Source organism: Adiantum capillus-veneris, chromosome 8 (genome assembly GCF_014529385.1).
Source record: "Adiantum capillus-veneris isolate H3 chromosome 8, ASM1452938v2, whole genome shotgun sequence".
Taxonomy (NCBI): Eukaryota; Viridiplantae; Streptophyta; class Polypodiopsida; order Polypodiales; family Pteridaceae; genus Adiantum; species Adiantum capillus-veneris.
In genome coordinates this window covers 119,291,885-119,363,973 of record NC_140938.1, presented here as the reverse complement: position 1 = coordinate 119,363,973, position 72,089 = coordinate 119,291,885, and the positions used below count along the sequence as shown (strand labels likewise).

The window sequence follows — 72,089 nt, the reverse complement described above, 5'->3', positions numbered from 1 at the left end:
CTATAGGGATCCAGGGCATTGTTGTTGCTCATCGTGAAGGCTCTCTGGAGAAGGTGAAGGACAAGATAAAAGGGCAGAAGCAGCTGCATAAAGGGGCCGGTCATCATGGCGTAGATGAAGGCAAAAACAACTCCAGTAGTGAGAGGGACAGCGAGGACGGCCGGAGGAAGAACAGTCCATGGACTCTGCTAAGTTTTAGGTAAACAAAGCTGGCCGTTTGCACTTCGTCCAACATAACCACGTCGCCTTGTTGATGGAACTTGATGTACGTCAGCTCACTAGAACTTTTAATTAGGCTTGATTACATCCAAACTTATCTAGTTTTGATGTAACATAGGCTCTGGAGTTTTGATGTAACATAGGCAGAGCCTGAGAGCCTAGTGGTTACTTTTTTTTTGTATGCTACCAATGCTTGATAAAGTATTAAACATTTGCAATTTTAAGTGAGAAAGAGAGAGATTCTAGCATAGAATGCTTCTCCAAAAAGATTTTGCATCCCTCAAAGATGAGTACCTTCCTTTGTCTTCACCTCACACTTCCTCGATCTTCTCTTGTGCTTAATGTGCCAAGCATATCACACACAAGATATCGGCATTTAACTTCATCGTAGACACCTTCGATACAAGTTGATTCATGTCTCCTACTTAAATGAACTCCACAACAGAGTGGCATAAGCTCCACATTGCGAGGGTACTTCCATTCTTAGCTCTCTCATCAAGCTTTGGTAAAGCATCATGGACAACCTTCACCTGATGTGAAACAATAGAAGAAAAGTTAAGGGAAAATTATCAAAATACCCCTTTAATTTGTGGAACACTCAAATTTCAAAAAAATTCAAAATGCCCTGGTATCTAATTTGATTACATTGTTCAAGATTTTCTAATCATTGTTCCTTTTTGACAAATGAGATTTTTTTTTGAGTTCTAGGGACGTAATTTACCATAAATTACCTCCAAAAAAGGCCAATTTTCACCTAAAAAGAATGAAGCAATTCATCTCCAAAGCCCATATGGTCAACTCAAATTCTACATATGCATTGGATATTATAGACAATCATTGTTCATATGAGAAGCTACCAATTTTTTTTATATTTGGAAAAAATTGATCTCTCAATTAGGAGTATTTTGGAAAATTTGGAAGGCATTTTGGTAATTAATAACAAAATGTTGAGGGTATTTTAAAATTTTAGTGGTATTTTTGATAATTTTCATATATATATATATATATATATATATATATATCTTGAGGACGCACCACATCTCACTTTCCCTCGTTTATTTTCTATTTTGTCAAACATTAGTCTATATGGAGATATCAAGAGAGTATAATGCTCTTTTATTATGAAAGTTTTGGTGCAGATTTTACCAATGGCAGGCCTTGTGATTTTATCACTTGTTGCTTTTGAAGCCCATTCCACCAAAGTTAAGTTTTTTTTTTTTTTTTTTGGCTTATAGCCAACGAGGCTTTTAGACATGGCTGGCTCTCCACAACGTCGGTGCTTGTGCTCAAGTTGGCAAAATTCCTCTCTCATCAAGTCACACCCTTTCCAGCATTGACCCTCCAAGACTCTGCCGCATTTCAATCGCTTCACACTTCCGTACATCAAGTCGCAAAAGTAGACAAAAATTCCAATTTATGTCATCGCGAGCTCGTCTGCCCACTTGAATTGGGCGTATCCTGATGCGATCGACTCCGATCCGTGAGCCACAGATTTCAGCTAACTCCCCACATCGCATGCCATTTCCAAAATCTTGGCAAGCTCAAAAATATCCTTGTCAGCATACCTATCAACGCGGTCCGGTGAGCATGTATCCGACCCCCTACAAATATTCCACAGGCCATAACTTGTTCGTCTGAGCTCCGAATGGCAAACCGAAAAGACCGACATGCTCCACAGCTTGAGTTGTACACGCTATCCAATGATCCCAGTTCTCGTTGCCTGTCCGTATCTGACCTGTTCGTCGAGATCTGCAAAGCCTTCTAACTTCGCACTGGCATATCTTTCACACCGAAGCCCCGTTTGACGAGCCGTCTGGAACGGTTGCTAGAGAATCTCGAATACCACATTTGGGAGCACATTCCCAGTATCTCGTACACTTTGACATGCTGTCCCAATTGGCCCACTTTGGAGGCCCCCGTGGCCTACAAAACCACTTTAAGCATACATGTTCGATTCCACTCTCTTGTTGAGGTCTCCCACACTAGCTTTAGCCCTCTACCATGCGCCTATCAGCATACATAGCGCTGCACTGCACACTTCTCAGCACGGACCAACTTTGGCTGCACCAGCGTATTGTTGGAGAAGCATTGTTCAAATTGTAAATCCACAAAAGTCTATAGACTCAGGCAAGCACCTTATTGCGGATCTTGCAATAAAAACACCACAATAATCACGACACCAAAGTTGGAAGCACCTATTTCAACAAAAGACAAAAAGCTTCTCGATGTGCAAGTCATTGGTGTAGCAGTTGATCTAGTCCTTGCATTGGATAGGACCTTCAATGAAATCTACATTGAGTCTGCTTTTGAGGCAAGAGACACCTTGGCAACAACCTCACGCTTTGGCCGCTTCAAGATCAATGGAAGTGGGCATGTGGTGGCGTACCAAACCGAAGCTTAGTGTTTCAAATGTACGTCCTTCATTATTATCTACCCTTAATTTTGCATGCTTGTTCTAACTATATGCTTGAATGAAAGCAATGCTTCCATCCTCTACTTTTTTGTAACGTGCTTTTGCACAAAAACATTCTCTCTCTCTCTCTCTCTCTCTCTCTCTCTCTCTCTCTCTCTCTCTCTCTCTCTCTCTCTCTCTCTCTCTCTCTCTTACAAACAGACATACAAATACACACACATAGACAAATACCCATATCGATATTTACATACACATGTCTGCAAACATAGACACACACGGCTAGAAAAAACACACGTGCACACGATTCTCGCTAGACATGTAGAATCCTACTAATTTGAGTATTCCAAAAGAGATAGACATTGACATGATATTTATTCAAACAAATTCTTTTAATCAAGAATTGTTTTTAGCACCCCATAGTGTATTGCAAACAAACTTAAGCTTCGAATCCTTTAGGCTTATGATGCAACAATGCTTGTTCGAGAACTTCTTAATGGATTTTATCATGCATTTTTCAGCTTCATTGTTCTTTGCACCACAATTGGAGCCACTAAGTGAAAGAGTTGCGCAATTGAATGCTTTATACGAAACTTGCAAAACATCGATGACTCTCACAATGGAAGTCATAAATATTTTCTCCCACAAATTCGAAAAAGCACTTGTTGTGATTCTTCACAATGCTACAAGCGCCCACAGCAAACAAGAAGTAATTGGAAAACCAATTGAACAATTTAAAAAAGGGCTTATAATTACGGATGCATCTACTATGGGCTTAATCTATTATCCTTTCATAACTTCGCAATCACGTCATAAGCTTGTCCACTGGACAATTAGAGAGTGTGATGAATTAACGCGCTTATGGAGGGAGAACGTGGATAAATCGGCTACTCAAATCGCAAATCTTTTTCTTGAAAAGCAACCACTTTGTGTCCATACACACTCTAGAATTACAACAAAACTAAAACAACTACGACATATAGAGCTGACACAAACTACCTCATCGAAGCAACATGCTTCCATTCATCCACAACAAAAAGAAAAATTTTGAACAAATTCCTCAAGAGGCTGAATGACACACCTACATATCCATGCAAAAAATATGGACGTTTGTTTTTCCGCTCACAAGTCACACAATTCACTCCTCCAACATGCTCACATGCTGCAGGTGCAAAATGAAAAAGATCCTGCTCTCTATTCTATTGTCGCGCATGCAAACGAAAACCAAAAAAATCTAGGGTCTCGTTCGAGAGCTTGCATACATTGGGCTTCAATGACCCGTTGCTGCCAATCATGCAACTAAACAATATTGAGGCACGCCTAGTCTCCATTCGCATACCATTTGCAAAGATTCGAGAGCTAACTTATGATGGCCAATATGGTTTGCGAGGGAGTGTCATCAATGTTCTTGCGAATATCGAAAAAACACAGCAAGTGCTTCCTCGTTTTATCCAGGATGAGGCTTCAGTCTTGATAGGCCTCAAACGCAAGCTGGAGTACACACATTGCTACTTATCTGGCCTTGTTAGACTGTTATTAACAGTAAAGGGCACACACGCTCTTCTTCACACCTCTCTATATAAAAAGGAAAACATAACCATAAATGATAAATGGCTTGCACACTTTCAAGAAATCTCGCACTCATCACTTCCCCTACATGCACACAAGCACATATGACGTAGAGGATGAGGAAAGTATTGACACTGATGTGCTCTTGCACAGCATTACTACTGTTGAGCAGACCGCCGATTATAACGATAAAATTTTGCATGTTGCCCCATCGAAGGGGAACACACCACTTGGTTTGTTTGCTGATGAGTTCTGTGAGGAGCTTAGTTTCCCTACGATCTTCTTTGGAGAGCCTAGAAAATACCACCAACACATATCTAAAAATTACCAAGCAGTAGCCAAATGGGAGCTGATACACAAAGATAGACGTTTCGCGCTCAACATCAAAAACTTGTTTTTCAAATCAGTGAAGATCATGACACAAAAAATACTATCCTCCATTTGGATACGCCTCCGCAAAGCGAAACTCGAGGGAGCAACCCTGTGTGCCGGACAGGTTTGTCATGACACAAACATAGAGAAGGTAGTCTCGTCTCAACTCGGCTACAGAGACTTTGAAGCGCTTCGTACCTCGCCGGATTATAAAGAAAAGTTTAAAAAAAAGGTTTTTGCCATGATTCGACAACTAGGGCCCCCAACTTTCTTTGTGAAATTTTTCTCTGTTGAGAAACGTTGGAACAAGCTTGTCGATGCCTTACAACAACTAGTCCCGCTGAAACAAGATAGCGATGAGAGCGATAGCTGCTTCCGTAGACACTTGGTACGAGCAAATCCAGTAACAACATCTCGCTTCTACCTTAACCGCTTCATAGCCATGAAAAGAATACTGCTTAACGACAGCACATTATGTGGAAAAATCCTTGATTATTTCTTTGTTACAGAGTTCCAAATCCGTGGCAGCCAGCATGACCATGGTCTTTTATGGGTTGAAGAAGCTCCTATATTAGACCATGACACAGATGATACTATTGTGACATTTGTGGACAAGTACATAAGTACAGACAGATCTAAGCTACCATCAGAGCTTCGTGAAATACAAACACATCGCCATAGGAAAACTTGTCTCAAGAAAGGCAACTCTTGTCACTTCGCTTTTCCAAGGTTCCCCATGCCATTCACAATCATTCTCAGACCCACCATCAATGACTACGAAAATAGAAAGAGAAGCAAGAAAACTTTTAAATGCATTAAGAATAGCCTTGATACACTTCCGACTGGAACTACCATTTCCTTTGAAGAATGGATACGAAGCCTCCATTTGACATTAAAAGAATATATTTTGGCAATAGCAAACTCGCTATCCACAACAACAATCTTCTTGAAACGAGATATAACAGACATTTACACAAACAATTTCAACCCCACGATTTCCACACTGTGGGACACAAACACCGATATTCAATTCGTCTTGAACGCACATGACGCAACAAGTTATTGCACATCATACATGACCAAAATCGACAACACATTGATAGGAGCAATAAAATCTCAATTTGATATTTGTGTTGCCAATAATGCAACAACAATTGAGCGGCTACATAAGCTCGGCAACACTATTCTCAACACACAACAGATTAGTGCACAACAAGCATCTTACATAGCATTATCATTGCCACTCCATTCTACAACTCGTGACTTCGTCTACATAAGTACCAACCCTCCTGATCAACGTGCATTGGTCCTGAAAAGAAAAGAATCTCTACAAAAACTAGACTCATATGACACAAACATATTCTTCCAAAACATTATTGACAAATATGTTGAAAGACCACAAAGTCTCCATCATCTATGTTTGGTTGAATATGCATCAAACATTAAACAAGAGGGCACAACATACAAACAATTGCGCAAAGCTAAGATCATAAGGTTCGTCAAATATAACATTCTTAAAAACCCAGAAGATCACTATAGAGAACAATGCTTGCTATATCTCCCTTGGATCAACAATGAACACCAACATTTGACGGAATCTTCTGCATGGAGTGATGTATACAACCAGTATCTAGAAGTCATAAAAGCAAATGAAATCAAGTTCAATAAAGACTCAAGCCCAATAGACAAATTAGACATGCATTGCATTTTCACCCCAACCACAACTAGTATGACCAGCAACGGCTCACATGCTTCATATCACGTAGAAATTATTAATGACTTCCAAATTAATACGCACTCTAGAAACCCTTTCCACTTACAGCATTTCAAGTACACCTCCATGACAAATGACAACCTCCACGCAGGGATCGAAAAACTAAATGAGCAGCAACGACACATATTTGACGATATCATGTTGAAAAAAAGAATTCAACCCAGCAAACAAATACACCTCTTCCTCACGGGAGGTGCAGGAACGGGGAAAACATTCACATTGCTATTGTTAGTAGAAGGACTACAAAGATTTTACAGCCATAGAAACGCCCCAAATCCAGAATCTCCAATAGCATTGCTCATGGCGTACACAAGAAAGGCAGCTTTCAATATTGGTGGCACAACTATCCACTCGGCGCTTCACTTGCCTCTTATTACTCTGCACATACAAGGTTGAGCGCCGAAAAGTTGGATGCCCTTTCTCTCCTTTACAAAGACTTGAGAATTGCAGTTTTTGACGAGGTGTCTTTGATAGGCTCGAGCGTGTTTTCCATGGCCGACTCACGCTTGCGAGCAATCAAGCGCGTCCACGACAAACCATTCGGTGGATTTTGCGTCATTCTTTGTGGTGATCTTTGTCAAGCAAGCCCTATTAAGGATAGCTGGACCTTCATGCAAAAACATGCACTTTTAGAAGCAGTTTCTCCGTCGTATTGGCACACTCATCCGCAATGCTACGAGCTTACAATAACAATACGACAGAACGACCAATGTTCATAGACATTCTCAACAGACTTCGCATCGCGCAACATACTTCTGAGGATTTGGAATATCTTAACAGCAATTACTACAGACCGATTCCAATCAGCCAACATCAAGTTTCTCATCTATTTTACTCCAACAAAGAAAAGGACGCTCATAATCTTGTTGTTTTCAATCAAGCGGAGGGAACACCCCAAACTTTCATCGCTATTGATAAAAGACATAACTCATGCAACAAAACAATTCACATCCCTAGAGATCCCAAATTCACTGGAGGATTGCACTCAGCATTAAGCCTAAAAACAAGTATTGTTGTCAAGCTATACGCAGGAAACTTGGATATTCTTGATGGCCTAGTTAACGGAGCAGAGGGCGAGTACAAAACCTTTACAGAGGCAAAGAAAAAAACAATAATCTGGGTTCACTTCTCTAACCCTATGATTGGAAAGAAAAAATGCTATGAAAATCAAACATTGTATTCGTCAACCATTAACAACCAATGGACCCCAATAGAACATGTCGTTCGTGAATTTCAGGTTGGGAAAAACTACTTGAACGTAGTCACCATATACCAATTCCCATTGCAAGCAGCACTGCTCAAACAATTCATCGTTCCCAAGGTCTTAAGTTGCAGACACTAACCTTCAATCCTGGAAACATACGAGCACATGGTCTCGCATACACGGCATTGTCATGCGTTCGAGACCTAGCAAATCTTTACCTACTCAAAACAATACAATCTTCACACATCAAAGTCGACCAAATTGTACTGTAAGAATTGGATCGCCTAAAAGTGCAAGCTAAATGGATCTCCACCCAAAAGTCGTTGCAACCTTACTCAAACACACATATCCTCATCCAATCTCTCAATAATGTGTCCTTTAATAAACACATAAAAAAGATTGCAACAAATTCCATCCTAATGACATCACATGTACTTTGTTTGCAAGAGACAAGACTTACAAAAACAATACCGCACGCAATACCAGGCTTCCTACAACACCAATTTAATGCAAAAGTGGGTGTCTCGATTCTCCACGAAGAAACACTAACCCACTTTTCCAATGGGAATATCTCTCGTCCACGAATTGAGATGTTACATACAACAATCAAGTTCACAAACAACAAAATCATCAAGATAGTTTCCCTCTACAATTCACCTTCGATACGATTAGCAAATTTAATAGACGCATTAAAGTCATTACTTGAACAACACACTATGGAAATTCCAATCATTATCTTGGGTGACTTCAACATTGACATTAAAGTTCCTAATACTTCATACAACCACCTTTCCTCCTTCCTGCACAAATATAACATCAGACAGTTGATAAAAGATGTCACAACAATCTATGGATCTTCTTTGGAACATATTTGGACTAGCTCGATAATATCCAAATACGAATCAAGATCCAACTACATGTACTGGTCTGATCACTCCGCGACATACATTCTACTGCCTTTTGATCACCTCTGACATTGTCGATCACCATTCACTCGCCATGCTGCAGGCCATCGTGATCTTTCACCTTGTTTGGTTTTTGTGAAAGGTGTTGACATTTGTGTACCTCTTTCTTTAAAGAGGACCATTGAAAATTGGGTCACACAAAATCTTTTTCGTCCTCTTCCACTTTTTTTTGTTATTTTAGTTTGTAAAAAAATTATTTCGAATTCATTTAAGAGCATGGGCTCCATTTCATAAAACCATTTATTTTATCTTTGTTTATTTGGAATGCTTTAGAAGACCTTAAAGAACAAAGCATTAGTAGTATATTCATAGAATTTTGATCCTATGATGTGAAATAATGTAATATTTTGATTTGTAAAAAAATATTTTCATTTAAGACCTCCTAAAAGGACATAATGTGAAATAATGTAATATTTTGATTTATAAAAGTATAATTTCATTTAAGACTTCCTAAAAGGACATTTCATGAAAATATTTTTTTATTTTTTGTTCTTATTGAACCTACTTTTTCTTAAGAATTTGTTTGATTACTATCTATGCTTATTAGATCTACCTTTTTAGTTTGTAATGGGGTCTCTTTATTTGGTTGTTTTATTTTTATTTTTATTTTTATTTTTTATTATTTTTATTTTACTTTCTTACTTTATTTTATCGTAAAATGTCAATGTGATCTTTTCATCTTGTTTAAGTAAATCCATTGTAACAAACAACAAGGCATCTCTACTACTTCTTTATAGAGTTTGGAAAAAATAAGTATCACCTTAAGGATGATTCAACTTTTTTCATTTTGAAGGCCATAAAAAAACTCCCCTTTTCTTTCAACATTTACACAAACTTTAACCTTACTATTTATTCTCTTCCCAACCAATCAACGGATGTGCCGACGGAGTCACCTGTCACACTGGGATGCTGTCACACTGGGATGCTTAGCGATACACTTTTTCCAAAAGTGTATCGGCCTCCCATGTCTGCCTAACTTCAACCCCAACACTAATCTTGCCGTTTGATACGCGTAGCAACTTTTCTAATTCCTCGCACGTGCTCACTGTGACAGCATTTGTGCTAGCTATTATAATCCGAACTCTCCTCATGCAAGGGCATGTTGATCATGGTCATCCAACTCATGATGGACACGCGGCCCAGTGTGATAGGGGCCTAATTATGTCTCTATATAGACTATACAATTCTATATCAAAACAATACAATTGCACAACTCATTGAGACCTACTTTCGATAAGTCTTCCCCCTCCCCCTTACCTTCAGCAGACCATCGTGACTCCTCACCTTGTTTTAATAATGTAAATGGATCTTTCTATCATTGCAATTTGGTCCCTTTATTTAATGCTCACTTGACTTCTTTTCTTTTTTAAATCTTTGTTTAAATTAAAAGTTTTATAAAGGTTATATTTTTCTTTTATAATGTAAGTGTCTGTTTTCATCATTGTAATTTGGTCCCTTTATTTAATGTTCAATTGACTTTTATTTTAAAAAATCTGTTTAGTTTATAAATGGGCCTCTTGATCTAATGACTTTCTTGTCAACTTTTGATTTAGAACATACTTTTTTCCTTGTAAATTTTCTTTTCATTTACATACAATTCTAACTAAAAATTTATAAATTGTTCCTCAATGAAAGAATTTTTTCATCACTAAGATTTTTTTTTCAACTTTTGATTTTGATATGCAATTGTCACCTTACTACTTGAGTGCATGTATTATTATTAGGGATTAGCTTTAGAATTTTTTCGCAACTAAGATTTTTTTTTCAACTTTTTGTTTTGATATGTAAATGTCACCTTGCTACTTTAGTGCATGTATTATTATAAGGGATTAGGTTTATACATTTTCAATATTCATTTCTATCATAGAGATATTATGGATTTTTTTCAATTAATATCATGCATCATTTTATTGTGTAATTCGTTTTATTGTTATATTTATACAAGAATTAGATCAATTTCTAAACTCTCACTAATATTTTATATGCTTTATGTTTTCATGAGGTCAATTAATATAACACTCATACATAAGGGCATAAGGAAAAGAGAAGATTTTTTGTGCAATTCTTTTACCATTGAATTGAATTGTTGGATGTTCTCCATGTGGCATTTGAACGTTTTTGGATTTTAATGTGTGCATATGGGAGTGCCTCCCCACTCTCTCACATTGTTAGAGTCGAGGTAACTCTCTCTCTCTCTCTCTCTCTCTCTCTCTCTCTCTCATGTAGGCCGTCGTAAATCTTTACCTTGTTTCAAATACTTAGTATGTGACCCGCGCATTGCTGCGGGCAAGGAAACATGGTATGTATTCTCATAGGGCTATCTTATGTTCCAATTAGAACACTATCAATACTCTCTTTCTACATGTATAGTATATTGTATTTCTAAAAATGATGCATGACACAACCTCTTCATAGATTTTAACAAACATGAATATATGTAAGATGCTGCAAAGCATTCTTTAAAACCAAGCTTAGGAGCTTCTCATAAACTTTATCTTTCATGAAGTGCTAGCCTTTGTTCGAAAAACTTAGGAGTGCTCTCCTTCTATTTGTTTGGGTAAAGAGAGAGACAGAGAGAGAGTCTTCCTTTTGGTCTATATGTAAGATAATGCAAAGCATACTTTAAAACCACGCTTGGTAGATTCTCATAAACATTATCTTTCACGAGGTGCTAGCCTTTGTTCAACAAACTTAGGAGTGGTCTCCTTCTATTGTGATGGAGAGAGAGAGAGAGAGAGAGAGAGAGAGAGAGAGAGAGTCCTCCTTTTGGTCTATCTTGATCTAGCAATGCTACCAAACTTGATGATAGAGATTAGATAAGTTAGCATGGTGTGAGGAGATGGATGCTAAGAGAAGTCAATGTGAATAAAACTTTTTTTGAAAACAGAGTGGGTTCTAGAATTGATCTCAATGATAGAAACACAATTGAATTCAATGTCGCTTCTCTACTCTCTTACTTGCTTCTATCCTTGCGTCTTTCTTATGAGCATCTTATAAGCATGGTAGTAGTGCACATCATAACAGCCTATCTGACACTACAAGAGGTACTTAATAGTAGCGACGCTTGGAGTGCGACGCTCAAATGTGAAAAACCACGGCGTCGCTATAGGCATCGCTAAATTACAAGTAACTTAGCGACGCCTATAGCGACGCCGTCAGGGCTTAAAAAAATAACCGAGAGCGTTCGAAAACTCAGATCTCATATCTGAGTTTTCGGCGCACGCTGAAGCAAGCAAGGTAATGCGCTCTCCCTCTCTCTCTCTCTTTCTTCTCCACACACACACACACGAGCAGAGGAAGGAGAGCCAGATGCTCCTTCCCTCTCCTCAATCTCATGTTCCCTTCCCCTCTTTCTCTCTCCCTCTCTCTCTCTCTCTCTCTCTCACACACACACACACACACATACACACATTGTGTTTTTGAGAGAGAGAGAGAGAGAGAGAGAGAGCACAAGCATAAACAAAAAAACGCACACACACATGCATAAACAAAGAATGCACACACACATTGAGAGAGAAAAAGAGAGAGAGAGAGAGAGAGAGAGAGAGAGAGCATGCATAAACCAAAAACGCACACACACATTGAGAGAGGAAAAGAGAGAGAGAGAGAGAGAGAGAGAGAGAGAGAGAGAGAGAGAGAGAGAGAAGAAGAAGAAGAAGAAGAAGAAGAGAGTCTTAACATTGTAGGAAACTATCCCAAAAGACCTTAAAGATCTAGTCGACAGGAGTTGAACTCAATACCTGTTATTCATGAGGGAAATGGCATAACCAATCTATCACACTTCGGTGATAGAAAAGTTATACCATTTTTCTCCTTTTTTTATCGGTGTGCGCACACACCCACACACACCACCCGAGAAGAAGAGAGTTTAATTTAACGTCGTAGGAAACTAATTAAAAAGACCTAAAGATCTAGCCGAGGAGGAGTTGAACTCAAGACCTGTTATTCAAAAGGGAAATGGCATAACCAATCTACCACACTTGGGTGATAGAAAGGTTATACCATTTTTCTCTTTTTATTGGCACACACACACACACACACACACACACACACAAGAAGAAGAGAGTTTTAACGTCGTAGGAAACTATCCCAAAAGATGTTAAAGATTAGGTTAGATGTAGACTTACGTTAAATTAGATTTAGGTTTATTTAAGTTAAATTAGATTAGATTTAGGTTTATTTTTAGTTAGATTTACGTTTGATTAGATTTAGGTTTATTTACGTTAGATTTAGATTTACGTTATATTAGATTAGATTTAGGTTTATTTACGTTAGATTTAGATTTACGTTATATTAGATTAGATTTAGGTTTATTTACATTATTTACCTGTTATTGAAGAGAGAAATGGCATAACCAATCTACCACACTTGGGTGATAGAAAGGTTATACCATTTTCTTCTCTTTATTGTTTAAGATAAGGTTAGATTTAGATTTTTGTGTAGGCGCAACTCAGAGAGCTGTCGACGCTTTGTTCTCAGATTAATTCTGCTGGGAGAGACCACCTCCCTGATGGGCAAACTGGAGAAAGCTTGCAGATTGTCGTAGGAGGAGCACTCTAGATCTCGTATTGCAGCTCTAAAAGCTGAGAAGAAGAGTTTGGTATGTCTTTTACCCTTCAATGGAACGAATCACCACATGTTCAATTAGGTTAGATTTAAGATAAGATTTTGGATTGAGTTTTTATATTAGAGTCTAATTTCGAGATTACGCTAAAAAAATTAGAGTTAGACGAACGGTGAAACGATCTATTGTGAAAAGATCTACTATGAAAAGATGTTAAGATGCTGTGAAATGCTACAGCTAGAGAAAAGGCAAAGGGGTTTTGTCCACTACATGCAGTATCATGTAGACGTGGGTGTGTAGATTTCTTGTACCCACAAATATAGGCATTGACCAATAAAGACGAGATAGCACGTTCGCGAATTTGGCGAGTTCGATCCATCTATTATAGATCAAGTTGTTGCCAATTATAACTCGTCGATCTCGGACGCTGGCCAACAGGAAGCAATCTTGCAACCCAATAGACGTGTTCGCAGGTGCTTTGGTCAAGCAGCATATGTGAGGCCACAAGATGTAGCCTCTGACAGCTCGGGGGATGATCATGCAGACCACATTCTCAATGAGGCAATGTTTGAGCCCGAGATTGATGAAATGATCGAAGTCATGGATTCAGAAAGGCATATCTATGATGATATGAAAAGTGAAGCCGATACGCCATGGTATAATGGAGCACGTGTGTCTAGATTGAAAGCGATCTTGTTTCTTCTCACCATGCAGGCAAATTTTGGATGGAGTGACACTAGCGTCATAGCGCTTTTCAGGTGATCTATTACAATTAGTTTACTTTAATAAAACTCTAAATGTATAATGATCTGATAGATTTTTACACAATTGTACTCGCTCCGAACGTGTTTTACTAAAGAAGGAAAGCTTACTGGTTTGAAGTCACACGACTGGCATAAAATGTGTCAGGTATGTTCATAGTGGAATATATCATAGTGGGAATTGTGTAACAAATTCATATATGGACTTTAATATCATTGCTGCACGTGTTTTGCAGTTTATTTTCCCGGTTGACATTGAGGGATGTTTGTCTCTTGACGTCCATAACACAATCTACAAACTTGCGAAGTTGGTGCAATGGATCTCACAAAAGGAGATCAACGTAGACTCCATACCATTCGCCAAACTAAATGCTGCGAAGGTTGTGTGCATATTTGAGAAACATTTTCCTACTACCATGCTAACCATTCAGGTGCATCTTCTTGTTCATATAGTTGATGAGGTGGAAATAACTGGCACAATACATTCCAGATGGATGTTCTTTTTAGAACGTTTCATGAAAACGCTCAAGAGATATGTGCGTCAGAAGGCACGTCCGGAGGGTAGCATGGCAGAAGGTTGGCTGGTATCAGAGTCCCTAGTGTACATTGGAGAGTGGCTAGACAGATTTGATAAATCTCGGGACACGCTATGGAGAACCATAGATACTGAGCGCATATCTGGGATTGTCATGTGCAATCTCGATGTTGAGAAGAAGATGACGGAAGATCTAGAGGCTAAAATCAACCGATCTTGCATGCTTCACAATCCAGTGATGCAAAAGTGGATTTCACAATATGAGGATGCAAAGCAAGAGCGACAAAGGGCACGAATCGAGTGGAGACGAGGAAGACGACCACCGATGCACTATCCGACGGGTCTGGAGAGCTTACCAACATTCATAAGCTTAAGATGGTTGCACAACCAATTGAAAAGTACACAACAATGCGACTGAGGAAGAGTGGGAGTACTCTCGGGGTTGCGCGACCAAGGTAAGTTTGCAATGTACGACTAGTGACTTTCTAGATGTTTGAACGGCCACTCATAATCTTTGTTGGTTGTAGTATAAGTCATACACAATAGCATGGTGTAAAGGTCGTCATTTTAGGGTGGAACGGATCGACAAAAAGCATTTTACTCAAGTGGAATCATGGCAAAATTTGAACAGTCTAGTCGACTACGGTCCTCTGATGCAGATCCTGTGGTGGCAAAACTCACTTACTTTGGCACGCTACAAGAGATTTTGAGGATCGATTATAGAGGATTTTTGTCGACTTATTCGACGTGCAATGGTTCAAGATAATCATGGAGGGTCGCAATGCTATTGTGCTAACATCATAGAAAAAACCTCAAATTATTTCAAAGATTTGAAGCATCTAATGAAATTTGAATGATGTAGAAATGATACACATAAGTCTCTCTCTCTCTCTCTCTCTCTCTCTCTCTCTCTCTCTCTCATACATATGTATACATGTATATATGCATACATATACATATTATGTCTAAAAACAATGAAGCAATTCATCTCCAAAGCCTACATAACCAACTGAAATTCTAGTTTTAGCTTCTTGTATTCAAAGATAATCAATCTTCTTATAAAAAGCTACAAAGTTTTTTATCGTTGGAGAAATTTAATCTCACAATCAAGGGTATTTTGGGAATTTCAAAAAAAATTGAAGGAAATTTTGGGAATTCATGACAAAATATTTAGGGTACTTTTGGGCTTTTTGGAAAATGAGGGATATTTTGGAAATTTCCACAAATTAGAGAGGTATTTTGGTAGTTTTCCCTCTATATATATGTATATATAATATATAGATACACACACATACATATATACATACACATGTGTCTATGTGTGTGTGTATAAATAAAAAAATAAGTATATACACATACAAAGACACATGCATATGTATATATGTATATGTATATGTGTGTGTGTACATATGAATGTATGTATCTGTGTGTGTAAATAATTAAATAAATAAATATATGTATATATATATGTGTGTGTGTGTGTGTGTGTATATATATATATATATATATATTATGCTTGAATCAAAGATTTTCCACATAGGCCTTGAGGCCTCTTGCTATTGTTCTAGTACAATAATTATGACATTCAAAATTTCTATGCTCCCCCCCCCCCCCCGCAACAAAACCTCTCTCTCTCTCTCTCTCTCTCTCTCTCGCTCTCTCTCTCACACACACACACACACACACACACATTGGGTGGATAGTAGTTTGCATGGATTATGATTGGTCTCTCTCTCTCTCTCTCTCTCTCTCTCTCTCTCTCTCTCTCTCTCTATATATATATATATATATATATTCACTTTTGTTGAAGACTCGTGCAACTTTTAGTGTCTTTTCAAATTGTTCCTACACCCTTGAGCATTTTTCTATGTAGTTCTCTCTCTCTACTTCTCTTTGCCGCATCATTCATTGGGCGCTAAAAAATTATCCTCTCTCTCTCTCTCCTCTCTCTCTCTCTCTCTCTCTTTGGGGTTGATTTTTAATAGGCACCCTTCCGTATCAAAATTTAGAGAATTTATAGGTTTTTAAGCATGGCCCACATTTTAACTCTTAAAAATAAAAATGACAAAAAATCAAAGAACTGATAAAAGGTCCGTCAACTGGGCAATCTCTCTCCTCATTTGCGATACCAATGTAAGGGTTGGTTTTTATTAGGCATTTCATCCATTTTCTACCGGTAAAACCCGTTAGCTATCCGTTTAAAATAACACTATAATGCAAAGAAAACCATAATATCTTGGAAATTGGAAGGGCTTGAAGGATACCCTTGGTGATATATAGTGCTTATGAGCTCAACGATAAAATCTTTTTTTTTTCCTCTCTCTCTCTCTCTCATGCATGTGTATGTGTGCATATACATACAGACATCTCTCTCTCTCTCTCTCTCTCTCTCTCTCTCTCTCAACCAGTAACGTAGATTGACCTCTTTATTTGCATGCATGTCCTCAAAGCAAGATATCACCAAGTCGACATGAGGCGAGCTTTGTTTTTTAGCGATCTCTTAAAAAAAGACAAACTTCTAGAAATCTCTAAAACATATCAATATTGGTTGTGAAAAAAAACCCTTTAAGAAGATAAAGCCAAATATATATATTTAACATTTAAATTCTTATTAAATAATAAAATCTTGAATAAAATTATCACTTTTTGGTTACTTACATTTAAAACATTTATTCTATGCAAAGTAGAAATCTATCTACTTTACATTCTAAAAAGCCTATCACTTCTTACAATGTTACCCTTTACTTTTGCATTTTAAATTTAACTCTTCACTTTTGTTTTACAAGGTTTTCTCTTAACTTTTAAGTGAAGAAGTGAGTGAAGCCTATCACTTCTTACAATGTTACCCTATACTTTTGCATTTTAAATCAACCCTTCACTTTCGTTTTGCAAGGTTTTCTCTTAAGTGAAGCAGCGAGTGACATAGGGAGGGTCTCTCCTTCCTTTAAAAATCTAAGCTGCTTCATATATAGTACTAGTATGTGACCCGCGCGTTGCCGCGGCTACATGTGCGTCAGTTGAAGCAACCATTGTTCTCCTTCCCTTCATAGGGAGGGCAAATGTGGACAAATGCCTATGATTCTCATGTGAGCTTTTATAGCTCTTTAATACACTTGTGCATCAACCACCACTAAAAGTACTTTCTAGATGACAATGTATCACAACACACAAGGTCTAAGTGCCCTCCACATTCACACCAACCAAGCACAAATCTATCTTTTGGATCAACACTATGTCTACCTTTCCGAGTGTAAGATCGAACAACTAATAAAGTGTAGTTACTCTCCACATTCTTGTGGATTGACCAAGGACAAATCTCCTTCTAGTTGGTCATGCCAAGCTCCAACATACTCCTCCTAATCATGGAAAGTTTGTCCCTCCCCCCCCTTCTCGCTATCCGTGTGTGTGTGTGTGTGTGTGTGTGTGTGTGTTGAGTCAAGATTTATCAGGTCAATTTGAGGTCCCTTGGGAATGAGTTAAGTAATTGGCTCCTTTGCATGATGTCTTGTCTTAACATCCTATGTTTCTCTCTAAGGAGGCAACGAATTTGCGATTAGGCTAGATACGTCGCCCTCACACAATTGATATGGGACCCTGGTGAGTGGTAGTGGCCCTCTAAATAGAGAGAAATGAAGTGTTGTTACTCTCCACATTCTTGGGGATTGACCAAGGACAAATCTCCTTCTAGTTGGTCATGCCAAGCTCTAACATACTCCTCCTAATCATGGCAAGTTTGTCTCCCCCCCCCCCCCCCCCCCCTCTATCCATGTGTGTGTGTGTGTTGAGTTTAAGAAAAATCAAATCAATTTGAGGTCTCTTGGGAATGAATTAAGTAATGGTCTCCCTTCGCATGATGTCTTATCTTAACATCCTATGTTTCTCTCTAAGGAGGCAACGAATTTGCGATTAGGCTAGAGACGTCCCCCTCACACAAGTGAGATGGGACCCTGGTGAGTGGTAGTGGCCCTCTAAATAGACTAATAAAGAGCTGGTATCCTTCTTTGGATATAGTGTTTGCATTGAACGAAGAATTCTTTAGATGCATTAGCATCCTCTCTCACCATCCTTACCAATCAAGGCATTGGTCATGATAGCAACTCTCTCATGCTTCTCTCATGTAGTTTTGGTCTTGAATTTGGGGCATCAGAGTCAACTAAGTCATCAACTGCTATTTGTTGGCACTTAGGATGCATGTACCAGCCATGACCCAACATGCCAACATTACACCACATAGTAGTAGAAGAAACTTTGCCATTGGTATGCACAACTGATTTGGTGAGTAGTGTGTCGTTTGCTTCTCAAAGGCAGTATTCATGATGGGTGTGTGACCTGGGGGTGATTGCATAGCTATAGCAACTTTGTCTCTATATGTGGGTAAATTTCAAAATTTACAGGCTGGATTTCACTCAATCTAGCGAGCATGTACACTTCCATCTACCAGACTCGTCACATGGATGTTGAGGTCTCTTGCAATTGACCATAAGCATGTTAGTAATATAAGTCGCATACTGTTTTTTATGTACATTTGGGCACCATTGGCACCTTAAAATGTGAGTGCAATGAAAGTAATTCACTCAATCATTTCTTTTTGCAAGAGTTTTGGGCATCATGCTAAAAGAAAGGGCGTGCTGCAAAATACACACACACACACACACACACACAAACAAACAAACATACACACATGCATGTTCTTCTTTGAGAGAGCAGACTGTATTCAACCATTCACATGGTTACCCTTACCCATATTTTATACCATACCAGCCAATTGGCTTAGCTCCCACTCCCTTAAATGTGAGACAAAGCATTGAGGCACTATATGGAGGAGAGTATCTTTTTGTACGCAAATTATATTTCTTAACAATTTGAGAGTGAGATCATCATACCCTACATGAGTGCTCCGCTTTTGATCACATCAAACTTGGTTTACCCACATTTTAGCCCATACCATGGCCTGCGTGCCTTTCTCTCCTAGCCACCTCATGGATTCAACTTGTCAGTGGCGACCCTTATATCCATAGTCTTCGAGCATGTTCCATGTAGTACTCGGTCCCATAGGTCAATCTCACCTTTAAGGATGATCTCTCTCTCTCTCTCTCTCTCTCTCTCTCTCTCTCTCTCTCTCTCTCTCTCTCTCTCTCTCTCTCTCTCGCGCGCGTTAACCTTTGAGGTCACTGTGTCCCCCTCTCCTTGTATAAGTATGTGAGCATGCAAGCCCTTGAGTTCAAGAATCAACGTTCATCGGGTAATATTTTTAGGTCTGTTGTGATCTTCTTCTCCTCTCTCTCTCTCTCTCTCTCTCTCTCTCTCTCTCTCTCTCTCTCTCTCTCTCTTCTAACTTGCTATGCAACATACGACTTGTTGCTAACAATGTTTGGACTAGATAAGGTTTGCCTAAACTTAATAGCTGAGAGTCGAGATTAGTCGATCTCAAGATTAATGGGTCTCAAACCACGTCAGTAGGAAGAAAAATGTCTCTCTCTGTGTGTTGTGTGTGTGTAGTTTGTAGTATTAAAAAGAAACATGTGAGAGGCGAAGAGCCTGGTCGTGTGTACCATCGAACCTACTTTCTGCTCGGTCAAGAGCCGGCTCTTTTCTCTCTACCTATCTAATTGTGGTGGTTAAGAGCCTCGAAATGGGCATAGCCTTTCACATGGTTGACTTTTGAGGCCCTCTCAGTTAGCAAGAACCTGCTCAAGATCTGTCTCATCACTCAATCAAATCAAGCATTTATGTTCGAAAAGCCACCATTTTTCTTGACTTGCAAACAAAGATGGAAGACTATTTAGCCATTCCAAAGTGACCAGGCTCTAAATGTAAGCAAAATGACACGGAGGCAGTCCTATAATGGAGGCACGTGCATGGAGGTAGCCCTACAATAAGAGACCGGAATCATCATTTCTAGGGGCAGGCCACATTAGGTATGTAACACCAAGGAGGATCCAAAAGAGCAAACGATTGTTAACTCCAAGACCAAGGCCAATACCCTCGACTAGCAATGATCATCCTCCAATGCAATCACGTCAGTGTTTTGGAAAAATCATTTTCTCAAACGTACAAAATTGCTTTCCTTTAATTTTCCAAGAGAAAATTTAGAAAATTAGGTTTATTTTGCAGGTTTTTACACTATTTTTCTCTATTTTGGGGCGGGATTTCTCCTTTTCCCCTTGCCCTCAATCGGCATTTTTGAAATTGAAAACGGCATGATATTAAGCTGAGACACATTTTTCCCAAACATTGAATGGAAGACCTGTCTTGCATGACCGTGGCCGTGAGCACTGTTGCGGCAAGCAATGCCACCTATCCCCTTTGCAAAACCCCTTTTTTCTTCTATGTCAGGAGTTCGAGATGTGAAAACTTGGGAAAGCTAAAAAGCCTAGATGGTCACATTGTAGCATCCGCTGACTGGCCAAAAAAAGACAAAGAAAGTGTGGAGACGAATGTGGGACTCTCTCTCTCTCTCTCTCTCTCTCTCTCTCTCTCTCTCTCTCTCTCTCTCTCTCTCTCTCTCGTGGTGTGGAGGGTCACAGCTAGGCAAAAAAAATGGAGCTCGTCGGGATCAAGGGTGGCGGACAGGCAATGGTAGAGGAGTAGGTGGCTCAGCAAGCGCTTGTGGCGAGTGGGACATGTATTGGATCCAGAGTCTTAGCATCCTGGCTAGTAGAGGATTGAGGTTGTATAAGGGTGTGGGGCTCATGGCGGATTAGCTGTTGGCAACTAGGGGTGTTGATAGAGGAGACTATATGAGGCCTATTGTTGCAGCAACATTTGAGAAGTCATACATAAAGTAAATGGCGGGTTGTGTTCATGATCAAGTTTAAGGGGGGGGAGGGGAGCATTCTCTGTCAAGCGCCAAGGCCAATCAATGGCACTCTCTCTCTTTCGAACAGAAATAGACATACACACTCCTCAGTAGGACTAAATGGGATTGGCCCTCTCTCTCTCTCTCTCTCTCTCTCTCTCTCTCTCTCTCACACACACACACCACACACACACACACAGACCTGCGACACACACGATAGTGCCGTAGAAAATGAAACCTAATCTCTCTCTCTCTCTCTCTCTCTCTCTCTCTCTCTCTCTCACACACACACACACACACACACACACACGCACGTGCACGCGTGCACATGCACACATATATGCACATTCGAGGCGGACCAACTTATCGACGTGTGGCACAGCTCGTTGCTCGTTATTTTTCCAAGCTACAAAGTAGAGCCACCCTTTACAAAAACAAAAGTAATCACCCTTCAAAATTGAAGGCTGGCCTTACTAAAGACTTAACAAGGTGAACACTTCACAGTGGCCTCAAGAAGGGATCATTTTTTGTTGTAATAAATGATTATTAGAACACATTTGACATGTTAATGGTATGTGTTCTCAAGAAAAATGTGTCTCAACTTAATATCTTGTCATTCATGGCCAGAAAACTACATTTTTTCTAGACAGTCAAAATAAGAGGAAACTTGAAATTCTCTCAGTTTATGGGTCAAATTTTGAATCTTTTGCTGACAATTACACTAAAACTTGTGTAAATTTGTCGGTTTTCTTAAAGACAAGCTTAAAATCTAGTCGAGATTTTTCAATTTTAGCTGATTAAAATACACTAGATCCCAATTTTTTTCTAACAGTGGTGTTGTTTTCAATTTCAAAAATGTCAGTTGAGAGCAAGGGAAAAAGGAGAAGTTCCACCCCGAAATAGAGAAAAATAATGTAAAAACCTGAAAAATAAATCTAATTTTTAACATTTCCTCTATGCATATTTCAAGAAAAGAAATTTTGTATGTCTATAAAAATGTTTTTTTTCGAACACTTTGATGGGGAGAGAGAGAGAGAGAGAGAGAGAGAGAGAGAGAGATGCACATGCACACACACACACTCATTTTCATAATGAAAATGTTCAAATGAATATAGTAAGGCTTGAAATGACTTGAAATGTCACCTATAAAAGTTAATGTGAAGGTGACCACTTGATGGTGAGATAATTGCATGTTTTTCTCTACCACTTTCCTATCGCCTTCTTGGCCAAAAAACTATAAAAATATATTTAGTGCTAAGTACTCTGACTTTTTGAGAGAAGAAGTCAAAACTAAGTCTTTTCATTTTCTACCACGAGTGTACTTGCTACTTACCCTTCACTTTTACATTTCAAACCAAATGTTTCTTAAAGTAAGTTCTTGAAATGAAGGAGAGAGTGACACATGGATGCCCTCTCTTTCCTTGAAAATTTTAAGCTCAATTATATATAGTACTAGTATGTGACCCGTGTGTTGCTGCGGCCAAGAAAAGCATGGCAATTGGATCTCTCTCTCTCTCTCTCTCTCTCTCTCTCTCTCTCTCTCATACACACACACACACACAATGGAAACATAGTCCTTGGAATCACTATAGAAAGATAACAATGCATATGTACGCCTTCTCTCTATCTTTCTATCTCTCTAGATTAGCATGGCAATTGGATCTCTCTCTCTCTCACACACACACACACAATGGAATAGTAGTCCTAGGAATCACAAGAAGGTCTTTGATATCTCTTTTATCACCTTCATTCCTCCATTTCTCAATTCTTTTAAGTTGAAGACTTGCTCAATAGCTCTCTCTCTCTCTCTCTCTCTCTCTCTCTCTCTCTCCACATGGAGTGCTTTCGGCCGATCGGTTGCAATCAACTCATCCTTCACACAACTTCTAACAAATTTGAGATGTCCATATCTCCCCACTCATCAATCAATGACAATGTACCACATTTCTATCAACTTGCTACTATTGCGCCATGCTATCAAAACCATGGCTTGCCAATATACGGGTTTCTCATGACTCTTAGTTGGTTGGAGGTAGACAGGTTTTGATGCTTCGTAGTCATTTTGGTGGGCTACCAAGTTGCCAAGGAAAGGCTCTCTCTCTCTCTCTCTCTCTCTCTCTCTCTCTCTCTCTCTCTCTCTCTCTCACACACACACACACACACACTATAACAGTGATACGCATGCACACGCAGAGCGTGTACACACACATGCAAACTATCAGGTGCACAATTTTGGCTACTACAATCTGTATGTTGTTGAAAAAGGTTGGATTTGCATATTTTACATTCTCTCTCTCTCTCTCTCTCTCTCTCTCTCTCTCTCTCTCTCTCACACACACACACACACACACACACACATAGATTGACAACAACTTGTCAGACTCACAAATTTGTCTATTGCAAGTCGTTGGGAAAGGATGGAGTTGCAATCTGAACTACTTTATGCAATTTTTGAAGGCTGGGACTCAACATCTTAATATCGGCATTGATCCAACGGGCCATGCAAATCAACCAAAAATGCGACGTGTGGAGGCCTTCTCCTTCCTCGAATTTTTCAAAGTCCATTATAAAGAGTATAGATAATGGACTATTGAGTAATAGAAGAAAACTATTTTATACGCTAGTGCTCAAGAAAAACCTAGGTTTAGTGCAATCCCACCTACAAATTTCTCAACTATATCTTATGCACCTTGGAGGCCCCTACCATGTGACATAAGGAAAGGGCTTTTGGGGGGGGGGGGGGGGGGGGGGGGGGGGTGAGGCCAAGGCAAAGAAAAGAGAGAATGGATTGGGTGCCAAGGAAAGGGGCATCTCTCTCTCTCTCTCTCTCTCTCTCTCTCTCTCTCTATCTAACGGTCCACACTTGTATAATCTAATTTGAAGATTAGGACACCCACAACATTGCAAAAAACACATAGGTTTAGTGTAATTCCACCTACAAATTTAAAGATTTACCTCTAATTTTTTACTTTTTTTGTTTTCAACAACACTCACTCAACAATACTGAATTCGAAACATAAAAAATACAACATCGCCATGCTCCAACTGAGACATGGATGCAAAAAGAATGACACTTAACATCACAACCTTGACTTTTAAATCTAAAGACCATCTCCAAAGTTCAAAGAAACTACAAAGTTTAGAAAACCCAAATCAAAGTTTAGGGAATCTACAAAGTGCAAAGAAGATTATTGCAAAAACCTTCAAATTTTATAGTAAATTTTCCTCTATTTTTTTGTGTGGAAAAAATCATAGTATAGACAAATGCTCTAAACCTAGATCTAGTGTAATCTCACCTACAAATTTAGAAAATTATCTCTATACATACAAAGTATTAAAAAATTGAGTGTAAAAGCCTTCAAATATAATAAAGTTACCCCTAAAACTTCTCATACCTACGTTTTTCATGTTTTTGGGAAAAAACATTTCACCTCAACTCGATTTAGTGTAACCCCTCTTACAAAATTTTATGATTTGCCTCAAAAATTCTAATTTGCCTTTAAGCGGTTCAAAAGATCTAAGCTATGTGTAATCCCACCTACAAATTTTGAGATTTACTTATAAATTTTAAGTCAACCCGAAGGAAACCACAAAGCTCACAAAAATGTAGCGTAAAAACCTTCAAAAATATCGAAGAGTTGTTGGAGTTGCCTCCCATTGTCCGCCTTTGCCATCTGTTGAGGTCCGCTCTTGCCTTGGGTATGCACGCTTTTTGCTTTGGATTCATTGGATCAAACTTTTTTTATTACGTCGATTCTCGATTCTATAGATGTCAATTGTCAATTCTCGATTCTCGATTGTAAATTTCATCGATTATTGATGTAAGACCAATGTTTATTCTTCCTTCCTCTTACTCTAGTTCCGGTGTGAGAGCCCTCTCTCTCTCTCTCTCTCTCTCTCTCTCTCTCTCTCTCTCTCTCTCTCACACACACACACACACACACACAACACACACACACACACAGCATGATTTGCATGGACCATTCTCTATTTCTCAGCACACTCATCCACACATAAAAGTATAGAATGGTTCTCTCTCTCTCTCTCTCTCTCTCTCTCTCTCTCTCTCTCTCTCTCTCTCACACACACACACACACACACACGCACGCACGCACGCACACACTCTCACTCTCTCTCTCTCTCTCTCTCTCTCCACTCTCTCTCTCTCTCTCTCTCTCTCTCTCTCTCTCTCTCTCTCTCTCTCTCTCTCTCTCTCTCTCTCTCTCTCTCTCTCTCTCTCTCACACACACACACACACACACACACACACACGCACGCACGCATGCATGCGCACATGTACACACACAATGTGTCTAAGACATCCACAACAAATTATTAGACTCCCATGGATGAATTGTCGAGCTCATTGCACTTCATTAATGCAATGCAAATGTGGAAGACCTCCGCAACGCTCCAATAAAATGGAGATAGGTTAGACGTAGAGCCGCTCAGTCCTTCACCCTGGCGAGGCCATGTCCTTCCCCGGCTTCCCAGGAGCTTCTCTCGCTCATCATGCCCAGTCACAACAGCTCAATGCATGGATCACCCCACCCTCATCTCTTCTGTGTGACAATGCATTCGCTGCCCTCCCTACCCCAATGCTCCCCATTCTACTCGAAGCTTTTTCCTCTGAACAAGCTGAGCGTATTCATCAAGCATACCTTCTTCACCAAACTTCCAACCCTCTTCAGCATGACGGGCAAGCTTTTGTCCCTGGAACATCAAGACCACTTTCGAGCCCTGGTGAAGGCTGCCAGGGGCCCAACCCCGTGAGTTCCACTTCGGTCTTCAACACCAACTGCCAAAGCCATCCTCAAGCAGCCGAGTGCAGCAACCATGAAGGTAAGCCTTCCGTCATTCTCCCTACATCTCAGATATCCAAGCTTGAAAAGGACCTTGAAGCTAGGGCGGTGATATGACTTTTGGCAGAGCCTAGGCCACCTGCTGAGACTCTCAAAGGCTAGATCAAACAACAGTGGGGGTCAAGGGGTGTTGTCCTGGAAACCATTCAGTCTTTGCCCAAGAACCATTACCTTTTTGTTTTCCAGACAGCCGAGATGGTCTTTGACATCATCGGCATGGGTACCTGGCTAATCAAGAGCTCTCCCCTTCTTCTCTCCCGATGGAATAAGCACTTCAACCCCGAAGTGTCTGCCCAGAAGCACTACCCTGTCTGGGTTGAGCTTCCCAATCTCCCCCTTCACTACCATCAGCACCTCAAAATGATTGCCTCGAAGTTAGGCAAAGTACTTGGGGGAAGACCCAGAAGAGAGTTTAATCCTTCGTGGCACCCACAAGTTCTAGTAGAGATGGACATCTCTGCTCCCTTGCCCTCAGCCATTGACATTTTCACAAATGACGGTCAGGGTTTTGAGCAGCCTCTAGTGTACAAGTACTTACCCAAGGCTTGCTTCCTATGTGGTGTGGAAGGCCATTATGTGAGAAATTGTCCGGTTAAGAATCCTGCTCCCATTCCCCCCCTAGGCCCTGCTCCATCACCTGCTGCAACCTCTCCTGGTGCTCCCACTTAGCATGCCTCTGTTGTTTCCCCTCAGTAGTCCAATGCCCCTAAGCCCTCCCTCACCCCGGCTCATAGATCTATTCAGAGAACCCCTCCTAGGCCCAATAGATTTTCTGTCCTCGCCACACTCTCAGACTTTGCGGATTTGTCTGACTCTGAGAATGAAGAATGTATTCTCCCCACTCCTCCAGTCCCCCCCCCCCCCCCCTTCTACCCTTGAACAACAAGTCAACGCTCTAGATAACATTAGAAAGAATGATTCCAACAAGGAAAATTCCCCTAGTGTGCCCTCTTCCTCTGCTTTGGTCCCGGTTTCGAGCCCTTCCCCCATGGAAATCCTTAAGGATAACAAACGCAACCATGCTAATGTCGCTCAGACTCCCCCAAGGTCTGATGGTGCTGGTAAACGCCCCCAACGCAGTCATAGATGAAGTTTGTCTCTTGGAACATCAAGGGGCTCTCTGACCCCACCAAGGCTAAGAAAGTAGCCAATTGGCTCAGAGATAAGCGATTTGATGTGGTGGTTCTTCAGGAGATTAAAGTTACAGGAGAGGATCTGGACAGACGCCTCTCTGAGGTTACCAAGGACCTCAGATGGATCACTACTGACCACCCTAGAGGTTCAGGGGGCTCAGCTCTGGGTTTTCCTAAACACTGGTCCACTTCTTCAGCTAGAATGGGCAAGTATTGGTGCTCCATTTGCCCCGCTCAACTAGTCAACTTTCGAATCATTTCTATTTATGCTGGGGGCTCTACTGCTGACAGAGCAGAGCTTTGGGATGAACTCTCACAATTCAATGGCCCTTGTGTCTTGTTGGGGGACTTTAATATGGTTGAGTCCATTGAGGACCGTTTTCTTAACAAAGGTAAGTGCATTTCTGGGAGGGAAAAAGGTTCCTGGACATCCCTCGAGGACTCTCTTCAATTGCGGGACGCTGGCACTCCAGGAGAGTTCACCTGGCAAATTTACAACACAGGAGGATTAGCCAGGAAGGCTCGCCTTGATCGCTGTTACTTGAGTCTTCCTCTCGCGAATCTCTTTGATCGCATCAAAGTCAAGCCCATCCTCACTAGTTGTCTCTCTGATCATTATCCTGTCAGTATCACTCTAGATGATAAGGCCAAGAGGATCATGAACCATTGGTTTCACACCGACCCCGAGTTGTTTAAACTCCTCGTAGTGCAGGAAAAAATTTCTCTCATTTGGACAGAGTGCTTCTCTTCCTACCCATCCTCGGCCAAAGCTTGGTCTACTGTTGTCCAAAGGTCTCAGCGGCTGCTAATTCAAACCAGGAAAGATGTTACCTCTATTCGAAAGAGACGGAAAGAGGCTATGTATGTTGAACTCATTGTCCTTGAGAACTCCCCGCCTGATCTGCATCAACAATCCCTCATCTCAATTCTTAGAACTCAGATTAGAGCTGAAGAAGATTTAGCTCTTAAACACGCTTCTCTCTTCTTTAAAGAGTGGTGGGCATGCAAAGTAGACAGACCCTCCAAAAGCATGTTCAAATCCTTGAGGAGGAAAAACTATAGGGAACTCGTCCCCTTGTTTGTCGACCCTGTCAGGAAGTTTTCTAACGACCAGGAGAACTTGGAGTATGCTAGAGCTCACTTCGAAGGTCTATTCAGTACACCAGCAGTCATCGGTTCGGAAATAGAACTGGCGAGAGCCCAAGTATGGGCTGCCCGCAAGAGAGTCATCCCGCAGGAAACTTCCCACCGGCCTGAAGCACCTCTGTCCGAGACAGAAATTCAGGTGTCCATTGAGTCGCTTAAACCTAACAAGACACCGGGTTTGGATGGACTTCCTGCTGAGTTTTTCCAAACGTTCAAAAAGCTACTTGCCCCCTACATCCTCAAAGTTTGGGAGGAAGCAGTCTCTCATGAATCTTTGCCTTTCTCGATCAACATTGGCGTTATCAAGCTTTTGCACAAGAGGGGTCCTAGGGAATCCTTGTCTAATTGGCATCCTCTCACGATGCTCAACACAGTTTATAAGATCTGGGCTATAGCAAATAGAATTACTCCAGTTCTGATGCAATGGATTTCCTCAGAGCAGAAAGGATTTATAAAGGGACGTAACATTATGGAAGCAGTTATTTCTTTATGGGAGGGCATTAAATATGCTCAAGACTCCAATCAGGACTTTGTATTTGTAAAAGTGGACTTTGATAAGGCATATGATAGACTCGAGTGGTCGTTCATCCTCTTAAGTCTGGAAAAGATGGGATTTGGGCCCCTTTTGGTCAGGTTTGTACGAACCCTGTTTGGACACGCCCGGGCAAGGATTGCATTCAATGGACTACTGTCCAACTACTTCTCTCTCAATCGTTCAGTTAGACAAGGCTTCCCCCTAGCACCCCTATTGTTTGCAATAGCGGCTGATGGCCTCAATTGTCTTGTCAAGGCCAGGATGCTGGAAGGTAAAATAAAAGGTATACAACTTCCCAACTCAGAAGGACAACAATGTCTTTCACAATTTGCGGATGACACTAATGGGCTCTTGGCAAATGAAGAAGAATCACTTTTGGAATTTTGGACTTGCCTCCAATTGTTTTGTACAGCCTCTGGCTCAAAGATTAATCATTCTAAAACAGGGGTGAAACAAGGTGCTGTCCCTCTTCCTCAATGGCTCTTGGCCTCAGAACGCAAGTTGATTCTCCCTCACCAGCCATTTTGTCTGATGGGCATCCCTATGGGTTTTGGTATCACCTTGAAGGACAGATGGAAGTGGGTCTTAGAACGTTTTCAGTCAAAACTTGAAAGATGGAAAGGATTCCAAGGTTCTCTCATGGGCAGAGTGGTTGTTATCAACCATTTTCTCATAGCTTATGTTGTCTTCTTTCTCACTTGTTGGAGGCCCCGCGATGACCACCTAAAGGACATAGACAAAATCTGCTGCAACTTCTTATGGTCTGGCGACCCTCTCACTCAAGGCAGAGCAAAGGTGAGATGGGACATCTGCTGTCTGCCAAAGGACAAGGGAGGACTCTGCATCATTCATATCCCCTCTCTCGCCGACAAGATGGCTGTCAAATTGGTGGTCAGAGCTATTCACCATCCTCGGGAGGAATGGTCGGTACTGCTTCTCAAGACCACAAGTAGATTCAAACTCTCACAGGCAAAAGGTTGGGTGAATCTTCCCTTTATCACCCTCTTCTTCAGCCCTCACCTCTCATTGGCCAGAGGATCTGACCTAATGAGGTCCTTATGGGGAGCATGGAATAGACACAGGTTCAGATTGAGCCCTAACTGGAAATCGAGCCATAGCCAGCCTTTGTTACTGAATGACTCCATCTGGCTGCCCTGGGTCACCTGCAAAGATGTTCAGGTGGATACTTCTAGACTTGGCCTCACCATTTACAACAAGGGAGTTTGCGTTTGGGCTGATGTATGGTCACCGGTAGCCTTTGACTGGCTCTCTGACCTGTAAATCTCTCTCAAATTTCAATTGAGGCCTTCGGAACTTGCATACCTTCGCAGGCGACTAGCCCTTCTTCCTGCTTCCTTTCATTGTCTTCTTAATTGCTCCTCTGTCCTCTCCCTCAAAGGTATTGTGTGGTCAGGTGGTTACCTTCTCTCCCATCCTCAGGTCGTACCTAAGCCCCTCTCTCCCCCCCTCCACATCATCCTGAATCAGCGATGGGGTCTCTCCCTCGACATGAGGCAATGGATTTAGGACCCTGTCATAATAATCAATATCTAATTCTCCTAAATGATTTTCTCATATTAAACTGATCATTTAATGTGGGAAAGTGCCAAGGGAGAAAAAGCTAGAATATTGGTTAAGCTAGCAGACCGGCCACAGTAGGGATCCAAAGGAGGGAAAATAGGGATCCAAAGGGGGGGCCATCTGCAAAAGAGCCATGTGAAACAATGGCCAAAAAGACCCTAAGGTTCAGCCCATTAAGACTTCCAAAATGCTAAGGTTCCAAAATTCAAAGGTTGTGTCCAAAGGTCAACCCTAGGGAAAATTGGATGCTTAGTGTGTGCCCTAAAAGTCTTTTCACATCCCTACATGGGAGGGGGCGAGCCCCAAAGGTAGGGGATGAGAGAGAAAGCCACACACACACACACAGGCTCCCTTACACAAAGGGAATGAGGGACACATGTCAGCTCCCTAGGCCAGATGCCCACAAGGTGTGCCCAATTCCTATTGGAAGACCCTTGAAGTGGACCAATGAGAATTAAGCTAGGGTAAATCTAGTTTAATTAATTTAAAAAACATTTAATAAAAGAACCAATGAGAATTAAGTCTCCTAGAAAGACTATTGGGCAGTCTCCCAAGGGGTCCAATGAGCATTCAGGAGCCCCATGGCTTGCTGAATCCTATTGGCCAGGAGGCAAAGGGGTCCAATGAGAGTTTAGTTTAATTATTTAATTACCTAAAGCTCTCACAAAAGGGGAAAGGGGGACACATGTCAGAAGGCTATCACTTATGCTGCTTAATTCCTATTGGCTTGACCTGGGGAGGTCCAATGAGGCAAAAGCCAGACCTAATTAGCAGCTAGGGCTCGCCCAAGAGAGAGAGAGGGCTGATTTTTGCTTGGCATTGACACACACACACTCACACTTGACCATGTGTGAAGGAAGAATACTCTATCTCCTCCCAAGCTTTAATGGAGAGCTCATCACCTACTCCAAGCTTGTGAGATAGAAGCCTACATCAACACTCTCTTGGCATGTGGATGCAGATCCAACCAAGAGCCAAGCTTCAATGCATGCTCATCTTCTCTACCAAGCTAATTACTAAGCTAAGCTATGCTAATATGAGTGATTATGTGAGGAGATGTACATCTTTCTCGTAAGATACTCCTTTTTCCTCTCAATCTACTCTCATACCCTGCTAGCTCTCACCATCTTCGAAGGTGTGTGAGGTCTTGGGTCTGAGAACGGGGATAATTCAAGTTGTGTTTGATTTAGTGTTTTGCTTAGTGTATGAAGCTTCCATCTTCATTGCACTAGCTAGTCTTGAAGGAACACAAAGAATTGTATTGTACAATGTCTCTCTTGATGGGAGAAACTATAATACAAAGCCTTTTGGAGGGGGGACCGGCTCCATGCAAATCCGGTCCTCAACTGTTGTCAATAGCTTAATTTCTCTCTCTTTTGAAAGTATTGTCGATGCTATCTAACTAAGTGTTATGCTTTTTGTTGCTCTCTCCACCCAAGCACTCTTGTAATTCTCATTCGGAAGCTATTCTAATGAAATGCCCACTATGTTCATGCTGATTTCCGCTACACAAAAGTTATTAGGCCATTAAATGTTACATTGGTATCAGAGCTCAAGGTTTCTCTTTTCTTGCTCAAGAAGGGAGGTCCTCAAGCTAGCTACAAATGGTTGGTATTATTAATTGCCTGTGAGTAAGTAGAATAGGGATTTTTCAGCCTTGCAGTGCGCCTGCCTTTGTGCAGTTAACGGGGCATCACCGTCGAGAGCTATGGTCTTAATAGTGGAGTCCTACGGGGCTTGCCTACGGCTTAACCACTATTGAGCTATTAGAATCTTGACAGGAGCCGGTGCTGTCTTGGTGTCGAAAGACCCTCTCTTCTATTCCTTGCAATTAATGGTATTCGAGCCGCGGGTACAGTAGCTTGAGTGCTTTTTCTAAAGGGGTAAAGAGGAGTAGCAACTAGGGCTTGAAGTGCCAAAGTACACCTAAAAAGTTTACACCTAAAAGTTGTTAGAATGGCTGACAATAGTAAAGAGAGTGAAATTAATGTTGATAACTTTGATTTTGCTCATGAGCAAGCTACTAATGATGCTTCAATGCTTGTTAATTATCTTGTTTCTAGGCTTCAACAAGCCATGGGCAATCCATCTCTCCAAAGTGAAGTGCAACGGCAGCTCCGTGCTCACGGGATTCTCCAAGCTCATCACCATGACGAGAGAACACCTAGGAAGCCTCCTAGTGAGACTACCAAAAGAGGTCTCTCTCCGATTTGGGAAGAAGAAGAGAATCCATATGAAGGGCTCAAGAATTTACTTCTTGATGATGCATCTCCTTCCCAAAGGAGAACTCAAGAGCCTCCACCGAAGGAACGAGAAAGAAGCGAGTCTCCCGCCACCTCGGCGAAGAGGCTCCACGAAGACGGCGGGCTAAACGCTCTCCATCACCATCAAAGCGGAGAAGACCATCACACTCTTCTCCACGCCATAATTCAAAGAGGGATGATAAAAAGCAAGGGAAGAAAAAGGCGAGAAAGAGGACATCCTCTTCTCCATCTTCTTCATCCTCTTCCTCTTATGAAAGCTATGGTGAAGACGACAAAGATCAAGACAAGAAAAAGGCGAGAAAGAGGTCACCCTCTTCTCCACCTTCTTCAAATTCTTCACCTTCTGAAGAAAGTGATGGTGCAACTTTTGAACCATCAAAAAGAAGAGGCCATAGGAAATCCTATGCCGCATGGAAGAGGTCGTCCAAGCTGAAGAAATTCAAAGAGGGAGGGAAGAGCATCTCTTTCCTTACCTATGATGGCACCTTCGGTGCTACAGACAAAGTTTTGGCCTTTATCCAGCAATTCGATGCGGCGTTTGGAGATGAGGGCTTCACGGAGTCCTCTAAGCTACGCCATGTAGCTATGCACTTTCAAAAGTCCGCCAGACAATGGTGGTCTAGCCTACGAGCCAACGGTGAAGCTCCACGAACATGGAAGGCTTTAAGAGCTTCCATTATGAAGCAGTTTTTGGCCACCGATGCCAAAGACAAAGTACTCACCGAATGGCGAAGCTTAAAGCTCTCTCCCAATGAATCCATCCACAAATATGTAGACAAGTTTTGGGACCTACAACTCAAAGCCACTGTCTTCAAAAAGTTGGATTTTGGAGAGCAAAAGCAACAATTTTGTGCGGGCTTAACCGAAGAAATGGCGGAGTATGTCAACTCCCAAAGGCCACGTACCATATCGGCGGTAATACACCATACTATGGTGGCCTCGCGAATCAATTTCCAAACGGGGGGTAAAAGAAATAATAAGCCCCCGGAAAACAAGGGTTCCAATGAGCCTAAGGGGAAGGACAATGTCCAAAAGTCTCCTAAGGGCAATTCCAACAAAGCTAAAGAGAAGGGAGTTTACAAAGGAAAGAATAAACTCTCTCCTGAAGAGCTTGAGCGTTATCGTAAGGATAACCGGTGTTTCAAGTGCGGCAAACAAGGGCATGCGTACCGCGCTTGTCCCCAAAAGAACAACCGCCAAGATCCTCCTAGAGCTTCTTTGGTTGAAATCCAAGAGGAGGAGATTCACCAAACTCACCACAAAGGATCTCCTCTATGCCATGCTTGGGGAAAGGTAAGAGAACATGATGCTTTTATTCTCTTTGACCCTGGTTCTACTCACAATTTCATATCTATGGAGTTAGCCACCAAGCTAGGTATACAATCCTACGAGATGGGAGATATCCTACCCACAGACAGTGCCTTCAAGGGGCAAGAAGCTTCAGTCACTTCCTTAATCGGGAAATTGAGGCTTCATGTCCAAGGCTATGTGGACAAAGAGGACTTCTTTATCTCTCCTCTCAAGCATGAGGATGTAATCCTAGGGGCACCATGGTTTGACCGCCTAGCTGCCGATGTTAAATTTCCTGAAAGGAGAATCTCCTTTAAGTTCAGGGAAAAGGACATGTATATAGATGCTAAGGAGATGGGTAACACCATCCCCATTGTACATACACCAGCTTTCAACAAGTCAATAAAGAGCTCTATTTCCGTGTACATGATTTTTGTTAAAGATTCTCAAAATGAACCTAATGCTTTAGCAAAAGAAAATAAAAGCAACCAAAAGGAATTAGAGTTATCCAATTTTCTCAAGGGGTTTCAAGATGTTTTTATTGACGACATCCCTTGTGAGCTACCTCCTAAACGAGGTAATGAAGACCATGCAATTGAACTTCTTCCAGGAAGTTCACCGCCTAACAAACCTCCTTATAGAGTTTCTCAAGCTCAACAAGAGGAGATTATGCGGCAAGTGCATGAGTTAGTTGAGAAGGGCATGGTTAGGCCTAGCTCATCTCCATTTTGCTCACCTGTGCTATTAGTACAAAAGAAAGACGGCACATATCGTATGTGTGTCGACTATAGAGCACTAAATAGGATCACTATCAAGAATAGGTTTCCCGTTCCACGGGTAGAAGACCTATTTGATAAGCTACAAGGATCGACCTACTTCAGTAGGATTGACCTAAAAAGTGGCTATCATCAAATAAGGATAGTTGATCAAGACATTGTAAAGACCGCATTTCGTACTACATTTGGTCTTTACGAATACATTGTCATGCCTTTTGGCTTGACCAATGCACCAGCCACATTCAACCGCTTGATGGAGAAGCTGTTCAGGCCTCATCGAACCTTCACTGGAGTATTCTTTGATGATATTATCATCTACTCTAATTCATTGGAGGAACACAAGCAACACCTCCAGGTAATATTTCAAGTTTTAAGAGAGAATAAACTTTATGTTAATCGAAAGAAAAGTGAATTTTTCTTGCAAGAGATTCAATATTTAGGTCACATTATCCCTCAAGATGGAATCCAAATGGATCCATCCAAGTTAGAGGTAATAAAAGGATGGCCTAAACCAAGGAATCTTCATGAACTAAGAAGCTTTATAGGTATGTGTGCATACTATAGACGCTTCATAGAAAAGTTCTCACGAATTGCGGGACCATTACATGACCTAACAAAGAAAAATGTTAGGTATACGTGGTCTGCTAAGGAGAACAATGCTTTCGAAAAGCTTAAAGAAAAGCTTATCTCTCAACCTGTGCTTACACTACCGGATCTCTCAAAACCATTTGAGGTCCAATGTGATGCTTGTGGTGATTGCCTTGGGGCTGTTTTGCTCCAAGAAGGGCACGCCATAGGCTATGAGAGTCGAAGGCTCGACCCTGTTGAGCAAGCTCTAGGCATATACAAAAAAGAACTCCTTGCCGTTCTACATGCCTTAGACTCATGGAAGCACTATTTATTAGGGACTCCTTTCATTCTGCGAACGGATCACCAAAGTCTTAAGTACTTCATGACGCAGACCAAGCTTTCCGACAAACAAATGAGGTGGGCAAATTTCCTTTCGCAATTTCATTTTCATATTGCTCACATTGCTGGCAAGCATAATCAAGTAGCCGATGCACTCTCAAGACGACCGAGAGTGAATGCGGTTTCCATAGCAACTCACAATGATCTATCTTCAATGATAGATGAGTATGCTATTGATCCCGATTTTAGAGATGTGATTTCAGCCCTTGCATTAGGAAAGAAAGAAGAACCATTTACTTTACAAGATGGTTATCTTCTCTATGGCAATAGACTATGCGTTACTGACTCACTACGTGAGAAAGTAATGTATGAATCTCATGCTCCCCCATATGCGGGGCATAGAGGGATTCAGTCTACCCTAAAGGGAATTGAAACATATTTCTATTGGCCTACCATGAAAGTGAACATACACGAGTATGTTTCCAAATGTGTGGTATGTCAAAAGACAAAATTTGATAGAGGGAAGCAACTTGGATTGCTTCAACCCTTGCCAATCCCTAATTCACCTTGGGAGAGCATATCCATGGATTTTATCTTTGGATTGCCTAAGTCTATCCATGGGAATACGGGAATATGGACGATAGTAGACAGGTTCAGTAAACAAGCTCATTTTATACATGTCAAAAAGACTATCAAAGCCCATCAAATGGCAACCCTCTTCATTTCACAAATTTTCAAGTACCATGGCTTGCCAATGTCCATAGTGTCGGATAGAGATCCTAGAATGACCAGTAATTTCTGGAAGGGTCTCTTTGAGAATTTAGGAACAAGGCTAAACTTCTCTTCGGCCTATCATCCACAAACTGATGGCCAAAGTGAAATAGCTAACCTAACCATTCTTGATCTACTAAAAGCCTATGTAACGGAAGTAGATCAAAGATCCCAATGGGAGAAGTACTTACCCTTAGTAGAGTATGCTTACAATAACACTGTACATACTTCCACAGGAAAAGCACCTTTCGAGGTAATTGAGGGAAGATCAAAAAGTCCCTTGCTACTTAAGGTACATGGGAAGATCTTCGCTGCAGATGAGTATAGCCGAGACCTACAAGAATCTTTCCAAAAGATTAAGGATGCTATCTCTATCTCACAACAAAGGCAAAAGGCTGCTGCTGACAAGCACAGAAGAGCCCAAGCCTTTAAAGAAAACGATTGGGTCTTGTTAAAGTTTCCCAAGGCTCGATTAAGGCACACGACGGGCAAGAATCCTACGGGCCACCAAAAGTACTATGCTAAACTAGCAAAAAGTATTATGGTCCCTTCCAGATTCTTAGGCCAATCAATGAGATGGCCTATCAACTTAAGTTGCCCAATCATTGGCTCATACACAATGCTTTTCATGTGAGCCTATTAAAGCCTTACAAAGGAGAGCCACCTCAAGAACCAACTATTGAAGACCCACCGGAGATCGAGGACCACGAGGAGGTGCTGCAGCCCGAGTCCATTCTCCGACATGAAGACAAGGTATTAAGAGGCGGTAAGACTATCCGACGATATCTTATTAAGTTTAGGAATTATCCTTTTGAAGATGCTAGATGGATGCAAGGCATACAATTGAAGGATAACCTAAACCTTGTCAATGCTTACAATGCTTCCCAAGAGTAAGCAAATGTACAAAATGTTAAAAATGAACAAAATTTTTGTCTTATAAGACTCTCTTTTTCTTTATTTGTGCACAAAAATGAAGTAGTATGCATGCTTAGATCAAGTTTGCGGAGACGACGTCTCCCAAACACCAAGTAGAACTTGTCACTCTACTATGGAAGACTGATAGGACTAATGTGCAGACATGCTTGCGGCAGCCTCAGGCTCTCAAGCGCCAAATGGACTAGTCATCCATTATGGAATGATGTCGTAGGGTAACATAGGGATCCTCTACCCGCTAAGAAAAGGACTCATGCATATGCTTTATCTTCTCTACACCATAGTCGAGGACGACTATGATTTCAAGAGAGAGGTAATGTCATAATAATCAATATCTAATTCTCCTAAATGATTTTCTCATATTAAACTGATCATTTAATGTGGGGAAGTGCCAAGGGAGAAAAAGCTAGAATATTGGTTAAGCTAGCAGACCGGCCACAGTAGGGATCCAAAGGAGGGAAAATAGGGATCCAAAGGGGGGGCCATCTGCAAAAGAGCCATGTGAAACAATGGGCCAAAAAGACCCTAAGGTTCAGCCCATTAAGACTTCCAAAATGCTAAGGTTCCAAAATTCAAAGGTTGTGTCCAAAGGTCAACCCTAGGGAAAATTGGATGCTTAGTGTGTGCCCTAAAAGTCTTTTCACATCCCTACATGGGAGGGGGAGAGCCCCAAAGGTAGGGGATGAGAGAGAAAGCCACACACACACACACAGGCTCCCTTTACACAAAGGGAATGAGGGACACATGTCAGCTCCCTAGGCCAGATGCCCACAAGGTGTGCCCAATTCCTATTGGAAGACCCTTGAAGTGGACCAATGAGAATTAAGCTAGGGTAAATCTAGTTTAATTAATTTAAAAACATTTGATAAAAGAAACCAATGAGAATTAAGTCTCCTAGAAGACTATTGGGCAGTCTCCCAAGGGGTCCAATGAGCATTCAGGAGCCCCATGGCTTACCTGATTCCTATTGGCCAGGAGGCAAAGGGGTCCAATGAGAGTTTAGTTTAATTATTTAATTACCTAAAGCTCTCACAAAAGGGGAAAGGGGGACACATGTCAGAAGGCTATCACTTATGCTGCTTAATTCCTATTGGCTTGACCTGGGGAGGTCCAATGAGGCAAAAGCCAGACCTAATTAGCAGCTAGGGCTCGCCCAAGAGAGAGAGAGGGCTGATTTTTGCTTGGCATTGACACACACACACTCACACTTGACCATGTGTGAAGGAAGAATACTCTATCTCCTCCCAAGCTTTAATGGAGAGCTCATCACCTACTCCAAGCTTGTGAGATAGAAGCCTACATCAACACTCTCTTGGCATGTGGATGCAGATCCAACCAAGAGCCAAGCTTCAATGCATGCTCATCTTCTCTACCAAGCTAATTACTAAGCTAAGCTATGCTAATATGAGTGATTATGTGAGGAGATGTACATCTTTCTCGTAAGATACTCCTTTTTCCTCTCAATCTACTCTCATACCCTGCTAGCTCTCACCATCTTCGAAGGTGTGTGAGGTCTTGGGTCTGAGAACGGGGATAATTCAAGTTGTGTTTGATTTAGTGTTTTGCTTAGTGTATGAAGCTTCCATCTTCATTGCACTAGCTAGTCTTGAAGGAACACAAAGAATTGTATTGTACAATGTCTCTCTTGATGGGAGAAACTATAATACAAAGCCTTTTGGAGGGGGGACCGGCTCCATGCAAATCCGGTCCTCAACTGTGGTCAATAGCTTAATTTCTCTCTCTTTTGAAAGTATTGTCGATGCTATCTAACTAAGTGTTATGCTTTTTGTTGCTCTCTCCACCCAAGCACTCTTGTAATTCTCATTCGGAAGCTATTCTAATGAAATGCCCACTATGTTCATGCTGATTTCCGCTACACAAAAGTTATTAGGCCATTAAATGTTACAGACCCTATGGTCAACTGCATCTTTCCCAAAGAAATCCGCCCTCCTTTGGCTGATCATCTACAAAGCTGTCTAGATTGGCCAGAAACTTAGGGACGCTGGCCTTGCTCTTGGAACTTGCCCCAGATGCAAGAATTGTCCTGAAGACCTTCCTCACCTCTTCATGAACTGCTCTTTCAACTTTCCCTTTTGGAAACTAGTTATGAGTTGTCTTGGCCGCACTCTTTCATGAAAAAATGTTTTGTTAGGTGATAATGTAGGCATCCCATCCATTATCTGGAACCATATAAGGGGAGAATTCATGTGGGCTATCTGGAGGCAGAGGAATTGCTATATGTATGAGGAGGCTTACCAGTTCTCAAACCTGAGAATCTTCTTTGATGCAATTGTTTTGCAGATAGAAAAACTTTCCATTGCTGAGTGCAGGATCTACCGGAAGAAGCACAAGATGCTGGACACTTCGGGTGATTTTTTCCAGCGTGCTGGAGTTGATGAGGAGTTGTGCTACATGAGAGACATCATGGAGGAAGAGATTCAGGAAGATGTGAACTCTCAGCTGGAAAAGTGGCAATATGCCATAACCCTACTTGTAAAAATTAGATGTGAGCTTGATGCTCTCAAGATCTAACCCCGTGATGTTTAAGCTAGCTACCAACTTTGTCCCCAATCTGTATGCTCCCTCCTTGAGCATGTCGATGTATCTTTTTGTCTCTTTCTAATAAAAATCTCCGCTGTATATTGGTTTTAAAAAAAAAAAAACCACAACAAATGGCACGCCAACTCTATCTCTCATACACACACTTGCAACGGGTCTCTCTGTCTCTGTCTCTCTCTCTCTCTCTCTCTCTCTCTCTCACACACACACACACACTAACACGGATGTGCCGAGATCGAAGATCATTTACCACATGGACGGTTCATTGTGCAAGCGTGTTGAGAGAGGTTAATTGGGTGACACGTAGAGGGGATTTCTTCATGGCCTTCAAAATGCAAAGTAGAGCTACTCTTCAAATGGCTTTCAGAAAAGAAGTAGTCATTGGTCACCCTTGACATTTGAGGACCAAAGTGAAACTCCATGGCCTTCCCAAGAACTATAAATAATATAAATGTAGAAAGAGTATTACTTTTTTGACTTTACATTACCAAGACTAAGTTCTAATCTTTTGACTTTACATTGTCAGCATCAATCAATCGACAATCAATCCAGTAGGTGGCCAAAACGTCCTTTTTGGGGCTTATTAAAAAGAATCAACCTAGATTCCCACTCACTTAAGAAGAAAAAGGTGGTTGAAGGAAAAAGGACAAGTCAAGCATTGCCAGCTGGTGCAAAAAATGTGGAGCCGGCATGTGGCAAAGAGAGAGAGAGCGGCAAATTTTCTTTTGGGGTTCAGGCGAGCTGGCAACGTTTCTCTCTCTTGGAACGGGTGCGGGAGTGCTGTCACTGTCTCTCTGTGTCTCTCACACACTCTCTCTCTCTCTTATGTGTCAGGTCGACACGACAAGGACATAGATGATTTGTGCAGGTGAAGGTGCAAGGAAGCAAGCTTGGATGGTAGCTGAGGTTCGGTTGATGCAGGGTGAGGTAAGGCAGCGATGACGCAACAGTACGAGGCGACAAGGCAGAGGGCGTGCAGGACTTTGGGGGCCGTTTGTTGCGCAGTGGCATAGGGGCACATCGGTCTCTCTCTCTCTCTCTCGCTCTCTCTCTCTCTCTCGTTTCCTTGCACGTTGGCAGGCCTGCACTGCAGCCCAGTCGCTGGATCTTTGCGCACTGTGTATGTAGGAAAGCATGTAGAAATGCGAGGGGGGTATCTCTATTTGGCAATGCAAGGGTCTTTCTCTCTCTCTCTCTCTTTTCGTTTGTCTGCCAATGATTGCGCTGCAGAAATTTCGTGCTGAGGGGGTAGATTTGTACCTCACAGGGTTGAACGCGAAAGCTGAGGATACCATAGTCGTGAGGTTTTGACAAGGTGGAGTGCAACATGAGGTGATGGTCGCGAGCAGAGGTCAGGTCTCCATGGCGGCCCATTTTGCGAGGGAGAGTAGGTTACACGTGGCATGCGACTTTTGGCTTTGGACTCTAATTTGCAAAAGGAATCTCTTCTTCTAATTAATTAATGAAAGCAAAAGAGTAGACCCAAGTAAGTCCCCTAATAGGTGACCCATAAGAAAGTCTTTTCAATTTTTACCATCTAAGTACTTAACTCTTCACTTTTGCATTTCAAATGAAATGTTTCCAAAGGTTTTCTATGAAATGAACCAGAGTGTGACAAGTGGAGGCTCTCTACTTCCTTCAAAATTTTAAGGTGCATTATAAAGAGTATAGAAGTATAGACAGATGTCACTTTTTATTTTTCTTTCTCACAAAGAAATCGCTTAATATGAAATTCATCTCAATAATCTTATGTAAGCCAAACATACTATTTTATTGTGATATCACATGTTTTAAAATACTACTGTCGCTTTAAAACATTGCTATCATTTTCTATTTTTCTCCCTCACAAAGTCACGAACAAACCTCTTATTATGAATTTTTTTTCAATAGCCTTATTTAGGCCATAGTGAATTTTCACTGCTTAGTTAAAAGTACATTTCAATGCTATTCCCGAAAATTTCACTATTGGCAAAGAAACAAAACTATCGTTGATAAGACTATACGATCCTTTCAAAAGTTTTTTCTTTTTTCCTCTCTCTCTCTCTCTCCTTGGTGTGACGATACTTACTTTTTATTTTTCCAATAATTTCAATAAAGACTATCGTTAAGTATTAAAAAATTCATACTTTAAGATACCTTTCCATATTTTAAATGCTGAACTTGTTGGATAAAGCTGGTTCATAAGTGTCGCATTTCAAGTTAAGGTAAGGGGCCAATATAATGATAGCCCCCAACTCTGTGGATAATGCGGGTTAATAATAATGCACATTATCTTGACTTGAAAACTCACCACGATAGCTTATTGGTTGCATGGTAACACATGGAGAACTACGTTGTGGGTTCGCATCTATATCTTCTCTGGCTCCTAATTGGAATTTCACTCTATTTCGCTGAAATCTAGCCTCTATCGTGAGGTGAAGCAGGAAAGAAAACAAAAATTTTTGTGCACACCACGGTTTCTCCATTGAGAAGCAAATTCAAAAGGTGAGACTCGAAATCTGCTTTTCCAGGTCGAACGTGCCTTGCATTTACTTTGCTGCCATAGCATTGGCGCCCTCACCGTAATGGTGAGATAATTTTCTTTCTTCCTATCTCTTGCAAGAGGGACATTAATTATGTGTAGGTCACTGTGAGAGCATTGAGTAGTGTGACACTCTTTCTCTTTCTCATCCTCATATGTACATATGTAAGCCATTGTGATTTTTCACCTTGTTTCCAAAAATTTATGGACTAGGGAATGGTCTGTTAGTGACCATTCCCAAGATTAAAGGTAACCCCATGGCGATCGGCGGCAGCGGGGAGCCTTTGGTCTTGGGAATGGTCACTAACAGACCATTCCTGGGGCGTCAAAGTCTAGGGGAGGGAGGCCAACCGGCTAAGCCCGTATCACGCAACCTTCATGTCGAGCTGAGTCACTGACAGGCAACGTGATCAGGGTACACAGACGACGTGGCATAGCTTTATTGGCCTGCATGAATGCTCGTTTCGTGTTTCGCGTGCTGATGTGTCAACCATTTGACGGTTGTCAAAAAAAAATTCCGGGAAATAATCGACACTAGATGTGCGGTTGGGAGGCGCTGCCCCCCGACCCCGGACTTTGACAAAATGGAACAAGTCCTCCTACTTTCTACTTTCTGAGTTGAGTGGTAAAGTTTGAAAAGATTCTTCTAAATTCCTTTTTGAAACGCGCTTTGGTTAGCATTCCTCAAGTACAAGCAACCATGGAAGTTTCCTTGGAGACTTGAACACACACCCTTTGCAAGTTGCCCGCATGCAAATGTAGGATGGCAAAAGCTTTTGGAAGCTTCTCATGCATAGCAATGACCTGAAAAGGCAGCTTCACCAACATGTGGTAGAGTTGGCTTGAGGGAAATATTGGTTCACAATGAAACGACGCAAGCAATGTTAGAATAAAAACCAGGATTCAGTGTATTTTCACTGATTGAAATGGTAAAATCCCGCTTAGATTTTGAGTTTGCCTTTAAGAATACCTCGAAATTTACACAAGTTTTAGTGTAATTATCGACAAAAGCTTCAAATTTTGACCTGCAAACTAGGAGAATTTCAAGTTCGCCCTTATTTTTATCATTTACGGAAAATGTATTTTTCTAGCCTCGGACACACGAGTCTGCAGCTGCACAATTTATGCGAGGCTATGTTCACGTGAGGCTTAGTTATCAGTTATATTTCAACAAATAATTAAGGGCATGGTCGCACGAGGCATAGTTATCAATTACTTTTTCTAATAACTATGCCCTCGTCTTGGTCACATGCTTAAAATCTGGAAGCTTAGTTCTACTATGCATAATTTTTTGCAACTATTCTGATTTTGGCATAGTTGCAAAAGTTCCATTGAAGTGAGCGTTAAATGTAAGCATTACATGCAATAGCTTTTTCCAAGCTTCAATGTTCAATCAAGCCTGCATGCATCGTGGCATGTTGAGAGTGGGAGACACCATTCTTTTTACTCTCTTGCGTGCAGGCTGGGCTCCACCTCGCATCATCTCTCTCCTGCTGAATACCGGTTACTCCATTGAAACCGTCAATACTGGTTGAAGAAAACCTCCAGTAGTAGGTTACTCACTGTGCGTGACTATACATGACGCCTTACTTCTCGTCGTCATTCAATGGACGACTTAGTTGAGCATAGTTATGTGTTACGGAGAACTATGCTTCGTGTGACCATGGCCTAAGTCTCAGTCTTGGTCACACGCAGAACCGAGCATTATATGAATAACTATGCCCACCCATTGTAATTATGCCGATTTTGGCAAAGTTGTGAGGCTCAAGGCCTAGTTGGGAGGATGAATGAATAACTAAGGACACATCCGCACGCCAAGCTGGAGGGGGCAAAGCTTGCGTTAGCTGCTTTGGAAGTTTTCATCTATAAAAGATCTATTACAACCTACCATGGTGTCGTGTAGCTCCCAAACGAGGACTCCTTGGGCTAACTCTGTCGAAAATGGTAGAGTTGGTATTGCCAAAGCTTCGTTGGGCAAGTGGTGACAAAACAACTGAGTGTAGCTTTACCCCTGTCCTCGCTTCTGTGCGAATGCAGCACCATAAGCCTTGAGGTTTGCGTGACCATGCAAAAGGTTTAGTTATTCATTTAATGCACTGTCTGGAATAGTTGGCTTGGTTATCTATAACTGATAATAAGACCCGGGTTGCGCCCGTGGGATGCACAGGGTCGCACCCACTTTAGTTTCAGCGCAGAGAAGAGAAACGCAGAAAAGGCGACCGCACGTGCCTTGCTCTCATTGGCTCCTGCAACCCTACGATGAAGGAGGAAGTTGATTTCCCGTAACCTTCGCTTAGCGCCCCCCTTTTTCAAAGTGGTAGTAGGGTTACTGGCACCTTTTGGGTTTCGTGCATTTCTTTTCGAATTTTCTTAAAATGGTAAGCATCCTCACCCTACTCCTCCCACTCCCCTTGGGCGCGACCCAGCTCTATCGAAGCCTCATGTGACCATAGCAATTCACCTGGCATGAGCTTTAACCCAACTCTTTTAACGTGTGAAACTGTTTGTGTAGCCTGGGGACTTGACTAAACAAAAAATTGCTGAGTCTAGATGGTGAAGGCTGAACCTCACCTTTAAGTGCCACGGGGTCCCAAAGCATGGGATCAATGGCTCTTGTGCAAAATCAAAGGCACGCACAAATCTCGGCTGTCAACGGGTAAAAACTAAACTCGGCATCTCGAGTTTAGTTTTTATGGTGGGATCCACAAAAATTAAACTCAAAATCTCGAGTTTAGTTTTAATGTGGAGATCCCGAGTTTACCTTCAAATAGATGTGAAATCATATCTATTTCAACGAGGCGCACGCGGGCATGTTGGTCAAGGCGTGTGTCCCCCAAGCTGATGACGAGGGTTCAAAATCTGGTTGAGAAAGCGAGGCGTCCCGAGATTAAGCTGACCTCTCGAGATTAGTTTTTCAAAATCTAAACTCGAGATCCCGAGTTTAGATTTTAATCGATTAACGATCTAAATCGATCGCCATCTCGTCTTTCAATTGTGACCATTGATCCTATGCTTTGGGACCCTGTGACACTTAAAGGGGAGGAAGGCGGGGAACTCTACCTTGATATTTGTGCACTCTCTCTCTCTCTCTCTCTGTGCCAACACGAATCATGTCTGAAATGCTACGCACATGAGATTCGGGGTGCTTGTTGCCCGCGTCTAGCAGGTGCACTGTGCAGGCACTGCAGGAGCCTGGCTGAGCCGGTCACACACCTTTTTGGAGAGCTGGCGCTGAGTTCGATGCGTGTCAACTCAGCATTCACATCATTTAGGTCAACCGGTTGCTGCCCGTTGAGTTCGACTGGATACAGGCTGGGATGTGCTTGCCACGGGGGCCAAGGCTGAGATGTGCTTGCCACGAGGGCCAGGAAAAACATCTCACTCTCTCTCTCTCTCTCTCTCTCCACACTCTATAGAAGCTTTTGTAGAAGATGAGCTATCACGATTACATCTGCTGGAGAAAGAGGTCGCCACAAACAGAGAGAGAGAGAGAGAGAGAGAAGAGGGGGGGGGGGGGGGGGGGAGAAGGGGGCTGGCTGTGCTGCTTGTGATCAGTAGTAGCTGTGCTGGTGACAAATACAATGGTGGCATTTGCCTTTCCCCGGCCACCCTGTACAGAGGTGGCATTTGCACTGCTGGCCGTGCTCTTGGGCGGCCCTTTGGTCTACGCCCTCCACAGCCTCTTCTTGCAGGAGCTGCGTGCACGACGTGCTCGGCGGATCTTCGAAGCGCAGGGTATCAAGTGCTTACCACGCGCCTTCCTTAATGGCAACATGCAAGACGTCACTGCTATCACCGCAAAGGCCTGCTCCCAACCCATGTCCGAAATTACACATGCTGTTGGCCCTCGCATCCTGCCGCACGTGTACGAGTGGCGGAAAACTTATGGTTAAGTTTTTCCTGTGGGTGTCATGTGCAATTTGTGCAACTCTTTAAATTTAAATGTAAAGCAACATGCTGAGGCTGCTGCTGCATGTGCACACGTTTGGTTGAGGTTGAGATTTTGGGTTGTAAATTGCAATGGTGAAACTGTTGCTTTCATGAGGATATCTCTTGCCTTTGAATGCTTGTATGCGTTAGCAACACCTTAGCTGCCTTTACGTGCCTTTAGTAAATTTTAAAGCTTCGCAGAGTCTTCTAAGGACCATCTCAACTGAGTCCAATAGATGGGTCAATTGAGGCCACACGGGATTGTTAGGAGGCCATAGTACAGGATTCATAGGTTATGGGTGGATGGAGCGGTGGTGGCATGCGTGTACGCATTTCACAAAAGTGCCATATATGCTTTGTATTCATAGCTGTTGTTCCTAATTAGACGTGTGCCTTGCTTGCAGGTGAGCATTTCACCTTTTGGGTTGGCTTTGAACCTCGATATGTTCTTAAAGAGCCAGAGCAGGCCAAGGAATTACTGTCAGCCAAGTCTGGACATTTTAGAAAGCCTGGTGGTAGACCTGATGCCAAGGACTTCATTGGAAGTGGTCTTGTTTCACTGGATGGCGAGAAATGGGCTCAGCACCGGCGCATCTTAAACCCTGCCTTCTTCCTTGACAAATTGAAGGTAGCCCTTTGCAATGTGAAATTTATCACATCAAGTTAAGAGCACATGTAACCCACGGAGTGTCTCTCTCTCTCTCTCTCTTTCTCCCCCCATGTACATATATGCATTCACATTACACTTGTGTGCGCTACTCTTGAATGATAGTCCAAAACTGATATGGATTTTGTCTCTTCAAATGGATTTTTCCTCAAGTGTAGGCCATGGCTCCCACAATGGGGGGATTGACAGTTGAGATGATGAAGACATGGGGTTCCCGCGTGGAAAGAAAAGATGCCATTGACGCTGCAGAAGAGTTCAGAAATCTGACAGCGGACATTATTTCGCACACAGCATTTGGGAGCAGTTTTGCAGAAGGCAAGTTAGCGTTTGAAATGCAGCACAAGCAGCAAGAACTAATTTCTAAGCTGATAACAACTGTTTATATCCCGGGCTCGCGGTGAGATGGTCATCTTTACTCATCGCATTGAAAAATTTGAGTTTCTAATTGCAAATGCATCTGAGACTTTGGAGCAAAGAGCTGGCATTTGAAAGATTTTGACTTTGTGTGGACATGAATTGATGGTGCAGGTTTATCCCAACTACACAAAATCGGTATCGCAACAGCCTAACATATAGAATCCATGAAGTGCTGGGCCAAATCATTCAAAAGCGTATAGAATTGCAAGACAGACTGCACGGTGACGGTTATGGTAATGATTTGTTGGGCTTAATGTTGGCCGCCAACAAGGGGGAGCTAGTCGGGAATCAAAAGAATTTGATCATGGGGCTGAATGAGGTCATCGATGAGTGCAAGACATTCTTCTTTGCTGGGCATGAGACGACAGCCTCTCTCCTGACTTTCATGTTTCTGCTGCTTGCAACCCATCCAGAGTGGCAAGAACGACTGCGAGAGGAGGTTTTTGAGCTTTGTGGGAGGACAGAGCCTCCAACAGCCGACTCATTGAACCATTTGAAGCTTGTAAGTTGCATTTCACTTTTGATGAGTTTTGTATGCAAAGTAAAGTCCAGTCATGAAGAGTGTGGTGATGCACATTGGAGTGTGCTAGCACGCAAATAATGCTTGCAGGCATGCGCATGCGAATGATTTAAGTCAAGTTGCGGACCTTGCAGGTTGGTATGGTCATCAACGAGTCGTTACGGCTGTACCCGCCAGCTAGTGCAATTTTCAGGGAGGCAGAAAATGACATGAAGTTGGGGGAGACATTAATTCCAGCAGGCACGACGATTCTAGTGCCGATCGTAGCATGGCACCATGATGAACGGTATTGGGGAGCAGATGCGAATGAGTTTCGCCCTGAGCGTTTCGAAGAGGGAATTGCAAAAGCCTGCAAAGTGCCTGGGGCATTTTTACCATTCTCATTCGGGCCAAGGAGTTGCATTGGCCAGGTATTTGCCACTATTGAGGCCAAGATGGTGCTTGCAACTATTCTGCAACAATATCGTTTCCACTTGTCTCCTGAGTACATGCATGCCCCCACTACTGTTCTGACAACGAGACCGCAATTTGGAATGCCCATAATTTTTGAAGATCTTTAGCAACTTGCACAGACAATCATGTTCGCAGCAATCACATTTGTGTATTAGGAATCTCTTATATTTTACGCAACACCTAAGATGTCAACAACATGTACAGGCCATTCGTCTTTGCCACATTTGTGTATCAGGAATCTTTTGTGTTCTAATACGATGAAATGAATTATATTTGTATAGTCATGATGATCTTCTAAGGTTCTCATAGATCCAAACCCTTTGGGTGAGCAGCATACTCTAGAGGTTATAAGGTAATTGTATTGCCCTCTTCTCCTACCTTGTTTCTCTTGATTTGTGGAGAGAGGGGCAAGGAATGATGTTTGGAAGAACTTTTGACCTCAAAGACACATTATGATTTATCAAACTTTCAGATCTTGTGAGCAATGTTGTTTGAGCTTGAACCAGCAATGCCATGCTTGAGTACTTGTGCACAATTTGAGCTCTTAAAAGAGCATTTGGTGAGGTGAGGGAAAATAGCATGGAATCACAAAGTAACAAGTGTCGGAGATTTCCATCAAGCCCTCACCACTTTGGCCTCTGTGACTTTGCATCCCCCCTTGCGAGCACTACCATAACTAGGCCACCATCCGTCGCCATAGCCTGCTTCCTTTTCCATAGCTGCTGTTGCTCCTGCACAGCAGCCATCATCTCATCTCTGTTTTCCTTCTTTTCCTCCGGTTCTTCCAAACCCTTTGTCATGCCTTGGCCATCTCGACCATCCACGCAAATGCTTTTGGAGCCGATGTGAATCATGTGATAGTGAGTTTAACGTGTAATCTTGTCATGGAGTGTAAACGACCTTCAAATTTTTCACTTATCGTATACCGTGCTTGGTGGATACGTTTGCTATGTTGAAATTGCTCCTAGAAAAGCTTGCTCCTGCTGCAGATAAATTGTTATATCATCTGGTGCATTGCTGGTTCCTATGGTGTCGTCATCTTCTGGTACCAAAATCCCACCCCAGCTTGGATTCATGTCGGGGTTCACCAAAGATGTCGGGGAATTATGTGTTTGCTAGATGAGCCAGGTCAGCACCGAGTTGCTCACTGTGGTAAAAAACAAAAGAGACAAGACACAAATATAAATGAATTCCAACAAAAACCCAACGGAGCATTGAATTACTAAAACCAAAATGATTTATACAACGTATGGTCTCGACGACGGCTAACAATTACTTAGATGATCAAAACTCTGGGTAAAGCTTTAAACTTGGCTTTAGTATTGACAAACACTCTAGACCACCGCTTGGCTTTCAATCAAATCATAATTTAAGAGTCTTCTCGATGTATGTGCAAAGCTCTCATAGCTGCATACACTCGTTCATCTACCTCATTCCCAAGGAGGGTGGCTCCTTGGATGAGATTCGGCAGTGGTGGCGACCCATCACCATCCTCAACTCAACTATAAAATTCTGGCCAAGGCTCTGAGTTTGAGGATTCAACCACTTCTAAAGTGCATTATACATGGGACCCAGACAGGTTTTGTCAAGGAGTGTAGTATCCTTGACAACATCTTTACTTTTTGGGAGGCTTTCAGCCCTTGCGCGTCTACATGGTGAGGATATGGTCATTCTGCTTCTCGATTTTGAGAAGGCTTACGATAGAGTTGATTGGGACTTTTTGGAAGGCACTCTACGCAGGATGGGCTTCTCAGAGACATGAATCAGAGGTGTGTCAGCTCTCTACAGACATGCACACAGGCAGATGCTTTTGGTATGATAGCTTTCTCGACTAGCAGTGCTTCTACGCCTGATTGACTCCCATGTGAGGGTTTCAAATGGATCCCCCCTGGGATTGCAGTTCGATACTTGGGCTGTCCGGTTGGCTTGGATTTGTCTCCTGAGCAATAGATTGCTCCCCTCCTCTTGCCCATCATGAGGAAGCTGTTACACTGGAGCTCGACATGACTTCCTTTGGCAGGCAGAGTTATAGTGGCCAACCAGGTGTTGTTGGCTACTATGTGGTACATTACATCTTTGTTGGATCTTTTTGAGCTCTCCTACATCAGCCAGGTAGATAGGTTGATCATGAACTTCCTTTGCTCAGGTTGTGATACTCAGATAGCTCGGGCCAAAGTGGCCTGGCTGGTCATCACCCTACCTTGTTCTCAAGGGGGGTTGGGTATCATAGACCCTACACAATAGAGAACAACCCTTCTTGGAAAGTTTGTCGTCAGAGGACTGCTTCAAGGGGAGGAGCCCTGGAAGGAGCTTTTGCTTCAACGGCTTAGAGTTAGAGTGCCTCAAGCAGGAGTCCCTTGGAGATCTTCCATCAGATGGATTTTCACAGAGATGCGTAGAGTTGGCTTGAGCAGGAGACTAGAGGATCATTTTGTTGTGAGCCTACTTCGCTCCTAGGAGCAACTGCGGCGAGGCCTTGAGCAACATCAACGCACTTGCACGGAGGAGTGCCTGAGACAGACCCTTGTTTGGAACCCCATGGTTAGCACTGAGACAAGCCACTTGGTTGGTAGTAGGCCTCATGTTTCTTGGGGTCCCATGGCATAGGGTCCAACAGCACTTTAGGTGACTTGCTATAGTTCTCAGGTTTGTCAGAGGAGCTTCAGAGAATCCAACTACAGGGCATGAGAGAGGTGCAGAGCATGTGTCCGAACATAATAGAGGAAGTACTAGTTGAGTGGAGTCAGCAACACCTATATGGATGGGGGCCTTCACACGATTGGAGGTTGTCATTGCAGTTCGGGATTGCTCATAGACTGTACTCTCCTTGTATTTTGAGCTACAGGGCGAGGGGCGATTACACAGAGTGTCAGTAGATGCACCACAGGTTGTAGAGTGTTGTTTCCAGAGAATCCGAGTTGTGGACATATGTGGGAAGACGTGTGTCATAGATCCTGGCCCGACAGCTCTTGGGATAGGCCAATGGAGGTTGTGGACTTGGGAGTGTTGTCCACTAGCACGACTGCAGTGGGATCCTAGAGATTAAGTTTGGAGGGACCCTTTCTCCTTAGCCAACCATCTAGGTGTCTCTTTCTTTCAATACACTATTCGACTGGGACATCACATACTGGCAGCACGGAGAGAGGCACGCCTTGCTGCAGACCTCATTGGCAAGAGGAGGGTCTTACATCTGAGTTCTTGTCAGCTTTTTGGGCGAGGCTGTAGGACGCCAGACAGCCGCGGCGAGTCACACTGTTCTAGTGGATGGTTGCACATAGAACTACAATAGTGGAGAGGTGGCTTGTACATAGTGGCCTCTCGGCAGCATGTGCAGCTTCTAACCATCCTTTGGAAAGTCAGTGTCAGTGTTTTTGGGATTGCCCTATGGCAGAGCAATTTTGGCTTTGTGTCCTTCGACTGATGCCAACTCTCTCCACATCATGACAATACACTTGGGGGGCAGCTGCTTGGTCCACTCTCACGGGCCCTGCACTAAAGTTTGAGCTATCCTCCACTAGCAGCATGATAGTGATACAGACGGGTCGACCTACACTCCACAGGAGTGGTGCAGTGAAAGAGAGAGGTGTTGGGAGCTCGTCTATGGCTTGATAATCTGGTTCATCTGGTGGGCCCGTTGTTTCCGCATCTTTGAGGCTCATCTCATGCCACCAGCAAAGACTGTTTAGTATTTTTGACTAGAGCTAATCCATACTCTCAGGGGTCAGTTCTAGAGACTTCAGGGCAGCTCCGACCGCATGCGGAAGCGTAGAGAGGTGTTCCTTCGACTCTGGCGCCTTGGGCCTTTCTTCACCATGATTGAGGGTGTGCTCAGATGGCAATATCCTCCACCTGTGTGGCTCTTCCCTCCTCCCATCTCTTGATTTAGCCCTCATTGTACATATGCTATTGTTTAATTGGGAGAGTCTGCCCTTATGATTGTTGTAGCCCTCTCTAATAGAGGTTGTTGTAGCCCTATGGGCAGTTTCATTAACTAGCAGAAGGATGTTTTTCTTGAAAAACAAGGTGCATTGTACGTTATACGATGTATGTATAATACACTTTAAACGAATGTAATATACAACACCTATCTTTATTCGAACGTATTATATAGTAAATATAGTCCTTTATATACGTGAAAATTGACTGTTTTTCTCATTCTATTTGAGCTCTCTTCTTGTCTTGTGAAAAGAGTGCTTCAAGCTCATCTCTAGGTGAGCTTTAAAACATCAAAAAAATACATTTATAAATTTTGTAATCAATTATCAATTTAAATAAAAAGTTCGAGCTTAGGATAAAAAGTTAAACTAGTTAAATGTAGATTTAAGTGTTTTTTTTAGGTTATGGAGTTTTTAGTTTAAAATTTACCTGCTTTGTGTGGAGTATATCTCACAATTGGAGGTAAGTTAAGTAGAGTAGTTAGTGATTGCTTGCTTTGTGTAGAGGAAACTCGCACTTGGAAGGGATTTAACATAATCAAAGTTAGAAGTTACTTGCTTTGTGTTGAACTATGTTCACACCTAGAAATAACTTATGTTAAATAGTTATAGTAGTTACTTGCTTTGTGTTGAACTATGTTCACACCTATAAATAACTTATATTAAATAGTTATAGTAGTTTTGTGTTGAACTATGTTCACACTTGGAAGTAAATTAGGTTAGATATATCTAATGGTTGTCTCTCATGTATAGAGTAATACTCACACTAGAGGCAATTTAGGTAGATTAAATAATAATCTCTTGCTTTGTGTAGAGACATTCTCACACTTGGAAGACATTTAGATAAGTAATGAATTATGATTGCCTCCCTTGTGTAGAACTACACTCACACTTGGAGGTAATTTAGGTAGGATATTTAAAGATATCTTGCTTTGTGTAGAGTTTACTCACACTTGGAAGTTGTGGAGATAGATTTAAGTGATTTTTTTAAATCATGATTCATGTATAGAGTGAAAGCTCACACTTGAAAAAAAATGAGTATTTAGAATTTAAAGAGGTTGAAAATCAATTCTGAATGTAACTGTGACACAAGCTGCATTTTCTCTCTAATTCCAGGTTTGGCTTTGATTTCTGGATGAACCATACTTTAAAGCTTTTAATGACTTAAGCCCAACAATTGCTTTACTGTGTTATGCATAACTCTATTAGTGCGCAAAGCTGGGTCAAATGAAACATGGAATGCATTACAGAGTTTCAACCAACACTGCTCCACAAAGTTCAATTAAAAAATCATCAAACTTTGCCTAAAGTGGATCAAATGCCCGACACAAATGATCATCTAAAGCTCCCTAAAGAGATAAAATAAGAGAATCACAAATGATTTTGCGATGTTGACGCGATAACTTTGTCTTTACCATGACTGAAGCTTGAAAATGCACGAAGAAAATTAAATTAAGATAGATCTAGAATATATATAAATTTGACTTATATAATTACAAATAGAAAAATATAAAAACATTTCATGAACTTAAATGCTTATTTACAATTCTAAAATGAAAATAGTACACTTTGCAAAGCAGCACAATGACCAATAACATTTGAAAATGAGCAACTAGATGATATGGTACCCCTTTCTGCAGTGAAGCACGATGGTCAATAACCAACAATAACGAAAGATCTAAATAACATAACCCCTCCCTATAGTGCGACATGGGGGTCAGTAACAACTAGAGATGAGGAATCTATTAAAACCAAAACCAACAATAACGAAAGATCTAAATAACATGACCCCTCCCTATAGTGCGACATGGGGGTCAGTAACAACTAGAGATGAGGAATCTATTAAAACCAATCTCCCTGCAGTGCGACCTGGTAGTCAACAACAGCTAGGGATGAAGGATTTAAAATACATAACCCCTCCCTACAGTGCAATGTGGTGGTCAGCAACAACTAGAGACAGGGAATCTATTAAAACCAATCAAATTGTAGTGCGACATGGTGGTTAGCAAGGACCAGGCACGAAGGATTTAAAATACCTAGCCCTTTCTTGTAGTGCTTCGTGATGGTCAGCAATAGTCAGAGATAGGGAATCTATGAAATCCAATCAACCTGCAGTGCGATGCGGTGGTCAGTAACATCCAGAGATGGGGAATCTATAAAATTCCAATCTTCTTGTAGTGTGACGTGGTGATCAACAACAATCAAGAACAAAGGATTTAAAATACCTAACCCCTCCTTGCAGTGCGATACGGTGGTCAACAACAGCCAGAGATGAGGAATCTATTAAACCCAATCTTCCTGGAGTGTGATGCGGTGGCCTTAGCAACAGACAGGAACAAAGGATCTAAGATACTTAACCCCTCCCTACAGTGCAATGCGGTGGTCAACAACACCAAGAGACGAGGGAATCTAATTGTATATCCTAAGCTACTCCCTACACTGTGACATGGAGGTCAATAGCCATCAGGGATGAAGCGTCTAAAGTCTAAACCCCCCTATAGTGTGACACTAGGATCAACATAGCCAAGGACAAGTGTCTAAACTCTATCTCTCTTTGCAAGGTGACACAGTGGTCAACACAGTCAAAGAGAGGGCCCTGACTTGGGGCCCTGACTTGCAAACTAACATTGAGGTGTGAGAAATGCTCCACAATAACAGTTGTAGCGAAGACAAAGTTAGAGAAAAAACTAAAAACAAAAAAATTTTCTTCTAAAAAGCTTGTAGCAATCACGCGTTGTCTCTCTCTGTCTCTATCTCTATCGCAAGCACCCTGTTTGCGACAGCTTGAACCAATTGTCGTGGCGCTTTTTTTCATAGAGTATATATTTTGATCGAAATATATTCCAATCAGAATATGTTTTATTCGTATATCTGTATACAATACGGATATATAGCGTATAATACCAAATTATATGTACATTCTTTATTGTACGGATGTATAAATGCAACTTAGATCCTTGATTTGTTCATCTCTTACTTGGCCTTTGCTCACTCTCCCTTTCTATGTACAACCCGTGTGATCCTTCATTTTTCTTTCTACTACACGTTGCCAACTACCTTTATTAACATTCCTTGATGATCCTTGACTGCTTGCTACTCGTTGGCTCTTTCCGAACACCGCCAGTGTCATAAAATCTAATATCTAGCTAACCTGAATGATTTTCTCATATTAAATTGATCATTTAATGTAAGAGAATAAACGGGAACAAGAGTTAGAATAGAGACTTGTGCTTCTAGACCTATCTCAACAGGAGACCAAAAGGAGAGATGGTTGCATCTCAATAGGGGTCCAAAAAGAGATGGTTTACCAAAGAGCAATGAGTAATAAGTGCTTCTAGACCTATCTCAACAGGGACCAAAGGGGGAGATGGTTGCATCTCAATAGGGGTCCAAAAGGAGATGGTCTACCAAAGAGCAATGTGCAATAAGTGCTTCTATACTTATTTCAGCAGGGGACCAAGAGGAGAGATGGTTATATCTCAATAGGGTCCAAAAAGGAGATAATCTATTAAAGAGAAACATGCATTTATTGGAGATTAAAAAACCTTAGGGTTATCTTCATTAAAGATCTCCAAAGGTTAGTGTTCAAAGTCCTTAGACCTTAGGCAAGTTAGGGATGAGCTTGAGGTGGAAACCCGGCCCAAGCTTGAGGTGCTTGTCATGCTTGATGACTAAGGTGCTTGAGAAGGCTTGTCATGCTTGATGAGTAAGGTGCTTGAGGTGCTTGTCATGCTTGCTAACTAAGGTGCTCGAGGTGCTTGTTGACTAAGGTGCTTGAGATGCTTGTCATGCTTGATGAGGAAGGTGCTTGAGAAGCTTCCCATGCATGAGGGGTAAGGTGCTTGAAGGGATTGAGTCAAAAAGAGACCCTACAAACGAGGGGGAAAGCCCCAAAGTTAGGGGAATCTTTGACTTAACCTCCCACTCACCCCAAGGGCACTCCCTTTCTCAAGGGGCACATGGACACATGCCAGATTCTCCCTATGCTTAGACACATGGTGTGGTTGAATCCTATTGACTGGGCTAAAGAAGGGTCCAATGAGCTTCTACTTCAATTTAACAAATATCTAGATATTTTCAAGGTCTCTCTCTCAAGGGGTAAGGAGGACACTTATCCAATGACTATCCATGTTGCTTGAAATAGATTGTGCATGTCATTGGCTAGGCTTGGATCCAATGAGCTTGAATTCAAGCTTGAGCTACAAGGAGGGGTCAACCAAAGCCAACCAAAGCCAGCAAGGGTGTGCTTGGGGGTATACACTCTCTCACACACTCATTTTTCACACATTCTCACTTGGTGAAAGTGCAAGAACTCCATCTCCTTCTCCAAGCTTGTTGAGAAGTTGAGAGCCTACACCAACACTCTTGGCCATGGAATGTTAATCCAACCAAGAGCCATGCTTCAATGCTTAAGCTTGCCATCATCTCTATCTTCATTACTATGCTATTATGCTATGCTAAGCAAGAAGACCAATGATAAGTGCGGAACTATTTCTTTCTCCTATGAATGATTCTTCTTCTTCTTCTCTACCCTCATTCCCCACTAGCTCTCTCCACCTTTGAAGGTGTTTGAGGCTTTGGGGCTGGAGGCCGGGGATGGTTAATGCTTTTTATAAAGTCTATGTTATGATCGGATGCATGAAGCTTTCCATCTTCATAGCTACCACCAAGGTCCCAAGGAACACAAAGGTTGTATTGTACCAAGTCTCTATTTATGAGAGAATCAATAATACAAAAGCCTATTGGAGGGGGGGACCTGCTCCACATGAATCCGGTCCTCAACTGTTGACAAGTTTTCTAATTCTCTCTCTTGCAAAAGTATTGTTCATTCCAAGTTAATTAAGTACTATGGTTATGTTGCTACCACTAGTTAAGTTATCTCTTTAATTAAGTTGTCCATGAAAGGTTGGACCTGTTTATTGCAATTGGTAAGTGGGACACGGATCTATTATCTTGGTTGAGAAGGACTTAGTGCAAGGTACACCATTGGGAACTATAGGATTAATAATTTGTCATAATAACTAATATCTAAATCTCCTAATGATTATCTCATGTTAAACTGATCATTTAATATGGGGAAGTGCAAGGGGAGAAAAAGCTAGAATATTGGTTAAGCTGGCATACCGGCCACAATAGGGATCAAAAGGGGGGAAATAGGGATCCAAAGGGGGGCCATCTGCAAAAGAGCAATGTGCAACAATGGGCTTTAAAGACCCTAAGGTACAACCCATTAAGACCTCCAAAATGCTAAGGTTCCAAAATTCAAAGGTTGTGTCCAATGGTCAAGCTTAGTAAAATTGGATGCTTGGTGAGTGTGCCAAAAAAGTCTTCAAGGTTCCTACATCGGAGGGGGTGAGCCCTGTAAGTAGGGGATGAGAGAGAAACACACACATACACTCAAAGGCTCCCTTTACACAAAGGGAATCAGGACACATGTCAACTCCCTAGGCCAATTTCCCACAAGGTGCACTCAAATCCTATTGGATGGCCATAGAGGTGGACCAATGAGAATTAGGATAGAGTAAATCTAGTTTAATTCATTCTAAAACACTTGATAAAAGAACCAATAAGAATTGAGCTCTCTAGAAGACTATTGGACAGTCTCCCAAGGGGTCCAATGAGCATTCAATAGCCCAATGGCTTGCCTGATTCCTATTGGCTAGAAGACATAGGGGTCCAATGAGAGTTTAGTTGCATTAATTAATTACCTAAAGCTCTCACAAAAGGGGAAAGGGGGACACATGTCACAAGACTATCACTTATGCTTCTTAAATCCTATTGGCAAAGCCTAGACGGGTCGAATGGGAAGCCATCAAGAGGAATTAGCAAGAGGGGTCGACCAAGAGAGAGCATGGATATCTACACTATGTCTCTATGTTAAATTAATCAACTCACTCTATTGAGTGAGTATTGCCAAAAATCTGCATAGTGTAGGAACTCATTTCCCTTGGTTATCCCTTGCAAAGTGCTCACCTACCGAGCTAAATTGTGTAGGGAGCCTCCTTGCCACTTCAAAAGGGGAGTGACTCATCACCATCCACTAGCACCCCATGCCGATGACTGCAAACACAACCACTTTCACAAGTAACTCTTCAAACTCAAAACAATCGATAATATTGAGGTAAACATCACAACCCATACCTTGATTCCTCTAGGCTTGTCCCCAAAACTATTAATTTGTCCTCGTCACCTCTGCAAACTGACCTTGTCCACCTAATTTGTCCATCTAATTCCTTCTTTACTTCCACAAGTCGAGAGATGCTCTCACTGTAGTTAACTTGAGGTTTGAATGCAGTTGTTTTCTCTCACAGCTAAGCATAGATCGGTATTGAAATTGCATGCCAATGCATGCCTACTCGCCGACACATACCTGCTCGCAACACTCCTGCATGTATATGTGTAGCATGCTCGGGTTTGTGAGATCCGCTTCCATAGATTTTTAGAGCACACGTGCTTGCCATGGTCCTACTCTCCATGGTCGTGCAAGAGTTAGGCCTATGAGCAGAGGCACAATACACAAGCATTTTAGAGGCTAGAGTCCTATGCATGTTTTCATAAAATCTGATATCTACCTATCCCAATTGATTTTCTAATATTGAACTTATCAATTAATATGGGAATATGAGTTAGAATATAGACATGTGCTATTAGACCTATCTCATTACGGGACCAAAAGGAGAGATGGCTACATCTCAATGGGGGTCCAAAAGGAGATACTCTACCAAAGAGCAATGTGCATATAATGGAGCTTAAAAGACCTGAGGGTTAGATTCATTAAAGACCTCAAAAGGTTATTGATAAAACTCCTTAGACTTAGGACCTTTTGGTACTTTAGACCTTAGCAAGCTAGGGCTGAAGTGCTTGAGGTGCTTAGTGACTAAGGTGTTTGAGGTGATTCAAGTCAACATGATGCCTACAAAGGAGGGGGCGAGCCATAATTGTAGCGAAAGGAGAGAGAACACACACACCCAGGACCCCCCTTGTTACAAGGGAAGCTAGAGCCTCAGAGTCCACCACCAACCACCCATTATATAGCAAAGCCCCTGGCCCTTTGCTTTAGTTGGACTCCCTTTCTACGCCGCCTAGGCCGGCCCTGCCCTTGTCTAGTCCAGCCTTGCCGATGCTGATATTACTCCCCCTTAAGCCTTAAGAAGATTTTTCGTCCTCGAAAACAAAAGTGGGGAACTTCTTCTTAAGAACAGTAATGTTTTCATGAGTGGCACCTTCCTCAGGTTGGTCTTTCCACTTGATTAAGGCTTGTTGACATACATGATTACGTGCACGCAACTCATGATAATCGAGAACACGTTCAGGTTCATGCAGTAATGTAGGAGGTTCAATGAAATCAACCAAAATTTGTTGGTCAATAACATTGTCGTTCCCATGTAACCGCTTACGTAAACGGCTTACATGAAACACCGGATGAATGCGAGAATGTGAAGGTAGTAATAATTTGTAGGCACGATCACCTACTCACTTGAGTATTTTGAAAGGCCCACAATATCGGGGAGATAATTTAGGTGTTGGCCCAGTTTTCAGACTTTTTGAATGTTCTGGCACATGTAAAAATACTTCCTCCCCTTCTTCGAAGGTAACTTGCCGACGTTTCTCATCAGCGTACTTCTTATACCAATCATGTGCTTGTCGGACATTTTGACGAGCAAGTTTTAGCATATCCATGTGGTCTTGGAGAAAATCCTTAACCTGTTGGAGTTTTTCGGTTGCCAACCCCATCGTAATTGGTGACCTAGGTTGAAACCCGTACATGAGCATGAAAGGACTAAAGCCTGTTGTGACATGCTTAGCACTATTGTAGGCAAACTCCAGAATAGGTAAGTATTCTTCCCAGTCTATTTTTTGCTGACATATGCTCTTAGCATATCCTCTAGCACGTGCTTAACTCGTTCCATCTGACCATCTGTTTCTGGATGATCAGTTGTACTGTGGTTCAGTTGTGTACCCAATCGTTTAAATACAACTCTCCAAAAGTGGCTGTTAAACTTGGGATCATGGTTACTTGGCAAACCGTACAGTTTGTATAGATTGTCCACAAATAACTTGGCTAGTTTTGGTGTCTTAACCATGGATTTGGTTGGAATAAACTTACATAGTTTAGTCAACCTGTCTATGACCACCCATACCGAGTCATGACCTCGTACAGTGGTTGGTAAACCCACAATAAAATCCATAGAGATGCTTTCCCATTTTCCATTGGGAATCTGCAAAGGATGTAAGAGTCCTCCTGCTTTCAGGCGCTCTGCTTTGTTAACTTGACATTTTTGGCAATGCAATGTTGGGGTGTAGGCCAGGTGGCCGTGGGAAACCACCCTTGTATACTTGATTTCACCTAATCAATATAGAGAGAAAAAGAGAGAGGGTTGACTCTTCTCTTTCTTCTCCACTAACCCAAACAGAGGCTGTCTGTGCATCATCCCCTTCCCCATTATCTTCTTCCCTTCTCTTGCACACACTCCGTACACGCGCTACACGTGTACAACAATTGGTATCAGACCTATGGCGGCGAACCACCCGCACAACCGCTCTCCGACGATCGACTCCAAAGCAACGGAGCTCGCCGGCTATGGCGGAGGTTGAAACTCGTACTTGAGCTCGGCGGTGGAAGATCTAGCAAGGCGGAACCGCATCGGAGGAGATCTCGAATCTTGGCAGTTTCCAGCTACCTGGCGCATGCAGCCCCTCCTTGGCTTTGTGGAATCTTGGAGCTTTTGAAAATCTTTACAGGTACAGAGTCAAGATCTTGAAGTTTGGAGTTGGCAGAGATTGTAGAGCTTCATAGCTTGGGGGCAACAAAGCAAGATCGGCACCTTGTGTGTGTACAAGAGAGCTTGATTGAAGCAATGCTTGTAAAGCAACGAGAGCATTGGGTGCAGTCAGGCAAAGAAGCAAGCCATTGAAAGGCTTGCAAACTTGAGAAATCGCGCAGCCACAGATTCAGGCAAATGAACCAAGGGGCACCATTGAATTGAAGCTTGGAGATATGGGAGCAGATCAGGCAGTGCTACTCCATTGAGGCAATTTGGGCAGAGCATTGCCATTGAAGGAGGCACACTCAGGATGTAACAAAAGTTGGGCAACAGCTTTACATTGCAAGAAATTTGGGCAGTAGGTCATGAGAGTAGCAAGGGGCAGTCAATTAAAGCGAGGGGAAAAATTAAAGCTTAACATTGATTGCATGAGTAGTGAAATTAGTGAACTGTGAGAGTTTGGGCTAGGAGCTCTCGAGTAGGAGCGCAGCAAATTGGGGCCGCCAGAGAGAACCGAGAGCAGGAGTCCAAGGTTGTGTGTGTGCGTGCGCACGCGCGCGCGCGCACACACACACACACACACACACACACACACACACACACACACACACAGTGCCCAAAGGGCAGTGCTGGTATTAGCGAGCAGGGGAAAGAGGTCGAGAGAGCACAACGGGCAGTTTGCAATCAACCAGTAGCAATTGGAAGCTTGTGCAACAAGCAGGAATCGAAGCAATCTTTGCTTTTGTGTGTAGACACACACACACACACACACACACACACACACACACACACACACACACACACACACACACACACACACTCAGTGTCCAAAGAGCAGGCCGAGAGAGCACAGGCCGGCAGTCCCTGCATGACCCTTATTGATTATTTCTTGTCCTCCTCTCTGCACGCTCGTCAAACACAATGCTCGTCCTCCTCTCTGCACGCTAGTCAAACAGAGAGCATTTGACAGAGAATGCAATAATATTAACTTTTCTTGCACACTTAAGTGTGTGTAGGGGATCGCTCCCACGAGACCACCAAAATATTTAGACAGCCCCGACTACCCTTTCGACATCCTCAACATCTAACCCCGAGATCGAGAGTGAGAAAGAGAGAGAGAGAGAGAGAGAGAGAGAGAGAGAGAGAGAGAGAGAGAGAGAGAGAGAGAGAGAGAGAGAGAGAGAGAGAGAGAGAAAGAGAGAGTGAGTGAGTGAGAGAGAGAATTTTACACCATGCTTGCGAGCGAACACAAGCAACCGAGTCCGACAAGATTGAGAGCAATCTTGACAGATCGAGCGAGATCTGCTCGATATCGATCCGACTCGACATTGACCGCTCGATATCGGATTCGAGCATTGGTGTTTTACGGCTACTCGGCTAGCCACTTCTGCCCGGCAAAAGGCGACATCGACATCGACACTGCTCATGCGCACCGGCTCAACACTGCTCATTGCGGCGGATCTCTGACATCCGACCCAGACACCTGGCGTTTCCCGAGACGAGCGCGTTCCCGCGATCGACGACAGTGCGTGTGACATGCGTGGGTGAGGTACCTCTATCATAGAGGAGTGACACCCGGCATCGGCATCGAGCGCACCGATCACACTGTACGACACAGTTTATGGATACGACACCTTTGGCGGCTATTCGACTAGCATATTTCTGCCCGATGGCAGAAATCGGCACATAGCGACCCGACACGCAGGTTATAGGTTACAGGGGGTTTTTCAACCCATTCACTCACAGATTCTCTAGGTTATCAGACACAATGCTTTCACAAGAGATATGCCAGTCATTTCGACAGCAGATTCTCTACGGACACATGCGTTGGCAGATGCATTTTGTTGTGAGCACACTTAGTGCTACTGAGCTCTTTTGGGAGCAGATATCCCCGCAGGGATCACTTTCACTGCATGCGGCAGTTCTTGGCGCCTGTTTGAGCGCGGTTTTACTCATGTACGTTGAGTTGTGAACACTGCCCACTATACTACGTGTGGAGCCATTTTTGGCTATTTTGGCACTTTTTCTCGGCCGTTTCTGAGACTCGGACCGGAAGAGCCCTTTCTGAGACCGTGGCTAGTCCATTTGTGTCTGCATTAGCCTTTGGAGGGTCGATAGTGTGAGGTTTTCTTTGAGCTGGGGTGTGCTCGAATGTTGAGACACTTTCGGTGATACAGGTAGCTGGAGTTCCCCTTTACAGTACCCTCGCCATAGGATATGTATCAGGACGGTTATTTATGCTTTTGACGCCGAGTTGGCACTCACATAGAAGTGGTTTTGTGCAACAGATGCCCAGTTAGTGCAGTTGGCACATTTATATGCATTTTGAGTTGAGTTTTGACTCCTCATACAAAGGAGACTTTGCCGGATTTCCTTCCCGCGAGTCGTAACTTTCATTGTTGGCACTTTTGAGTCTATTTCGGTTGAGATTTTACTCCCGATACAAAGGTTACTTTGCCCAAATTTCTACAGCTTCTCGCCATAGTTTGGCACCTCTCAAACCCTCTTATCAGCGATGGCTTCTTCTTCAGAAAAGGAGGAGTATTTCATTCGGAAGTTTGATGGCAGCAACTTCACCATGTGGAAAGAGCGCATGAAAGATGTTTTGATATAAACAAAAGCCTCTCAGAACCGTTGAAAGAGCGCGCAGAGGATGATGATTATACACAAGCTCAATGGGAGCTTTTGGATGCAAAATCCATGGCTACGATACGTCTACATCTAGCCGAGTCAGTCTTCTTCACTATCATAGGGAAGAAAACAACCAAAGAACTTTGGGATAGGTTATGTTCAGCATGGGAAAGCAAAAGTGCATCCAACAAAGTTTTTCTCATAAAAAAGCTTATGAAGCTCAACATGAAAGAAGGTAGCACAGTTTCCGATCACTTAAATGAGTTCAACTCCTTGTTCAGTCAGCTGACATCTCAGGGCTTTAAGGAGTTTGACAATGAACTCAAGTCTATATTCTTGTTATGCTCTCTACCCAGTTCATTGGATATCTTTTGCACAGCCATTAGCAATTCGGCTTCGAATTGCAAGTTAGAGTTCAATGCTGTCACAAATGCGTTGCTCAATGAAGAGATTCGTCGTAAATCTCTCGATGGCGCTGGTCATGGAGATGCATGTATGGCTGGAAGTTCAACATAGGCAAGAGGCCGCGACAGGAACAAATACAAACGCAAAAGTAGAGAGCGAAATCCTCGTAGTCCTAGTAGAAACAGGAACCAAAGTAGAGACCACAATGCCAGAAATGTCGAGTGTTACTATTGCCACAAGAAGGGTCATTACAAAAAGGATTGTCGCAGTTTTCTAAGAGATCAGAAAAACATGCAAAAGGATAATTCTGGCAAAGAAAAAAGTACAGTAAAGATTGAGGAGCTCAATATTGTTGAGTCTCCCATACCTACCACTGCAGTAGAGGATGCTCCTCCTCCAGTGATGCTCATTATGCCCACAGAGATTCATGCCGAGGTGACAGCAGATGCCTCAGATGTTCTCATTTTCACTTTAGATCTCACTCCAGATGCACAGGATGAGGGTTATGCACAAAATTGGATCCTTGATTCTGGTGCAAGTTTTCATGTCACACCGCATAGAGAGTGGTTTTCCTCTTATGCATCCATGCATGGAATAGTCAAACTTGGTGATTCCTATGAGCTTGACATTATTGGCATTGGTGATGTGAAACTTCAGATGCATAATGGCACTACTTTTGTGTTGCAGAATGTCAGACATGTGCCCAAGCTTACGAAAAGCTTGCTTTCTATAGGTCAATTGGATGATCTTGGCTACACTATAGTTTTTGGTAATCGTTCTTGGATGATCCGCAAAAACAACCTTATCATGATGAAAGGTAATAAAAACAAATCCCTATACTCTTTGTTTGTTTCGAGTGTCGACGAACACTCTATCTATGTTACCGAGCTACCATCTCCTGAGTTGTGGCATAGCCGGCTAGGGCATATTAGCCAAAAGGGAATGAAAACACTTCAGCTTTTTGGCTACTTACCTGTGTTAGATTACACAGACTTTCCATTGTGTGAGCATTGTCTATATGGCAAACAGATTAGATTGACATCTTCGCCATTGAATAAGAAACTAGGCGAACCTCTAGACTTGGTGGACAGTGATTTGTGTGGTCCAATGCCACATAAAACTCTAGGGGGGGTGAACTACTTTCTCACGTTCATAGATGATTCCACAAGAAAGGTGTGGGTGTATCTCCTTAAGCGTAAGGAAGAAGTATTTTCGACATTCCAAAAATTCCTCGCCATGGTTGAGAACCAATCAAGAAAAAAGCTCAAAGCTTTTCGCACGGACAATGGTGGAGAATACGTCTCCACAGAGTTCAAGGATTTTTGCAATAGAAGAGGCATTCGGCGGCAGTTTCCTACTCCATACACACTTGCACAAAATGGGATAGCTGAAAGAATGAATCGTACGATTCAAGAGAGAGTTGTCTCTATGATGTCTATGGCGAAGCTTACTCCACAGTTTTGGGGGGAAGCTGTTCTGACAGCAGTGCACATCATCACCAAGTCACCTAGTTCTCCTTTGAATTTCAAAATTCCAGAGGAATTATGGATTGGCTAAAGGCCAAGCTATGAGCATTTACGTGTATTTGGATGTGAGGCATATGCACATGTGCCCAAAGAACTTCGTCGAAAGTTAGATCCCAGATCACACAAATGCATCTTTATTGGCTATGGTGCAAATGGAGAGATGGGATATCGTCTCTGGCACCCAGAATCAAACAAAGTCATTCGTAGCTCACATGTGATTTTCAATGAATAAAAAATGCACAAGAAGCCCATCAAAGATGTTGAGTACAGACGTGTTCATTTTGAGGATGTAGCCTCCGAACCAACTCAGTTCAATAGTGTTGCACCTACTCCTCAAGTGCAAGAACTACTATTGCTCCGGAGAGAACAAAGTCCAGCAGTCAGGCACTGAGACGCTCTGAGAGAGTATCACGTGCGCCCGAGCGGTTTGAGCCGGGTATACACCACATTTTGGTCACTGACAGTGGAGAGCCAACCTGCTACAAAGAAGCTACACAAATGGATAATAGCATTAAGTGGAGCAGGCTATGCAATCAGAATAAAATTCGATTGTGGCTAATGAGACATGGGATTTGGTTGAATTACCAAAAGGCAAAAATGCTTTACCTTGCAAGTGGGTATACAAGAAGAAGTATACAGCGGAAGATCTCGAGCCTAGATACAAGGCTCGTCTAGTTGCCAAGGGTTTCAAGCAACAAAAAGGTGTGGATTTTGATGAGATTTTCTCTCCAGTAGTCAAGATGACTACACTTCGCACCGTGCTTGGCTTGGTGCTATCCAGGACATGGAACTTGTCCAAATGGATGTGAACACAGCATTTCTTCATGTCTACATGAAACAACCAGAGGGATTTTTATGTGAAACCCAAAAACCAACGAGGACATAACTAGTTTGTAGACTTAAAAAGGCACTCTATGGCCTCAAGAAAGGTTCAAGGCAATGGTATCAAAAATTCGACAAATCCATGCAGTCTCAGGGTTACATAAGAAGTCAAGAGGATCACTGCTTATACACAAAAAGATTAAACGATGGTTCTTTAATCATCTTGATCTTATATGTAGATGATATGCTTATTGCAGGCAAATCAATTGATGAGATCAATCAGTTGAAAAAGATGCTAAGCACTCAGTTTTCCATGAAAGATTTGGGAGATGCCAATCACTTTCTTGGTATGCACATCAAGAGAGACAGACAACGTGGAATTCTTGAATTATCTCAAGAAAAGTACATTCACAAAGTCTTGCAACGTTTTAGTATGCAGGGGGGGAAGTCATTGAGTACCCCAATGCAAGCATACTCCAAACTTAGCAAGGAAGACTCTCCCAAGACAGTGGCTGAGAAACAAGAAATGGCGAAAGTACCATATTCTTTAGCAGTCGGCAGTTTGATGTACGCTATGGTAGCCACAAGACCAGACATTGCACATGCAGTGGGAGTGGTTAGTAGGTACATGGCAAACCCTGGCAAGAAGCATTGGGAAGCAGTGAAGAAAATCCTCAGATATTTGAAAGGTACAGCTAGCAAGTGTTTACGCTTCGGAAACAATGATGCATCTATTGTAGGTTACACGGATGCGGATTATGCGGGTTGCGTGGATTGTAGAAGATCCACATGTGGCTATGTGTTCATGTTTGATGGAGCAGCTATCTCTTGGAGATCGTGTCTCCAAGATTGCACATCTTCATCTACCACTGAGGCAGAATATGTTGCTGCGTCCGACGCCAGCAAGGAAGCCATATGGTTGGCTCGTCTAGTGGGAGATTTGGGCATTCATGAGGTTCCAGTACTACATTGTGATAGTCAGAGTGCCATTTCTTTGGCAAAGAATCCGGTGTTTCTCTCAAAGTCGAAACACATAGAGGTCAGATACCATGTCATACGAGATGCATTGGCTGGCAAGCGTATCGAGCTTGTCAAGGTTCACAATGACGGCAAAGAATCCGGTGTTTCTCTCAAAGTCGAAACACATAGAGGTCAGATACCATGTCATACGAGATGCATTGGCTGGCAAGCGTATCGAGCTTGTCAAGGTTCACACTGACGACAACCCCGCAGATGCTCTCACAAAGAGCCTAGCCTCGGAGCGATTTACACATTGTATAGAACTTATGGGTGTAGGATGAAGCCTCGGCAACGCTTCATCAACTTTGTATAGACTAACTATACTAATGCCACTATTGGCCACCATGACCTTCAAGTGGGAGGTTGTTGGGATGTAGGCCAGGTGGCCGTGGGAAACCACCCTTGTATACTTGATTTCACCTAATCAATATAGAGAGAAAAAGAGAGAGGGTTGTTGGGGTGTAGGCCAGGTGGCCGTGGGAAACCACCCTTGTATACTTGATTTCACCTAATCAATATAGAGAGAAAAGTTGACTCTTCTCTTTCTTCTACACTAACCCAAACACAGGCTGTATGTGCATCATCCCCTTCCCCATTCTCTTCTTCCCTTCTCTTGCACACACTCCGTACACGCGTACAACATGCAAGACATAATCTTGAAAAAAGCCATGTATACCTAGCCAGTAAAATTGTCGTCGTACAAGAGCATAAGTTTTTCTAATCCCCAGGTGCCCTGCACTTGGACTATCATGACATTCATAAAGAATTTGGCGCCGAATGTCTATGTCCATTGGTACACAAACTCTCCCGTTATGGAGTAGGTACCCATTGTCGATGGTGAAATGCTTTCATCGCCCGGGGAGGTTTACATGAGTTCAATAGAAGGGTATTTAAAGTTCTTGAAACTTACAGAAATATATATACAGAAGAGCATTATTTTTTCAAATTTGAAAAAAACTTACAGATTTTAAAAGAAAAGGGTACATTATATTCCTAACAAAATTCACAGATAAGGGGTTTTACAAATATGTCTTGAACGCACGTGATATGGTAGTTTTACACATAGTGAACCCCCCGAGTTCCATCGCTGTAGTTCATCACTTGATAAAGGAGAACTAGGTGTGGAGGTTAATTGTACACTACCGTCATTGGAGGTTAATTGTACACTACCGTCATTGGAGTGAGAAGGATCCCTCTTTTAAACATGGCTCCACACTTTGGAATATGCTTCATCATACTCATATTTTCCTTTGAGAGAATCTAAAAATTCACTACGAAGTTCTGTGAGCAAGAGCGAATTGATCTGTGGCATTCGACTTAGAGCGTCCGCCACAACATTGTACCGGCCTTTGCGATACCTTAGCTTGGCATCATATTCCTGAAGAATCTCGACCAACCTGGCTTTTCAACCCTTCAAATCCGTTTGTTGTGTAAACCACTTGACACAATCTCATGGTCAAACACAATCACAAACTGAGCACCATACAAGTAATGCCACCATGTTTTTAAGGCAGACACTATTGCATAGAGTTCGCATTCGTAAGCAGAATAGTTCTGCTGAGATGCATCAAGCTTCTTGCTTTCAAATGCAATCGGCCGTCTGTCTCGTAATAGGACTGCTCCAATAGCACGGTCATTGGCATCCGTTTCCAAAACGAATGGTTTTAGAGGATCTACAATAGCCAATATAGGAGCTATAGCTAATGCATCCTTGAGTGTATCAAAACTCTGCTGTTGAGCGGATCCCCACTGAAAAGCTTTACCTTTGCATTTTAGTTGATCCGTCATAGGAACAACAATTTGAGCATAGTTTCTAACGAACCTTTGGTAAAAACCTGCAAATCCTAAAAATATATGTAATTCTTTCATATTTTTAGGTGAAGGCCATTTTCGGATGGTATCCACTTTGGATTGATCCATATATAGCCCGTTAGCTGAAATAACATGCTCTAAATAATGAATTTCATCTTTTAGAAAATCACATTTAGATTCCTTGGCATATAATTTGTTTGTGTGTAACAAATCAAACACCTGCCTGAGATGTTGTAAGTGTTCTTCTTCAGAAGCACTATAGACTAGGATGTCATCGAGGAAAACAATGACAAATTTGCCCAAATATGGTTTCAAGACACTACCCATAAGTGTCATGAATGTTGGGGCTCATTGGTTAACCCAAAGGGCATCACCAAGAACTCATAGTGTCCAAACCGTGTTCGGAATGCAGTTTTAGGTATATCGATAAGTCAAATACGGACTTGGTGATATCCTGACCGTAACTCTATTTTCGTAAAAATGCGAGCATGAGTGAGCTTATCAAACAACTTATCTAATCTGGGAAATGGGTATTTGTTCTGAACTGTAACCGCATTTAACACTAGTTTGGTACCAAAAAGGACACTTTAGTGTCCTTTTTTCACGAGTTTAAATAAAATGGTACATGAAATGTAGAGCACATCTCAAGAAATGCTTTTACAAACTTATAGAATGTTATTCAAAGTACTCATAGAAATTATAATCCCTCACTTTTGATTATAACCTCAATAGTATATACACTCATGAAAAGACCCTACGCAACACAACATTCAATGTTTCAATAAAACTCGTACTTCTGCCCAAGAAAAAAATGAGCAGGGTGCATGCAATAATCCGTGGTAGCTACTTATATATGTGTTTTATATTTTTGCAATTGTCATGTGAGAAAAAATCCTTTTTGACTAGAATTAAATATAGAAAGTCCTGTGGGTAAAAAATGCAATGTTCACAAATTCAATTAACGATCACAAAAAACATTTAGTTCATCTAAATTTACAATGTCTTATGATGCATATATACTAGATCTATGACTCGATTACATAAGGTGATACTTTTTAATGGTTATGCAAGCCACATTTTGTGATTTATGGGATATCCAAAAAACTGCGCATGTTGTAATCAAAATTTTTTATTTATCAAAGAAAAGCCTTTAAAAAATGTTCACTTTTGGATTTATCTGTTCATCTCACTTATTTGTATACAAATACCTCATATGGACACAATTGGGAGATTTATATACATACTTTCATTAGGTTTTCATAGCAATGTTTTTTTTGCAAGAAAGTACACACTACAATTTTTTTTAAATGAGCTTAAATTACAAGATGCCAATGAGTTTGAACCCTTGAAAAATGCTTGGTTGATGGGTATTGACATATAGATACATTATACACCATAGGTTTTGTCCCATAAACTATGTTAATGAAAGAGTCCTTGAAAGACCAAAATTATCCTCTTTCTCAACATTTTCAAAATTTTGGTCTTTTGATTATAACAAAAATCTAGTCCCATAACTAGGTTATGAAGCTGAATTTCTTGCTATAATAAGTTTTTTCCTATCCATACACCTTGAAATCTATGCAAAATCTTATTTGTTGATGAGAAGTTATGTTCAATTTATGAAAATTTTGTGAAAACTGCACTATATTTCTATAAATTTTTCATCTTAAAACTTATCATTATAATCTTAATTTAGCATTAATTTTGGCAAAAGTAGAATTTGGCTATGTTATTCACCTCATAGCTGACCTAAGATATGAACATGATCTATTAATGTTTTTTTATAGATTCACCAAATAATTATGACAAGTTGCTAGAAAAATAGGACACTTTAGTGTCTCAGGACATTTGAGTGTCCGATTACAGAATGTGTACGCACATGTGTATACTGACGTCTTTTTTTTCACTAAGAAGATAGGCGAAGCCCATGGTGAAGAACTGGGTTGTATAAACCCTCTGCTAAGGTAGTCAGCAAGCTGACGTTCCACCTCGGCAACTTCTGAATGACTCATATGGTAAGGTGGTTTACTAACAGGTTTACAGCCTGCAGCCACGTCAATGCTATGTTGTACTGATCATGTCGGTGGTAATCCTGATGGCAAATCATTAGGAAATACATCTTGAAATTCCTTTAATAATTTCTGTAATTGACTCGCAATATTTGCTTGTTTAGAATTAGAAATTGGTGAAATAGAGGAGAGAGAAGCATGCGGCGTTGAGGAGTGTTCAAAAGACTCAATGTTAGAAAGAAAACGAGACAGTGAGTAACACAAGAAAACCTGATCTATTATAAAAAACGAGCCGCATAAGCTCAACAGTACAAATTAGTGGTGCTGACAGTATATCTTTTTCTCCTAACAACAACACATGTGCGCCATGGGATTCAAACATCAAGCTGTTGTTCTCATAGCTATGCTTCAGTGATGGTCCTAGGCTATGCAACCACTTCCTACCAAGAACCACATCAGCCCTTTCCATGTTCATAACCTGAAAATCCAAACATGTAGAGTACCCTTGTACTTCCAATGGAAAAGCTCGACATTGAGTATCCCATATTTCAGTATCATGTCCATTCATCATTGCTACCTTGTAGCGATGGCTACTAGGATTTCAAGGCAGTTTGAGTTTTTTCACCAATTCGTAATTGATGAAATTGTGAGTAGCACCGTCATCTACCAAGATGCGCACCTTGTGACCTTGCAGATATCCGTGCATACGTACTAACTCATGTAGT

General features: G+C 42.0%; 2 protein-coding genes and 2 pseudogenes across 3 annotated transcripts; all 4 read left to right on the top strand.

The window, feature by feature from the left end:
* Positions 1-4,286: 4,286 nt before the first annotated feature.
* On the top strand, positions 4,287-6,740 carry LOC147452850 (uncharacterized). The gene has a single exon (XM_086519306.1). It carries the CDS (start codon positions 4,287-4,289, stop codon positions 6,738-6,740), a length of 2,454 nt encoding a protein of 817 aa, XP_086375432.1.
* Positions 6,741-25,644: 18,904 nt separating this feature from the next.
* LOC147452848 (uncharacterized) lies at positions 25,645-39,904 on the top strand (annotated as a pseudogene).
* On the top strand, positions 29,722-39,644 carry LOC147452849 (uncharacterized; annotated as a pseudogene).
* A 6,054-nt stretch (positions 39,905-45,958) lies between the features above and the next one.
* LOC147452847 (cytochrome P450 72A397-like) lies at positions 45,959-48,723 on the top strand. 2 transcript variants are annotated; one of them, XM_086518440.1, is made up of 5 exons: positions 45,959-46,340; positions 46,787-47,010; positions 47,208-47,446; positions 47,578-47,968; positions 48,121-48,723. In XM_086518440.1, exons 1-5 carry the CDS (start codon positions 46,034-46,036, stop codon positions 48,544-48,546), a joined length of 1,587 nt encoding a protein of 528 aa, XP_086374566.1. In that variant the 5' UTR covers positions 45,959-46,033; the 3' UTR covers positions 48,547-48,723. The 2 variants fall into 2 exon arrangements, with proteins under 2 accessions (XP_086374566.1, XP_086374567.1); XM_086518441.1 differs by lacking the exon at positions 45,959-46,340 and adding an exon at positions 46,357-46,707.
* Positions 48,724-72,089: the final 23,366 nt, after the last annotated feature.

Coding starts and splice junctions, on each gene's coding strand:
- LOC147452850 (XM_086519306.1), top strand. CDS start 4,287: ATGCACACAAGCACATATGACGTAGAGGATGAGGAAAGTATTGACACT.
- LOC147452847 (XM_086518440.1), top strand. CDS start 46,034: ATGGTGGCATTTGCCTTTCCCCGGCCACCCTGTACAGAGGTGGCATTT. Junction 46,341..46,786: donor CGAGTGGCGGAAAACTTATG/GTTAAGTTTTTC, acceptor CCTTGCTTGCAG/GTGAGCATTTCACCTTTTGG. Junction 47,447..47,577: donor GTTTATATCCCGGGCTCGCG/GTGAGATGGTCA, acceptor TTGATGGTGCAG/GTTTATCCCAACTACACAAA.